Genomic DNA, 72,089 nt, shown 5'->3' with positions numbered 1-72,089 from the left:
GAAGAGAGAGATAACAAGTTTAGACCAGAAACTTACACAAACAACAAAAAAAGCGACTAGTTTCCCTACATCTGGCTTGCAAATTAGGCACAATAATGGCTTGCTTTATTCAGTGCCTCAAAGCTTTCTGTAGAAGTTGAGAATGAATGGAAAAACCTGCTTTCCAATCCAAGTCACCGGCCAACTGAAAGTGCCCGATTGGAAACCGCTCGCATTGTTAAATGCCACAAAGCCCAGCTGAATTAAAAGGACAAGGCTAGCATTTGTGTACAGGAAGAGCTTTGGGAGGTTTGAAGGTACAGTGTGTTGGGAATTCTGAAAACGCCATCTAATTATGGTTGACGCGACAATCATATGGGACATGAGGAAAGTGCTCACTGCTTCTTTCATTTCAAGTGAGAATCTGGTCTATTTTTAGTCTCTGAACAGTACCGCTTGGGGTTTTGGGTTACAGTAAGGAGGAGAAGGTTAGGAGAGAGTTATCGCTGGCTAACACACATGTGAAGGTGGCCTGTACTGCCAGCCGCCTGCTTGTGAAACTGGCTGATAGTCACCAGTTTCTGACCACCACACCCAAACTGGATCTGCAACACACTGTAGACAATACACAGCCTACACAGACATTTGCTTATCTGTTTATAACTACATGTTGAAAGTTGTTCTTACGCTTTAATATACTGCAAAAAACAAATAGTTTTCATGTTGTTTGGCAATTAAATGCCTAAATATTCTTAAAGGGATAGTCCACTCTAAAATGAACATTTATTTTTCTTGTTTTCATCAAAAGATGTGAATTATATTCATGTACAAAACTGGAACGCTTGCTAATAAAGCAGCAGTACATTATGAGTCAAAGAGAACAAAATCATCCTGATAAACTGCCAGCAAACATTAAAAAGAAACATGACATTTGCTAAGGAAGGAGAAGCTACTGTGGGTATTTTTTCTAATATAATAAATTGCTTATGCCTCAGAAGAGATATATACACTAGATATTCCATACGGAGCCTAATCAATAGCGCCGCCATATTTTTACAGTGCTCCCAGGACAAATGTCATTCAACTGCACTAGTCAAGACTAAAGCCAATCTGATGATGCTTGTCTTTTGCACTGCGTTCTGGTGTAGTAATGAGTAAACAAAGAAAACAAAGCATATAGGCAGAACATTTCATAGGTAAGATTTCGTTTTTCATGATTTTGTATGTTACGAACTTTTGTACTAAACAAGTAATGTCACCATAAGGCAAAGAAGCACCAACTTGCACTAAATTCTAGGCTTATGCTAGTTTTGTTGACTATAATCAGCAAACAATGTAAATTAAATATGACAACAAGACGCTGCGGTGCCAGAAACTTTTTAATATTGTCGACTGAGTTCACCAAAGTTCGTAACTTATAAGGGTGGCTAATAACATAACACTGTCTGCGTCTCAGTGTGCATACTGTTCACCCTAAATTATTGAATATTCCAAGTAACATTCAGATCATAAAGGTTGATATGGACAGTGAGACGCAGGGATATTGATGGTTCACATAAATCGTTCATAACGGAGATTCATTAACAAATGAATCGCTCCCTCCGTTAGCATTAGAAGTGAAAGCGGGAGAGGGGATGTGTTTCAGAACACGGATTAGATCAAATTCAACAGGGAGGGAGGATAATACATTTCCATGCACACAAACACAAACTCTTTGTCAGTCTGTCACAAATACATCAATGTAGAAAAGTAATATTGTAATTTATAATTATAATTTTGATAATTAGTAAAAATAAATATTGGCATTCTGACCACCAGGACAACTTTTAATCTTAAACAAATGTATAAATGTTTAAATATCTATGGCTACGGATGGCCAGTCCTCCACTACAGTTTGGTCTCACATTCATTTGAAAGGAGCGCTACCCCGTACTAAAATGGCAGCTCTATTGACACATTCCTTCCAATAGACAACAAAAGTGTAGACGACATCTAATGTAAATATCTATGATGGCTCAGAAAACGAAGACAAAATGCAATAAATTGGAGACGCAATATCACTCTTTGGGAGCGCAGCCACTCAAGACAGTTCTGGAAGGGATACTGTAATTATACTGTAATAAAGATATTAGAATGACATTTCATTAAAACATTTCAGATGTTTTACATGTTGTTGTCCACTGGTTTGTCTATTAATGCCATCCAATCATGCCTATATTTATCATCGCATGATCGTTTTTATGCAATATTCCAAAATGCCAATAAAAAAGGTGGATTGAAACTTAGATGTTACTCGCCCCTATTCAAAGCCTTTTTGAGTTTCTGCAGCTGGTCGAAAAAAAAAAAACTTTTTAAAAACGTTTTAAACTATGTTACAATTTAATTGTACTGTTATTTTCGTATATTTTATCTTATGAAACTTTTGTTATGTAGTGTGTTCTGTTGTAAAAAAAAATTAAATGTTTAGCCATGAGAAATGTGCACTCTCCCAAGTGCAATTGTTGTACAGTAAATTATATTGCTACTATAAATTTAAAAATGTGAAAAAAAATAAAAATAAATTATAACTAGTAACCATTTCCTTATTTTTATTTTACACATAGAATGTCAATGGTTAACAGCTACCCACATCTTACAGGTTAGTACATTTTCATTTTTGGGTGAACTGTCCATTATTATAGCTAAAATATACTTTTTGGAATTGATGCATACCAAAAAAAAAGAACACATAAATAAATATATGGGTGACATAGTGGCTCAGTGGTTAGCACTGTCACCTGACAGCAAGAAGGTCAGTTGGCATTTCTGTGTGGAGTTTGCATGTTCTCCCCGTGTTCGCATGAGTTTGCTCTGGGCGCTCCAGTTTCCCTTACAGTCCAATGATTTGCGCTAAAAATACATTGGACGTTGTGTATGAGTGTGAATGAGTGTGTGTGGGTGTTTCCCAGAGCTGGGTTGTGGAAGGAATGGCATCAACCTCTGAAATAGAGACTAAGCTGAAAGAAAATGAATGAATGAATAAATATATTTCTCGGAAAATAAGTCTTATGTCATTTTCCTTCTGAAGTAAAAAGTCTGAGGATTTTTGTTTATTTGTTTTGAGGTTGATTACATATTTTTACACACCATAATCTAAAACTGATTTATTTGCATGTTTGCACACTTAATTGCATGTTTGCACACTTAACTTTAAGGCCTCCCATATGAGCTGCATCTACAACATCTGCTCGTAATCAAACTGAGATGGTTTTGCAAAACACAAAGCAAGAGCTCTCCAAAAGATGTCTGATTGTAATCTTTCAGATGCTTTGATGTGTGCATGTTTCTAATTAAATTTCTTCTCAACTGTTGGTAAGACCGTAAAATGGGTGATCGATGTTTATAATCATGCGGGAAAGCTATTTGGAAAGCAGTGAGGAGATGGTCTATAAATATGCAGTATACGCTAATGAACATCACCGCTAAATATCACACAGTGAATCACACAGATCTGTTAATGATCTGCAATTGAATGAAGCTCACTTGTGATACTTAATTAATAGAATTATTTATAAAAAAAAATAATTAATTAAATAAAACGGCAACAAAGTGGCTCAGTGGTTAGCACTGTCGCCTTACAGCAAGAAGGTCGCTGGTTCGAGTCCCGGCTGGGTCAGTTGGAATTTCTGTGTAGAGATTGCATGTTCTCCCCATGTTGGCGTGGGTTTCCTCCGGGTGCTCTGGTTTCCCCCACAGTCCAAAGACATGCACTAAAGGTGGACTGAATAAACTAAATTGGCTGTAGTGTACGTGTGTGAATGAATCCCAGTACTGAGCTGCAGCTTGAAGAGCATCCGCTGTGTAAAACATATACTGGATAAGTTGGCGGTTCATTCTACTGTGGTGACCCCTGATAAATAAAGGGACAAGCCAAAGAAAAATGAATGAATAAATGACAATTAAATAAATAAATAAATAAATAAACACTCATGACATGCAAAAAATTATGAAATATACTACTAATACTTGTAAATTAAATAAGATAATAAAATAAAAAATGCTAAATAAAATATACACTCTTGATATTTGCAGAAAATAAAATTGAATTAAATACACTACTGATACATGTAGATAAAAATAAGATAATAAAATAAGAAATGCTATATAAAACATTTTGCAAAAAAAAACATGTGCAAAAATAAATAAATAAATACACTTCTGAAAAATGTGAATTAAAATAACATACTAAAATAAAAAAGCTAAATAAAATACAATAAAATACAATAAAATAAAATTAGTTTGAAATGGTTTCACTGACATTATGGGGGAAATATCAAAAAGACAAATGTGTGTTTGTGTTTGTTGTGGGTGTGTTTGTGGTTGTCTATCAGAGGTGTCAGACCAAAGCAGTGTGGCTCTAATTTGTAAAGCCAGTGACACAAACACAGGATCAGAGAGGGCTGAAAACAGAAAATAAAAACTACAGATTGTGGAAAATCACCGCATCAACCCAGAACTGCACTGCAGAAGATTACATCACAAAACCCACAATCCTTTAAAAATGTTAAGTGGAAAAGATGTTAGGTGGAAAAGAAAAGATGAAAGTAGACAGAGGTTGTATTTATTGTAACACACAAATTGGAAAATGAAGTTCACTTTATAAAAAACTGACTCAACTTAAAATTGTAAGAAAAGCTGCAGAGCTTTTCTTTTAATTGACTCAGCACTGTAAATAAATGTTGGGTTCCACACAATTGATTTGTGTTGGGACAACATGAAAAAAAAATCAAAGTAAATGTAAAAAAAAATAAATAAGTAAATGTGTTAGTTTTTACAATCTTAAGTGGATTGAACATAAAACATTTAAGTTGTCCAAAAGAAAATCTTAAGAACTGTGTTGTTTCAGCTCATTTCAAATAAGTAGTTTGAACAAACAGCATCAAATTGTAAGGTTACACTTTATTTTATTGGCCCGTTTGTTGAATTTAAGTTACATTGCATTTACATGTCAACTAATTCTCATTAGATTATAAGTAGACTGTTAGGTTAGGGTTAGGGTTAGGGTTAGGGTGTGTAAGTTGAAATGTACTTGCCAAGTTTCTTATAGTCAGGTAAATGTCCGTTGAAGGAACAGTATCTACAGATAATAAGCAGACAGTCTACTAATGCTCAAATGAACCATCAAAATAAAGTGTTACCAATTGTTTTGAGTGAACTTAAATCAAGTCAAGTGCATTTCTTGGTTTAGGTTGAGTCAACTCAAAAAAGCTGTGCAGCAAGTTGCCTTACAATTCTAAGTCAACCTTTTTATTATAGTGTTGGTTTGAATTTAAAATATTTGCAAGTCATCATGACTAAAAAAAGAAATATTTCAAACACTCTTCAAAGTAATCTTTAGCTTCAGTTCTGAATGACATTAAATCTGTGAATTTAAAATATTTGCTAGTCATCATGACTAAACACCAAGAAATATTTCAAACACTCTCCAAAGTAATTTTTAACTTGTGTAACTTCAGTTCTGAATGACATTAAATCTCATGAGAAATGACCTTGCCCTCAAAAATGTACAATGCATCTGACACTGGTCTGTCAGGAAGCTGCCAGTCTATGGGAATGACAGTTCAGGGATTATAAATAGCCAATAACGAGTTTGTCTCTCTAGTCTTACAATAAACACACAGGCTAAAAGCAGGCTTTCTGCTGGCCAGGTTTTTCGGGTTGTGCTCATTTAAAGAGCGGCTGAGTGTCTGTTCTGCACACCTGTTTGCACTGCTCCCAACTGACAACAACTCAAGCCTAAAAAAATCTTAGTTGAGTTTCACCTGTTCAGGCCGCTGGTTGTGAGGACTTTGTTTTTAATTGGTCCTTTAACGTGGAATCCTTATTATTTCAGTCTCGCAACATTTGACATTTCCAAATGAAGAATTTATTTGCTTACTTTTGGTTAGAACGGTAAGTTCAAAAAACATAAAATTGCAATATGCAAACTAGGGCTGCACGATATTGGAAAAAAAAAATCGATTAAGCAATTGAGTTGCCTTAACTTATTGGGTTTTACAGTACTCAGTTGGTTTGAGTTCTCGTCACTTATTTGGTTTTACTGAGCTCAAATTGCTCTGTTTATTAAAGTGGATTAAATGAACTTAAATGGTTTATTGCAATCGGTTTCCTCAAATTGTTTGAGTTACCATAACTTTTTGGGTTTTACAGTGTACATATACAATATCACAACATACATTTTCACCAGATGACTTGAATACCTCTATTTTTGAAACATTTTAAGAATTTTCTATTGATTGGCGTGACCATCAAATAATGGACGGAATGTTAAAAAAAAAAAGATAAGTATAGCTAAATGCAATAGAACAAACATAAAAGTGAAATAAACAGTGTTTTATGGTTTTCAGGCTGGTCAAATCATATTTAGCACTGCAAAAACTTTAATGCATAAATAGTTCCTAAAAATGTTTTTAAAAGTTACTGAAAGTGTCTGAATGTTTTAAACTCTCTTAGGGCTTAAAAATGTGCACTGTAAAAAAAATCTGTAAAATAACAGTTAAATGACTGTATATTTTAACAGATTTTTTCCGTATACACGTATTACGGGTGTTTTTCCGTTTATATACATTTTCGAATTGCATTGTGGGAAGGGGATCGCAGCTCAGACAGCGTTTGATGGACACCGGGACATATTTCTTCCTCTGTTTTTTCCCTGGTAAGTACGATTAATAAAACATATAACAATATTTTAGTTAAAAGACTGCTTTATTACCTTTTTATCGTTATTTAAAATGATTTTTGTCTTTTATGAAGCGCCCATGGAAAGTACAGCAGTGAATTACGTTTAATATTGTTAATAAGATCAGACTTTATTTCATTAAGATCAAACTGAGCTATGAGTGGTTAAATGTAATTTAAACAAGCATTTACCTAATGATTTTTTACCTTTTTATACGTTTTTCTCATCAGTAAATATGATATCTGTTCATTTACAGTTGTTTGTCCGTATTTTTCTAAACTGCCGTGCGCGGGAAGTGGCGTGACGTCCAATCACCCACTCACTCCCTCGCCTGACTGGATTAACGGTAAACGTCAGTTTGTCTGTAAGAGTGTAAAAGGTATGTTAATTATTTTATAGAAATATAAATGTTTTCTTTGTACAGTGCATTGAACAAGGGATAGCATTCAAAGTTTGTGTCACTGTGTAGTTTGGTTGATATACGTTACCTTTAATGAACACTAACGTTAACGTGTTTCAAACGCTCGTAACCGTCTGTGTTTGTTTGCATATTAATGACTAATTTCATATTTTTACTGACGTTATCAAATGTTAGCTTTAGTTTGACCGACGTATTAAGGCTGTGTGACCGAGTTTCAGTGGAACAGCTTTGCTGGTTTTTAAGTAAGTTATAAGTTAGACTCGCGTGAATTGGAGGCATTTGTAACTCGGTATGAGGGGAAATACACACTCGTAAAGTTTTTATTAGTGGTGGGCCGTTATCAGCATTAACGTGCTGCGTTAACGCGAGACTTATCGCGCGGTAAAAAAAAAAATATATCGCCGTTAATCTATTCTCAACGTTGGGTTGGGAGCTGGGTGACTTTCATACTTTGATATTTTAGCGCGGATGTATACCTGACCGGTGAGCCGTCTGACAAACAAGTGCCCTTATGAATCAAATCAGCAGGATGCCTGACTTTAACTGCAGTTCGGCAGTTTCACTTTAACTCATGAACATTTCATTCATCCCGCGTGACAAACTGGGGTAATAGACGCAAATAAGAAGCAAGAACTGATGAGAGTGTTATGGAATTTAACAACGCTCGCCAAATGGAACAAAAAAAAAAACTTCCGCATTTCGCGACGCGTGTTTGTGTGTACAGAGATAACAGAGTGATACAGTACGTGTGTGACATTTAAAAGTATTTATAGTGTTTACACTGTCATGCGTTTTCGGCCTCAAATACAACGTGTACCTTAAAGCACACAATTAAATGTTTGTTGTAGTCGAGTTGAACTGTCATTGATATTTATTTATTCACTTTTAAGAACCTCAAGGGCAGCTAATATGAAGATATAAAGATGAGTTGTTCTTCCACAGTCTTAAAATTCTTCAAACTAATTGTCAGTTCGATTCATTATAGCAAACAATACTTTCTTTACTATTAGGAGATCAGGAGTTTTATTTTAATGAAACCTTGATAATAGAGTGAACTACACATGGTGTTATCGCAAATGAAATCTTTTTATGTAGATTTTAAGTGAGTTTTATTTGCACAAATAAGGTTCACTGATATTTTGCTTTGTTGACTTTCAGGTTCTTTCATTTTGGTTATAAGTACATGTTACAGGTAAATTCTTAGATTCAATCCAAACTGAATTTGAATTAATACGGACAAATGAAATAAAATACACCTGGGATTTTAAATGTTTTCATTTTTTTATTATTCACAACGTTTGTGAAGTCTAAATGTAGACTGTCTCAAACTGAATAAGTGTTATTTTTGTTGTAGGTGTGTTGGTGTAAAAATTGATGCTGACTGGTTAGTACTGCATTTTTAACCATAACAATAATGATTTATATTTAGCATTGCATCTATTGTCATTTTACCAAGAATGTGTTTGCTCTTTCAGAACTCAGGCAGTTGTGCTGGACCCTCTGTACCTTATACAGGAGATGACTGTAAACTTTCAAGTTTAAGAGGTAAAATGTTCAGGGTTTTTCTGTTTGATTTTGAGTGTTTTGTAGATATAAGGTTCACTGATATATGATATAAGATTTGCTTTATGTTTATGTTGTCGTTTTAGTTATAAGTACAAGGTACAGGTACATTTTCACAGCAATCTAAATTAAAATCTTAAATCTTACATTCAATCCAAACTGAATTTGAATTAATATGGACAAATGAAATAAAATACACCTGGGATTTTAAATGTTTTCATTTTTTTGTTATTTACAAAGTTTAAAGTTTTAAAGTAGACTACATGCTGCATGTTTCAAACTGAATGAGTGTTATTTTTGTTGTAGGTGTGTTGGTGTAAAAAGTGATGCTGACTGGTTAGTACTGCATTTTTTAACCAAAAAAATAAACAATGATTTATATTTAGCATTGCATCTATTATAATTTTACCAAGAATGTGTTTGCTCTTTCAGAACTCAGGCAGTTGTGCTGGACCCTCTGTACCTTATACAGGAGATGACGGTAAACTTTGAAGTTTAAGAGGTAAAATGTTCAGCGTTTTTTCTGTTTGGTTTTAAGTGTTTTGTACATATAAGGTTCACTGATATTTTGCTTTGTTGATTTCCAGGTTCTGTAATTTTGGTTATAAGTACAAGGTACAGGTACATTTTCACTGCAATCTAAATAAAAATCTTAAATCTTACATTCAATCCAAACTGAATTTGAATTAATATGGACAAATGAAATAAAATACAGCTGGGGTTTTAAATGTTTTCATTTTTTTTTATTATCCACAAAGTTTGTAAAGTATAAAAGTAGACTGTGCTGCATGTGCTGCATGTTTCAAACTGAATGAGTGTTATTTTTGTTGTAGGTGTGTTGGTGTAAAAATTGATGCTGACTGGTCAGTACTGCATTTTTATAAATAATACAAAAAATTAAAATAAAAAATGATTTATATTTAGCATTGCATCTATTGTCATTTTACCAAGAATGTGTTTGCTCTTTCAGAACTCAGGCAGTTGTGCTGGACCATCTGTACCTAATACAGGGGATGACAGTAAACTTCCAAGTTTAAGAGGTAAAATGGTCAGGGTTTTTGTTTGATATTGATGCTTTTATTTTTATTATTTGGCAAACCAATTACTTGTACCTATATTTTTACTAAGTGTTTACATGAACACATTTTGCTTCAGTAAGTTTTGAATTTTGTTAACATGTATTCAAACTAAAAAGTACTGGGTTGATGTGGGTGTTTTATCTGGGTTTTTTAACCTGCTACTGTAATCTGTTAAATGAACCAAGCAGTTATTTATTATTATTATTTATTTTTGCATCATTTGAAATGTTACAAGTTCTTTATTTTGGTAATGTCTGTTTAAAGTGATAAGGAAATAACTGGTCCACTGCTGAATCTCTTTTCTTTTCTCTCTTAGCCACCTGATGATGAGAGAGACAATTTCAATGTGGGAATCTTGATGGTGAGCCAGGCCTTCATGCTGATTTTGTGACCGTTTAATCTATTTAGCGTCATTGTAATAACTTTATTTCAGGATGCAAAACTGGCTAAAAATCTACTTTAAATTTCAACATTAATTGTATGATAGTGTGGTTGATTTAACATTTTATTTAATGTTGGGTTCATTGTAAAAAAATAAGATTTAATTTTGGTTGAATAAATGCTGATTTTGGGACAGTTTTGTCTATTTATTATCATAGAATTACCATTATTTCAGGGTGGAAAACTGCCTAAAAATCAGTGGTGACTTTTTAACGTTGTTTCAATGATAGTTTGATTGATGTTTTAACATTTATTCAATGTTAATTTAACGTAGGTTTGCTCTCTGGGTAAGAACTAACTTAAAAAATGCGAAAAACTTATGTATGTGCCACTTGAATTTTGTATCACATGTTATTGGCATGTTATGGAATTTAACTATGGCAAATAAGTGAGAGGAGATGGAAAGCTATGATGTCTACACGTTTTCCTGAAACATTTTCAAGGTCAATTCTTTCTTGTATAAAGATAGTGGAAAAGAAAGAAATGTAAAACAAAATGGTTTATAATTTTTTTACATTTTTTTTCTTTCCTTTATTGTTTTTTTTTGCCTTATTTTTGTTCTTGCACTATAATTATTTCTTGTAATATTTGATTAAGTAAATATATATTTTTTAATTTCTTTTAAATTATGTAGCAGACATGTATTTGAATAATTTTACATAATATTTATAATATTATTAATAATATTAATAATTTACCATATAGGTGTGCATATGTGTACCCATATATGTACATGTAATATAGGAAAACTTTTATATTTTATATTTGTCACATATTTCAAAAACCTAAATCAAAACCTATATTAAACCATATGTTTATATAGGTTCTTTCCATGTGGACGTGTACCAGACCCAACACACAACTCACTTTTCTTTTTTTCAGAAGAAGAGTCCACAGTCACAATAACAAGATCATTGAGCTGTCCCCTAATTGTGGTGAGCTACATGTTTAGTCTCTTATGTGCTAAACATTATGTAGCCTAAGGAAGCAGCCCTGACTCTGGAGTTTATATGAAGGTATGTTTTTACATTTTTAAGTTTATTTCATTTTTATAAGACAAGTAAGTTGATACATGTTTGTTGTATTTACAACAGGAGCATGCTGAGTAACTATCCAGAATGTAGGTCCATAGCAGAAAAAAGTGCACCAAGCAGAAACATGCCATCTAAACTCCTTCGATTCCTGTCAGACCAGAAAGACTTTCAGAATCCTTGGAAGATTTAAAGGTAATTAAGCAAACCGGTAATACTTTATAATAACTAAACACTATTGATTAATTTATTAAGCATTAGCAAAAAGTTCTGTTAAGCTTTAACTCTACATTAACAGACCTTAGTATACAGTTTATAACTACAGCTGCAAATGCTGTAATCTTGACTTATAAGCACATCTATAATGTGCTTAATGATTTTGTTTTTATATTTTGTTAATGATTAATTTTTCATTACTAAATTTAGTATAGCATTATTTACAAACCAGTAATTTAAGAATAGTTGGTGTATTTTTTTTCTAATCATTCAGAATGTGTAAGTAAATGGTTAATAAACTATTTAAACTAACATTTATATATCTTATTATTCAGGCATATAGTAATAGTTGGGCAGCACAGTGGCTCAGTGGCTAGCACTGTTGCCTCACAGCAAGAAGACCTCCGGGTGCTCCGGTTTCCCCCACAGTCCAAAGACATAAGCTATAGGGAAATTGATTAACTTAATTGGCTGTTATGTATGAGTGTGTTTGTAAATGTGTGTATGGGTGTTTCCAAGGGCGTACTCATGCTATGCACAGTTGCCTTGAAACTGGAAGCGTGCTTGTCTCCCCCGACGACCCGCACTCACATTGCATTCGAGCCTGAGCATGCTTACATCATCAATAACGCACTGTTCAGTTTAACAAGTGCTCTCACTCAGCACAGTGGAAATTTCTTTATATTCTTATATCGTTTTAGTTGTTCAATATGCAGTGACACGCAGTCAAATATTTTACCGAACAGATCAGCCACTTTTGACGCTCATAAACAATCAAAGTCAACGTGCTGCAGGTACTAGGAGGTTTGCTAAAGGTGCAGCTGTTGTGCAGTGAGGGGTTTGTGTCTTTAATCTATGACAGTTTGCAAGGGACTTTGATTTGGATAAATTAACCACTATTACTGTTCAATGAACGCAAACCCCTTACTGCACCACAGCTGCGCCTTTAGCAAACCTCCTATTCCTGCAGCACAAGGAGTTTATGATTGTTTATTAACATCAAAAGTGGCTGATCTGTTCGGCGAAATTCTTGACAGCGTGTTACTGCATCCCAAACGACTAAAACAATATAACTAAAGAATTCTCCTCCGTGCTGAGAGCACTTCCTAAACTAAACAGCGCATCATCGATGATGTAAGAGTGCTCAGGCTCGAATGCAATGTGAGTGCGGGACGTCAGGGGAGACGGGAGGGAGGACAAGAGTGCTTCGGCCTGGTTCAAGGCAACTATACATAGTGTGAGCACACACTAAGCTGAAGGAAAATACATGAATGAATAGTAATTGTTATACTTGTATATAAAGTATAAAAAATAAGTATATAAAGTATATACAATACTTATTTTAATAAGTGCTTTTGTTAACTTCATCCAGTTTTGTAGCCTAAAGTGAGGATTGTTTATGCTTTGTAAATCGCCTTATAAATCACAATTAAAGATTCAGTTATATTCTAAAAATGAAATTCATTTTATTGTATTAAATGAAAAATAAATCTTATCTAAAATAAAATTACTGTACAGTTTAAACATAGCTAAATAACACTGAAATGTTGCATCGTAATATATCATTAAATTATTTTATTGTTGTTTTATCCAGTTTTATGTTATATTTTGGCACTCCTGCTATTCAGCAAGGTTTAACTGTCGTTTATAAGGATTTATAAATCATAAATAATCCTCACTTTAGATTAGGCCACAACTGGAAGAAATTTTGTAAATAATGCAATATTAAATATAATATTATATATATATATATATATATATATATATATATATATATATATATATATATTTTTTTTTTTTTTTTTTTTATCTATAAATAGTAATGTAAAATCAATCATTTAAGTTTGATAACACAATTATTAAACTGTAGCTGTAGCAAATTTTGCAGCTGTATTTATAACCAACTGCTAACATCTATTAATGTAGAGTTAATGCTTAACAGATAATGAATTCACTATTTGCTAATGCTTCATAAATGAATCATAGCCCGTAGTTATTATAGTGTTACCAGCATAGTTTGTTTATATTACTGTTTCTCTCTTGCATTATTGTTCCGAATATTGTCAAAAGTACCTACACTTTATTTTGAAAAATCTTAAAGTGATTTCTCACCCAAAACTGAATAATTGATCATTCATAATTTACCTACTCTCTTGACATTTTAAACCTGTATGACTTTGTTTCCTCTGCAAAACACAAAATATCATATTTTAAAGAATGTTGCTCCTATTTCTCCTATTTTGTTCTGTTGAAGTATGTCAGTCAGACAGGCTTGAAATGACAAGAGTGAGACATGAAGATGATGATAAAACTTTCATTTGTGTAAACTATTGACATGCAAGGAATTACCCCAGTTGTAAGTGAAATGTCATTAGTAATGCTTTTTTTTTTTTTTTTTTTTTACAGCCATTGAAGTATCAGTATTGGAGCGGAAGAAGACCCAGTTGTATCGTCTGTTTCCTGCCATCTTGCAGTTAACCTGGTTTCTTAATGTAAAGTACTTGTAATTTGCCCACTTGTCCTCAATTATCTTAAAGCTAACATTTAAAACTAATTTGCTTTGAGATTATTTGCCAAGACTTCTCACTGTGTGATTCACATGTCAATATGTATTTATTGTGTGTATAACTTGCTATTTGGAATTCAAATGATTTGTATTCATTAAAGAATCTGTTTTAATTGCAAAGTTGTTTTTGTACTAATCATTGTAAGTTCACAGTTAACAAACTATTTACTGCTTCTCTACACATACAGTATGGAATACATGTTTTGTTTTACTATGGTAAACCATTAGTAGTGTATTTCCCATATGTATAGGTTTATCCTTACCAACTGCTATTTCTATGCTGCTTGAAGAGCATTAAATTAGTAAAATAATATTTTTTTTTTACAGTAGGTATCCCATTAAAACAAAGAATCTGTTCATTTTTTCACTGTATATATACTATTAAAAAACAAAAAAGTCCTCTTTTTACAGTAGGTATACAATTAAAACACAGAATCTGTCTGTTTTTTTACAGTAGGTATACTATTAAAACACAGAATCTGTCTGTTTTTTTACAGTAGGTATACAATTAAAACACAGAATCTGTCTGTTTTTTTACAGTAGGTATACTATTAAAACACAGAATCTGTCTGTTTTTTTACAGTAGGTATACTATTAAAACACAGAATCTGTCTGTTTTTTTACAGTAGGTATACTATTAAAACACAGAATCTGTCTGTTTTTTTACAGTAGGTATACTATTAAAACACAGAATCTGTCTGTTTTTTTACAGTAGGTATACTATTAAAACACAGAATCTGTCTGTTTTTTTACAGTAGGTATACTATTAAAACACAAAATAGTTCCGCTTTTTTACTGTTGGTATACCCTTAAAAACACAGAAAATAACCGTTTTTTAATATAGAAAACCCTTAAATTACTATAAAATGGTTCGTTATTTTACAGTAGTTTAACCGTCAAAAAACGGATATTTTTTAGTTTTTTTAATGTGGACACACTGTCAATTAACAGAAGTTTTCCGTTTTTAATTTACGGTAAAATATTTGTGTAATGAGCTGCCAGTACATTTTACCGTTTTTTTACGGAATTTTTTTTTAGAGTGTGCAGTGATAAATTGTTGCTCCACAATGGTTAAACTCAACAAATCTCATGTATTTTGAACTGTGTGAATATATAATCCCAATCTTATATATATATATATATATATATATATATATATATATATATATATATATATATATATATAAAAATATATATAAATATACCCTGCTAACCCTGTGATGAGACTGAAGGTCTGCTTAAGTGATTTGTGTGTGCCGAACGAATACCTTAATACTGCCTTAATACGGTGTTTAAATTATATTTATTATAATGATTTAAGTGCTAAAATCATATATGTGTTATATGTGTATTGTGATTAATCTATGAATTAGATGATTAATCTATTGCGAAAATTTAAAAAATAACATAAAAATAAACATTTTTGGTAACACTTTAGATCAGGAAACATATATTTGCTAATTTTACCTCAATAAACTAATAATTACTGCTTAGTAATCTAAAGTGCCACAGGTTGCATAAAAAAGAATATTTACCATGCATGGAACCTTTCCTTGCACATGCATGTTTTTTTTTTACTTAATTATTATTATTGTTCAGTAATAATTCATTTTAAAGTTTTATTTTTTACTTGTAAACTTAGAAAATGCCTGTCCTTTGAACTGAATAAATGCATCTCAAGAAGCAACCTGACTCTGCTGAACATGAAGTTATTATCGTCCATGACAAAAACTTTGGTTCGGTCTCAGAAACCCAATTCCCCCTCTGGTACTTTGCAAGGACGCAGAACAAATATCAGGCACTGACACATCAGATATTAAATCGTGCGCTAGAATCACTAAAAGAAGTGTCCAGAACTCCTGGCGTGCAGCAAGAGCCTAAAAACAACCTTCTTATTCATATTCAGATACTTCTCTTAAGGAGTTTGGTCATTGGGGATGTTTTTCAGCTGACACACAGACAGCTCATAAGACTTTCTCACTATTTGTAGGTTGACTTCACCAAGTCCAACCACCCAAGTGTAAAATTCCAAATCAAGCTCAGATTAATTTTAGCTTCACAAGTCAGCTACTTCCAGCTGCGTAAATCCTCCCCGCATGCAGTGTGCAGAAGCAAGTCAGCTAGGAAAATAAAAGTTTTTTTTTTTTAAAGTCTAAGAGTATTACGTCACATAAAAAAGTAAACAAGTGCAATAAAAGAAATTGTTTTGAAGTAACCTCAAATCAACAGGTGCGACTGCATGCAAAGTAGAGAGCCATGCAAAACTCTGTTTTCCATAAAGCCATAACCAATAATCAAACTAGATCTCTTACTACCTGCAAACTGGAACTTTAACCTTTTACTACACACTGCACAATACAGCCTGCTCACTGGAGCCAATATGAGCTGATTAACAATAATTAACCAAAAATAAATAAATAAGTTCACATAAATATATATTTTACACTTTTTTAAATTAATAGAAATGTGTTGATGGAAATACAATAACAAATAGAAAATCCTTACTCAATGCACATTTTATAAGCCTATATAAAATGCATCAACAAACTGAATAAAATCATCAAGATGTGCTAAAACGAAACGCACACACACAAACACACACACACACAAAGAGATTAGAGTAAAAGAGTTGGTGTGTTACCTACCCTCAGTAGGACTCAGAGCTGCTGAGATCTTCTGTTCAGCAACCCTACGTTTGAAATCAGAGAAGAGCCCCCGTCTCTCGACCCCCGCCCGCCCCTCACCGGGACTCTTGCCCCTCTTAAGCCCTCCCTTCCTCGCCTACTGTCCGGGCTCAGCTGAGGCAGGGATACGGGCTGCTCTTCATGAGGTCAGCATTTCATTATTTTGGCTTTGAGAGATTAGTGACTACAGTATGAAACGTAGAGAGAGAGAGACGGGTACAGCTGCCAAGAGAGTCCATATTCATCGGCTTCAGTAACTCAGGTTTACTTACTAAAGAAATGTACGTCTGCTAGAGAAGAGTGACCTCTAGGGTAAAAAAATGGGAACTGCAAGTTAACAAACTGAATATGAGGATTTGCTGTCCCTTCAGAACTAATGTTTTGTGTAATTTAGTACAGTGTTCCTGGAGGCAAACCAACAGTACATATTTTGGATGGCTCCCTTATCTGACCTATTCATTTCATGTTTGGAGTATCTTCTAATGTTCTGCTGAGTTGACTCAGGTGTGTTTGATTAGGAGGAGGTTAAAAATGTGTACTGTAGGTATGCCTTCAGGAACAGGGTTGGGAAACACTGACTTAGTATATACATTAGCCATGTCGAATACTCAGTACTCTTCAAGATTATATTGATGAATTAATTTATTATTGTTGTTATTATGAATAATAACAACTTTCTAACAATCTGACAACTATTTTTAACATTGTTGTAATGCATATTATTATTTAAACAAATACATTAAACGTGCACATGAGAAATAAATAAAGCAAAAAAGAAAAAAAATACATTAAAAAATACACAAAAAAACATTCAATAGCAAAGTGTATCGCATTTACAAATACTGAGCACTAAGATTTGGCAGAAAAAAAGTTTTTTTTATGGATGTGTGATGGACTGAATGACAGAGATCAATACATAGACAGACAGTTAAAAGTTTTTCTTAGTGGCTTTGGTGCATTTGTCACAACACTATTTGCATTTGCACAACAGTTAATGCATTTCTCAAAACAATTAGTCATTTGTGATAGCAGTTTCTCATTCCTTCCAACAAATCGCAAATGCTTTTGGACATGCATCAACTGCTTTCATACAACTCTGCTGTTTATAACATTATCATTTGCTTATGTCTTGTCAGTCAAAATTAACTTGTAAATGCTGAATAGTCATTCCATAGAAAAAAATGTTGAACTAGTTGTCAAAATCTGTCAAGCAAATTTTATAAAAAGGTTTCAATCTTTTTTCCCTCTGAAAATGTCTTCAAAATTGAACAATTTGATGAATGATTTACAGACCTGTGCATGTTGTAGGTTCAGTTCCAATATGTACTGCAATATTGTTTACAGATGTGCACAGCTCTACCCAAAGACATTTATGTTTGTTGTACATAAGGGTGTTTTTATTCTTTTGCACAAGGCTGTGAATAAATTAAAATTGTAAACAGCATTTGCACTGCAGTAATGTGAAACATACATATTCAGTGTCTTGTACTCAGACACCTCACTAAATGCAGTCATGTCAAACTTTACTGTAGTTTTCAAATGGCTGTGCAAATATTATACAGCGCAGTCTAGAGCATTTTCAGGAAGTGTCACAACAATCTGACTTTTTTTTGCATTTAAAAACATTTACAGAGTAAACGGTCCAAATGAAAACGTGACGAAGCCATTTGAATATCATGTTCATAAACAATGGTGCCAGGACTTTTCATATTGATGACATTGACACTTTCATTGACAGCAATACTTGCTTTTGAGGAATGAGGCATGAGCTACCCATTCTGAGCAAGTGACACGCTTTTGCAGGTTATCAACAAGGTTTTTCAGTTTGTACTAAATGTTTTGAGAAATGCATTAACTGTTGTGCAAATGTATATAGTGTTGTGAGAAATGCACCAAAGCCACTGAGAAAAACTGTCATTTGATCATCTGTTTAGATGGTAAGAGAGAATGACAGAGTGCTAGTTAGCTAGCAAAATAGAGATAGTTGTATCTATCTATCTCTATTTTGCTAGCTATAGATAGGTAGGTAGGTAGGTTGGTAGATAGTCAAGTCAGATAGATGGATGGATGGATGGATGGATGGATGGATGGATGGATGGATGGATGGATGGATGGATGGATGGATGGATGGATGGATGGATAGATGGATAGATAGATAGATAGATAGATAGATAGATAGATAGATAGATAGATAGATAGATAGATAGATAGATAGATAGATAGATAGATAGATAGATAGATAGATAGATAGATGGATAGATAGATATTCTTCAGTGTTGTTCTACATGGCTTGCTTAATAATGATCTTCAGCTTAAGGCTCTTTGCAGTGGTGTCTGTTGGGCAGGTCAGGCCATGAGCAGCCACGTACTTCTTAGGTTTCTCAAATTATTCTAAAGGCCTGTACATTGGCGTAAAGAATATCAGTGTCCCAAGTTCTCCCAACCTCAATATGAGGACTTGCTGTCCCTTCAGAACTTCAATGTTTTGAGTAATTTAGTATACAGTATTTCCCAACCCTGTTCCTTGAGGCACACCCGCAGTACATATTTTGGATGTCTCCCTTATCTGACTCATTCATTTCATGTTTTGGAGTATCTTCTAATGTTCTGCAGAGTTGACTGAGGTGTTTGATTAGGAGGAGGTTGAAAATGTGTACTGTTTGTGCTGTTGGTATGCCTTCAGGAACAGGGTTAGGAAACACTGATTTAGTATATATTAGCCATGTCAAATACTCAGTTATCTTCAAAATTATATTGATGAACCCTTTATTTTTATTATTATTATAAATAATAACTTATAAAGGCAATCTTACAACTATTTTGAAAGTTGTTTTTAATAAATGCATATTACATTTAATCAATTAAATTTAACATGCAAGTGAGAAATAAATAAAGCAAAAAAGGAACAGTTTTAACATTAAAAAAATGTATTCAATAACAAAGCATATCATATTTACAAATACTGAGCACTGAGATTTTGCAGCAAGCAGTTTTTTTGGAGATGTGTGTAACTAAGGAACATGCATCATTTTAGTAAATAGACAGGCCAATGGATGAATTGATGGACTGAATGATAAAGAGAGAGAGAGAGAGAGAGATATATATATATAGATAGATAGATAGATAGATAGATAGATAGATAGATAGATAGATAGATAGATAGATAGATAGATAGATAGATAGATAGATAGATAGATAGATAGACAGACAGATACTTCAGTGTTGTTCTAGATGGCTTGTTTAATAATGATCTTCTGCTTCAGACTCTTTGCAGTGGTGTCTGCTGGAGTGGATGGGCCAGTGCAGGGCAGGCCATGAGCAGCCACATACTTCTTATAGGCCTCCCGAATTATCCTGAAGGCCTGTACATTAGCGTAAGGAATGTCAGTGATGGGGTCCCGGTAGAGCGCAGGCTTATGGGTAACAGGACAGACCTCCTGGACAGGTACTCGAGGAGCAGGCGACTGGGGAAAGACACGCTGGAAGGACTCATCATCACTGAATGTGATGTAGGTGCGAGAGCATTTGGTGTTTACAGCAGCTGTGTTTGTGAATGGGACACCGGGTGCTGCGGAAAGCGTTGATTCGGACTGGGAAAGAGCCTGTGGCAGGTGAGGATTCTGCTGGGCGTCCTGGTCCAAACTGAAATAGATATAAAGCAAAGCAAATTTACATTTACACCACATTGTTTTCAGCAAAAAACAAAACAAAAATGTTGTCTATGCATTTTGCCATTTATTTACACAAAACAGCCTTTTGGTATAGCCTAAAAAGGCAAACCTTTACATTTGGAGGGAAAAAAGCCATGCCATTATTGTTTCAGCATAAACAATGAAAAACATTCTTTTAGTGAACCTAAAAAACTGCAACCAAAACTTGCGAAAGAAAAAAAGATGTAAGGTTTTGTATTGCAATGTTGTTGTGTAACTGTACTGAATGATGTGTAATTTGTGCAGATAAAATAATTTATACGTAGATGAAACCTTTAAACTAACATATATTAACAATGTATATATATAGTTACTCCATTGAAATTTGTTTTAGCAACAATAAGGATGTATATATTTATTTCTGTTCACACTCAAAACATTTTTTACTTGTTCAAACTCTGTGTCCAGTTTTTTGTTCCTAATTAATAAAGTTTATGTTTATTGCTGATCTGCATCTGGGTTCTGTCCACACACTTGACAAAAGTGAGCTGAGACAACATAATTCTTAAAATTTCCCTGGGAAAAATTTCTATTCTTTTTTTATGTTCAATCCACATAATTTTTTGTAAAAAGTTAACTTAAATGATTTGTGTTGGGACAACATAAATTGTGTGGAACCCTGCATTTTTTACAGTGTAGTTTACTTTTTAATTATTATACATTTCTGCAATCATAACAGTCAGTAAGTCTGAGTTTGGTGGAGGGGGGTTGTAAAATTATAAGGTTATATAAAATTTTTGAAGGCAAAAGAATTTGTACATTTTTATTTGTATTTCTTTTTATTCTAAAACATGTTTTGTGATGTTTTATTTAAGCATCATTCAACATGTTAATTAAATAAAAATAATACTTAATGTAAATGTGCATATTCAGTATCTTTGAAAATTATTAAAATCATGTGCATGCATAATGTATATGTACAAAACAAAAGAAAAAAAGCTCAGCTAAATACAACTCAAAATTCACATTATGACTTCAGCACAAATTCTTTTACACAGCATAAATTAATACAGCCCCTTTTAAATAAAAAAAGGAATATTTTATCCATTTCACAGTGAATGTGGACAATATATTTTGGTGCATTTGAACAAAAGTTATATTCATAAAAATAAAAGTTTGGTCACCTAACATCTTCAGGAATATAAAAATAATACATTTAAATGAAAAGAAAATTACAAACTACTAAAGTTCAACAAAATTTTCCATTTTATATCTTTCTCTTGATTTTTATTCATATTTTTTGCTAACATATTCATTTGGGTGGCCACATTTTTGAACCATGATCCTAAGTTATTTTGTTAGATTAGTTTTGGCGTTGGTACTGAATAGTCTAATGCACATAATATACAGTACACAAATGTATATTTGTACAGTATGCCATAAAAAATATTCGGTCCCACTTTATATTAAGTGTCCTTAACTACTATGTACTTACATCAAAAAAATAAATACAATGTACTTACTGGTTTATAATGTTTTTGAGAACACTTGTGGTGCTTTTGAGTTGGGATAGAGGTTGGGTTATGGACAGGCTTGGTGGCATGGGTAGGTTTAAGGGTGGGTTAAGGTGTAAGGGATGGTCAACAGTGTATTTACAAATGTAATTACAAAAGTTAATTACAAATGTAATCACATGTATTTAATCAACTATAAGCACACCGTAAATACATGTATTTACACACTAAGTAGATTGTAACAAACTATTAATTCACGTGTAAGTACATATTAGTTAAGGCCACTTAATATGAAGTGGGACCAAACATTCATTTAAAAGAGAGATCTGTGAGAAGTGTTCTCATTTATGCTGAGCACTGTGTGTATGATCAGTTAATAGCCTTTATCTCGACATTTGTAATTGTCAGGTTGTACAAAGGTTAGATAAAAACATAAACACAAAACAGCCCACCTAAGAAAATGAAAGTCTAAAGTCTGCAATGCAACAGAAATCAAAAGTAAAAAGCAAAAGAAGCATGCATTTGAACATTCAGAAAGTGGCAAAGACCCAGATAAATACCCCTCTACATCCACATTTTCTTCTTTAAGGGTGACATCAGACACCAATGGCATGAGCACAGAGTGATAGCGGATAACAGAACCCACACACTGGCGCTTCATATGAACCTGCCGTTTCTTATCTGCCTCTAAGCGCTCATAGTTTTCTGCAAAGAAAAAGAAAAATTACAGCTGTCAGCTTTCAAGTTTTATAAACAAAACAAAAATACAAAAGCAACTTATTATAAAATCTATATTGTTTCTAAACCATGCTATAATAAATTACTTGAAATAATCTGTTGTGGTTATTATCTGCTATATATTACATATCTGCTATTATATTATAACACACCAGTTTGTTAAACACAGTTTATATATATTTACTATAATGTAATATATGGGTGACATGGTGGCACAGTGGGGTGGGTAGAGCTGTTGCCTTACAGCAAGAAAGTTGCTGGTTCGAGCCCTGGCTGGGTCAGCATTTCTGTAAGGAATTTGCATGTTCTCCCTGTGTTTACGTGGGTTTCCTCCCCAGTCATGCAATACAGGTGAATAGGGTAAGGTAAATTGTCCATGTGTGTATGTCCTGGTCCTCCAGGTTGGGGGTTGAGCACTGGGCTGCTAAAAATTTGCCCTTACGAAACACCAACATGATGCGGCTAAATATGAACTTCGATATAAACGGCCCTAGGAGTAAGTAAGTATAATGTAATATATAGTACAATATAATATGCTATAATTTATACAGTATTATAAACTTTACTTTAGTATGGTTCGAAAACACTATAGTATTTACCAATAATTGCAATAGTATTTTTAGAAATCATTAAAAAGAAGAATAAAATAAAATAAAAACTATACAAATACATTTAAATATGTATTGACACAAATACAACAAAAACACTGTGGTATTTACTTTAAATTATTACAGCATTTAAAAACGATATCTATGGAAATCTGAAAATCTGCAGAGTTATTTATCCAAAAAGAAGTTATCAATTCCTCACCGAGCGATCGAAGGTTAATCTCGGCTGTGACCTTGGCTTCTGCCAAAAGTTCTGCCTGAGTCAAAGGTCGCTCATGTCTTGTGCCCTTCCTTCGACGTGGCGCGACCTGCCTCTCCTGCAGCCTCAGGTATGTCAGTCGTGTGTGTTCAGTTGTGGACTGGCGAACTGATTTCCTGTCTAAGACAGAAACATTTCACTGCAAAAAATGTGCATTCTTACTTGGAATTTTTGTGTTATTTCTAGTGTAAATATTTAAAAATTTCTTAATTAAGAAGTATTTATTAGACAAACACAAAATATTGTCTTGTTTTTAGAAATAATATGCCATAATTAAGTGTGTAAAGCAAAATAATCTGGCAACGGGGTAAGCAAAATAATCTTGTTTTCATTCTGACATAAGATTATTTAGCTTGTATTAAGTATTTTTCTCAATTCATTTATTTTGGCATATTATTACTGAAAACAAAACAGTATTTTTGCTTGTCTAAAAAAAGTGCTTCTTGATTTTAAAAAATTAGATAATGGTACAAGAAACAAGTCAAAATAACTGTGAATAAGAAAAGCAACTTTTGCAGTGTTCTTGGTTGAATAAAGTTCATGCTACATTGATTTGGATGAGTTTGCAAACGTTTCCTATCCAAAGTTTATGATATGTTCACCACGTGAGTAAATAGTTGGCATTCCAGAAACACATGCAAACTTAACTCATTGACAGCTTGATTGAATTTATCTCACAAACTCATTTTATTGCACTAGAAAAGATCTAATTCACGTGAAGCAGCAAAATGACTTCAGGAACTGATGCTGTTTTGTTTTTTCAGTTTTATCAGTTTGGAGTAAAATCATAAAACACAATAATAACTTAATAGCCACAACTTCATAACAATACAATCATAACATTCAATCATTTCCTGTTGGATAATGTTGATGATAGGCACTGTTTATTTTCTTTACAGAAACTATTTTTATGGCAGACACTTTAAAGGAAGGAGAGAGGGAAAATATGTAATAAAAATTATACAGTTTGTATAGTATTGTATTGCAGATTTACAATAATTAAAGTCAGAGTGTTTTGTTTATATTAAACTGAAATTTGTTCATTTTCAAGCACTTTTAAAACGTAAATTTAAAAAATAAAGATTCATTAGTTTAACTGATATATTTTTACAAAACGGAGCACATAACTGAACTGAAATTTTCGAAACCAAACAAATATAGCATTGTGTTTTTCTCTGTTTGTGTGGAAGCATAATCCAAACTTAATGAATCAATCACTTAATGATTGTTTAGTATATTCAGTTGGTGGTTGAATAAAATTTCACTAGACATTAGAAGTCACTAAAAGTCAGTTATTAAAAGTTATTAAAAAATTATTAGAAATCAGATTTATTAGCCCCTCTGTATATTTTTCCCCAATTTCTGTTTAATGGTACAAAGATTTTAACACATTTCTAAACATAATAGTTTAGATTTATTTTCTCTTTGCCATAATTACAGTACATAGAATTTTACTAGATATTTTTAAGATACTAGTATTCAACTAAAAATGCAATTTAAAGGCTTAGGCAAGTTAGGGTAATTAGGCAAATCATTGTATAAGGATGGTTTGTTCTGTAGACAACCTGAAAAAAATATTTTTACATTTAAAACTGATTTTATTCTAGCTGAAATAAAACAAATAAGACTTTATTAAGAAGAAAAAATATTATAGGAAATACTATGAAAGTTTCTTTGCTCTGTTAAACATCATTAGAAAAATAATTGAAAAAGAAAAAGAAATTCATAAGAGGGCTAATCATTTGACTTCAACTGTATATGGCACAACTAAAATCCAATAACAAAATGTTTTTTCACTCTCTGACCTTCTGTAGTGATTTCTATTAAATAGAAGAGCAGATGAACACATTATAGAACACACCTTCACTTAATTATGTAACATCTGCTGTGTTCATGTGACGTCAGCAGTCAGCACATGCAAAGTGACATCCTCTCACACTTACTGATGTCATCCTGTAGTTCGGGTGGGTTGTATTTGTCAATCTTCGTCTTGTCCGTCCTCCTGGGAAGTTCAGCCAGTTTTCGTTGTTTAGGTTTCTGGCGCACCACTTTAACAGGCTCCTACACAAACACAAGGTTCTAAAATAACTCTTTTTCCATACATTTAAGAAAGAAAAAAAAAGAAAGAAAGAAAGAAAGAAAGAAAGAAAGAAAGAAAGAAAGAAAGAAAGTAAGTAAGGAAGGAAGTAAAAGAAAAAAAGAGAATAATTTACTTTAAACTTTTCTTTTTTCTTTTGAACACAAAGGATGATATTCTGAAGAATGTCAGAAAAAGCAGCCATTCACATCCAGAGTAGTAACAATATAAATACTATGGAAGTCAATGGCTGTTTTTTTTTCCAATATTTTTTGTACATCTTTCTTTGTTAAGCAGAAGAAGGAGGAGGTAATGTAAATTATGACATAATGTCATATAAAGCCATTTGTAACATTTGTTTTATATCATTGTTTTATTTTATTCTTAACATCGCTTATACCTTGTAGGCTTTAGTCACCACTCTGCTCTTGCGCCGTGGGCCGTCCTCCTCCTGCTCGCTGTCGGGTTCATCGCCTTCATCAATGTCAAAATCACTGTCCACTTCATCCTCTGTTTCAGTCAGGTCACCTTTATATTCTTCATCACCTGATTCCTGCACAATTCAACATTTCAGAATCACAGAGGAAACACTAGATGGTTCATGTTATTTGCATTCCACATGAACTTTACATAAAGTAAATTTCAGATATACACTCATTTATTAGGTATGCTTCAAACAAATTAGCATTCACTAGTATAATAAGCATCAGATTACAATTTTTTTTTTCTTTTTAAAGCAGCTATACAAAATTTATATAGAGGTTAGGGCTCAGTCGTTGTTGGGATACTCTTTTAAATCTGGAAACATTAAAAACTTATATATAAATATATATTGTTATCGTTCAATATGGAAAACAATTATCGAGATTGCATTTTTGCCATATCGCCCAGCCTGAATAGAGGGTCATTATAGTGAACTAAATTTAAACCATCTCTTTACTTGAAATAAAATACACTAACTGAAATAACAGCATATGCTGGATAAGTTGGCGGTTCATTCCGCTGTGGCGACCCCTGATTAATAAAGGGACTAAGCTGAAAAGAAAATGTATGGATGAATGGATGAATGAATGATTGAATGAATGAATGAATGAATGAATGAAACAACAGGAAATATATTTAGAAATATCAGCCAGTTTCTGGGGAAATATTTATTTTTTTGTTCAGTTAACAGCTTAATGTATAGACAATTACAAAATACAGAGAATACAAAGAATGTACACAAAGAATAATAATATTATAATAAAATATAAAAACTGTCAATATATTGACAAAAACCCAACAAAATTAGCTACATCTTTAATCAATATTTACAAAAATGAAAAAGAGAAAAAATATCTAAAATATAAAGCTACAGCTGTATTTTAATTATTAAAATAACAGGAGAACAAAATGAAAATCTACAGAATGCAATAAGTTAAATAAGTCTGAGTGAATTACAATAAGTTGAAATAGTAGCACATAGTTGAAAAATAAATAAACTATTCAAAATTTACTAACATTTATATAATCTTTATAAATATCCTGCATAGTTTTTTTTACGTAATCAAAAACCTATTAAAATTGATGATTTGTATTTAAATTTTTTTCTGAATTGGTCATGTATGCATTCATAAAAACCTGAGTGAAATACATTCATAGCTTTTATAAAATACTTTCAATTAAAATATGACCAAGCAAATATCCATAAGTCTGTATAAACAATGAAATAATTGTATCTATCAGATTAACCCGGCCTCATAGATTATGATTTGTGTTTCATAATTTATTCTAGTAATAAACTAAGGTCAACATATTTTTAATAGAAGTAATGACTTAGCATTTTATTGGCATAATGGCATAAATATTTGACAATATTATCAAGTGTTTATATTTATTCCCAGTAATAACACAGTAGCACATGCATCATCATCTTCCTGCACATGCTACAGTATCTAAACATGATTCTATGTAAAACTAAATCCCCACTGTTCCTAAGGGCAGGATAATCTCCAGTCATAAATGTCTATTGTGGAATGAATAGAAGCACAATGACTCATGTGATATTGATCTTCTGACAGCATAAGACAATAAAATCAAGGTGACAGAACACGTTCTCACAGATACAAGTACACACGTCAAAATGTCGTGTAAATGTAACTTATAGTATGTGCGTAAATATGTCCACATAAGCCCATGGCACAGGTGATATTTTATCACTCACGTCGTGAAATCCTCCATAGGTCGTCTTGTAAAACTCATCCTCCTCTTCTGCATCCAGCAGTCTGGACATACGGTTTCCCGCAGTCTTTCGAGGAGCTCTGCTGAAGGCTAAACTCATCCTGGCTTACACCCAGATCCAGTTCAGAATCAGTCAAATATTAAAATATGACATCTTTGATACCCATTTATTATTTAATGAATGACATTAGAAGTTAAAACAGAGCATTGTCAACTCGAATCTGAAAATTACAACATCATCGGGAGCGCATATGAGATTTTCAATAATATTATCAGATCATACCAGCATGACACCAGAATAAACGTCACACTCACTAGTCTAATGTGGTATTAAGAGAGTAATCGATGCACAGATTTTCTTTCAGACCAAACTAATGGAGAACTGATATGAAGCTGCAGGCCGCCAGATGGAGACAAAGCGGCGACAAAGAGAGTTTGTACGCCTATTTTTCTAGTCTAAAGTGACCTTGTGTTGTGAAATGGTTATGTTAGTTCAACTTGAAATCTGTAATGACACCAGCAGCTGTCACAAAGTGCAGGTAAAGTATCATCAGACACTTCGTAGGCGTCGTTGTATGAAACAAGTTGTGTTCACACGTTTTCACCGCTGATTTGTTTATGGGAATTTCCCTGTGGGTTTTGGATGAATCTACTGCATGAAGAGTTTAAAATTAACTTATAAGCAGCATAATTTACCAAGTTAACGGCATAAACTGACACAAATATTGACTTAAAATTATCAAATTTGTGGACGACGGCTCTTGATGACACTGATTAACACTGTGATTAACACAGTGATTAACACTGTGGCCTCATAGCAAGAACGTCGCTGGTTCGAGTCCCAACTGGGTCAGTCAGCATTTCCGTGTGGAGTTTGCATGTTCTCCCCATGTTCTTTCTTCTTTTGAACACAAAGGATGATATTCTGATGAATGTCAGAAAAAGCAGCCATTCACATCCAGAGTAGTAACAATATAAATACTATGGAAGTCAATGGCTGTTTGTTTTTTTCAATATTTTTTGTACATCTTTCTTTGTTAAGCAGAAGAAGGAGGAGGTAAGGTAAATGATAACATAATGTCATATAAAGCCATTTGTTTTAAATCATTGTTTTATTTTATTCTTAACATCGCTAATACCTTGTAGGCTTTAGTCACCACTCTGCTCTTGCGCCGTGGGCCGTCCTCCTCCTGCTCGCTGTCGGGTTCATCGCCTTCATCAATGTCAAAATCACTGTCCACTTCATCCTCTGTTTCAGTCAGGTCACCTTTATATTCTTCATCACCTGATTCCTGCACAATTCAACATTTCATGCGGTAGAGGTGAATTGAATTAATTAAATTGGCTGTGTGAATGAGAGTGTATGGATGTTTCCCAGTACTGGGTTGCAGCTGGAAGGGCATCCGCTGTGTAAAACAAATGCTGGATAAGTTGGTGGTTCATTCTTCTTTGGTGACCACTAATGAATAAAGGAACTAAGTCGAAGGAAAATGGATGATCAAATTTTTGTAGAACGCCTCGGGAAACTGTGTAGTGCATTTCTTAAAGGGCACCTATGGTGAAAAATCTACTTTTCAAGCTATTTGGACAGACGTGTGTGTATGTATACTGTATAGACTGTCATATTGGGGTGATATAAACACACACAGTCCTTTTTTTTTCAATTTAACAACATAAAAACGGTGGACCAATTGGAGCAGTTTTTAGACCGACCGCAACTTTACGTAGGAGAGTGGTCCTCCCACCCACCAATATTGATTGAAAGCCTCGCGTCACGATCATATCCTCAGTTTCTTGTTTCACATCCGCTATTTTCAGCGTGTGAGTCAAAGCGATATCACTAAAGGAACACCTTTGCTCTATTTTTAGATGAAAGACTCATTGGGCTCAACAAAAGATCAATATTCTCCACATTATCGCTGTAAACGAAATTATTTCTTGTACCTTGTGCGTGGCCCGGTGTAGTGCATTTCGGAGTTCTGGGCGTGGGTTTCTGTCAGGGTGCACGCGGCGGAGCTTCGGGTCGGCGGCCACGGCGCCGTTGTGTTTGCCCTGGTGGAGGCCTGTGTTTGGAGTTCTGGAATGCGTGGCACGACGATTCGGGACACTTCATGTTTCTGCCACCTCACTGAGAGTGTCTGGTGTGCATTCGGTGCCTCAGTCAAAGTTAATTCAGTGTATGTGGTTATTAGTACAAGCTCTGCATTTGTACACCGAGACTATACAAACTATACAAAGACACAAATGATTTTGTACTCTCTGCTTGGTCTGTGTCCAAGTCGTAAATGTACGGCTGAATGCTGATCCTAGCTTAGCTTAGCTTCTCTCTCTCTGTCTGTCAGCCTGTCTGTTGCAAACACAGAGCGTGGGAGCTTTTTGCTCCGCCCCCTTGTTACGTTGGGCGGTAAGCCGAAACTAATTTTCATGTGAAACAACACGCCCCTAAAACAGCAAACTGTGTAAATACCCACAACATGACACTTTTTAACACATTATAATAAAAAAATCTGAACTGTGTGTTGAACTGAACCCTAAACTGGCACACTCAGAAGAACCACAATATAAATTTTAAATCATAAAAATGGGGTAAACTATGTGCCCTTTAAGTAGTACTTAAGTATTTAATGAATCTGGTCTGCAAACAGAATGACTAATTTGATATACTAAAATATTAAAAATAATAAAATAAACAAAAATAAATTAATAAAAAAATCCACACACACACACTTTAATGGCTCTTTAAATAATGTGTCAAGAAAGAAGTTTTAACCATTTTTCAAGCGAGAATATAGTTGTTTAAAACTCAAATCTGTGGTTTATTTATGGTGTGTATTTTAATATGTTTATATAAAAAAAAAAAAAAAAAATATATATATATATATATATATATATATATATATATATATATATATATATATATATATATATATATATATATATATATATATATATATATATAAATTAAGAGAATATTGCCCTCCTGGTGACGAGTGCCTGAATCCGTCTAAAGCGGGCTTTCCTCAGCTAGTCAATCTGACATTTACACTAACTTTAGGTGTTTAACAGTCGTTGGTTTCATGACTGAACTTACTTTTGTTCCAGTTTATTATGCTTTGGCTTAGCACAAAGTCATGTTAATTAAATATTATTTCATATTTCCATGTTAACCTTATAAAATAAATAAAGGTGCAGTGCAATCAAAAAGATGTTGGTAACCAGTTTTTGGGGCTGCAATAACATTCTGTCATTTATAAAATTAAAAAAGTGCCAATACTATCATAAAAGTTCATTTGTATTATATTCTATAATGAATAAAATAAAAAAGTTTGAATTCCTATAATTAACGTTCAAAAGATATAGGCCTTTTGACAGTAATTAGCTGTAATTATGCTACCTGCCTTATTTTCACAATAAAATTATGAATACAACATATTACTGTGAAGTTTTACAGTTAAATCCTGTAAAGCGATAACAATCTAATTTATTGTAAAAATTACGGTAACCTGTTGTAAAAATCTGGATATTTTTTACAGTTTGTTTATTCAATGACTGAAATAAATGTTTAGCCATTATCATTTAATTGCTGACTTTTTACACTGGTAATAATGCCATCTGTTTGTTCATTTGACTTACCCCTTAGTCTAAAAAAAGACAGAATGAAAGTAAGATAAAGTTCTGCAGAGGAATTGCGAAGATGCACTGTATGAAATGCAAGCAGTCAAAGCAACATTCCACGGTCTTTTTCCTTGTTCATTGTTTTGTCTTTTTTTGACAGGTCGTGATCGATGGCATTTGAAGGTCATGTGGCTTCCTTTATCCCCTTGCTGAAGGCATTGGAAGTTACATTTAAAAATATGCAAGATGTGGGAAACGAAATCTCTTAATTGTAGGGGTGTAACGATACACTCAGCTCACGATACGATGTGTATCACGATATAATGTTCACGATTCGATATGTATCACGATATTTGGAATAAAAATTTCAAATTTAACTGAAATGCAAATTTTACCAAGTAAACTATTTTTTATGTATTTCTTTTGTTTCAACTTGTTAAACTGAACCTTCTTTAAGAAAATAAATTAAACAGGCCTGTCTCTGGAAAATAAAACAATTTAAAAACGTCTTCATGTTGGGCATGATGAGTGACAGGGTGGCCGTCTTTTCATTACACAGGACAGTCGTGACTCTTTTCAGCAGTTTAGGCAGGTTTACTATTTCTTCGGCGTCGCTGATGTCGGCGCTATCAAGTGTATCATGTTGACGTGCATTTTTGTGTACCTCTGTACTCAAAAGGGTTAATGCTCGTCGTAATCATAACTCTAAAATGCGATATGATTGTTAAAATAATGTGTACGTTTTCGGTTTCATTTCCACTGCTAAGTGCTGTTTATACTTCCCACGCGGCTCCTGAAAGATCACTCTGTTCCACAAATTGAATGTTGTTTACTACTTTATTAGTCACAACCTGCAGGTTCTGTTCACTGAAGCAGACGCGCGCGTATGGCAAGCCGTTTTAGCATTTAAACCTTTGTTCTGACTATCCATAAATATATTTAATTCATATTTAATTAAATTCATTTAGAGATATCTCTAATTATATTTTGACTAGTCGAATTATAATTATGACTAGTCAAAATATAATTAGAGATATATCTAAATATATTTATGGATAGTCAGATCAAAGGTTTAAATGCTAAATCGGCTTGCCATGCGCGCGCGTCTATCATCCGCCCTCTGTAGTAACAGCTCCAGGCCCGGCGCTACGGGGGGCAAAGGGGGGCATTGCCCCCTCAGAAAGAGTTTGTGCCCCCCCAGTTTTTATAAAGGATTGTTCACTCAAACTGAAAATACTTTCTGTCATTAATTATTAACACCCCCGTCGTTCCGACCTTATGAACAAACATTTAAATATTTTAAAATATATGACATAGCAATTGAATTATGCAAATGGTGAGATTAAAGCTAGTCCTATAGTTTAGAGATCCGGTCCCCGCGTCAGGTCAGGTGCGCCCGTAAATAGCCTTTAAAACGCGCACACGGCGATGGAGGCGCACTCAACTCACAAGGGAGAAAAGTGGGTGACATGATAGGAGCAGCTTAATTCATTACATGCTTTGGTTAACTAATTATTTAAACACAACTCTCTTGAGCTCTAAAAGGAAAAAAACACACATAAGAAATTTGCTGTTAAATTAATTTTAGCAGAGACGCAACTGCCAGTCATTTATTAGTTTGGGAAGATGTAGCCTAATAAACATGTTTCAATAAAAACAAATAGTTTGCTGCACAGTCCCACAGTAGGCTACACTAAAAATAATATTTTATTTTATTTATTTATATTATTATTAATATTATTACAATTAAACTAAAATTGACAAAAACGCAGAACTCTCTGAATGTTTGCTTTCATTTTGCTAAAAAGTGCACTTTTACAGTTGTGTAGAGAAACATCCCATTATGCAGCAGCAGTCAAGGTATAACACATAATAAATGCCTTTTGCGTTTATTAAGTCAAGTTTGCAGTGTTATAAATGGAATATAGTGCTTAAGTGGATTTATCGCGGATCAACCGAGAAACCTCTCACGTGCTGCAGGTAAGCAGATAGCAGAATGATAATCTTTTAAAAACATGTCACTTATGCTATACTGCTTTTTGCTCATGCAAAATAAACAACATACAAAATATTGTAGATCTATTTTAGGAGCTAAAATACAACATATAGAGTTTGTTTTGACTTGTAGCTCATGGCCCTAAAATGAAAATAACCTGAAAACAAGCTATTAAAAAAGGCTTAATAAATTAAATAATTAATAAATAAAATTACGGGTAGGCTTAGTAACCTAATGGTTTATGATGGTTTACAATATCACGAAAAAAACACACTTATGATAGCCTAAGATAAATCTTTTTTACATTTAAAATGATGAGAAAAAAAGTTATATAGCATGTTGAGTTGCGTGTTATCCGTGTCAAAATTTAACCAATTTTCACGGTAATAACATGTGAATTTTGGTATCTTTTTTACGTATTTTTCTGGCTACACTAATGCATTAAAATGAAACTAATTGTTTTAAATGACATTAGATTGTAACATTTAGCTTTTCCCTAACACTGATGTTGGTTGGATAATAGGCTACGTGAAGCGGGATGACTCGGTTAAGCTGATTTCACTATTTACCGGTTAAATGAAATGAATAGTCTGATCGTGGGTCAGCTTGCATGCGTGGGCATAATTTGACGTCTACCTAAAACTTTAAACATTCATGTTATTTAAAATAAAACGGAAATTAGGAGAATAACATATGATTTAAAGCACTCGTTTGGCACTGAAGCCATCATCCGTCTGCATTAATAAGCGGTAAGCATTACTATCGTTAATAAAATTCGTAATAGCGAAACTGCATATTGTTATTACTATTAAAACGTAGCCTAATTACTGCCTTAGGTCAGTAACTTAGGCAGTAATGCAATGTAATAATAAATGTGAATAAATAGCCTAAATGAAAGAAACAAGAGACCAAAATGAGTCACCAGGTCTAGTGCCCCCCTATGGATTTAAAGTGCCCCCTCAGTTTTGACTTCCTGGCGCCGGGCCTGAACAGCTCACGTCTTGTGTGATTTTGCGGCGGCCAATACATCATTATATGAAGACAGAATGATATTTTAGGGTGAATTGTACCTTATAAATACATTATGTGACTCTTTCAACACCATTAGGAGGTATCCATGTCACTGTGCAAAGTATGTAAATCACTGTGAAGACTTTAAAACTTAGGATGTTTGACCCAGTATGCGTGTCAAAAAGCGGACGAGTCTAAAGCAATGACTGGACAACCGAAATGTTGTCAGACGTCTGATTTTGAGAGGATGGGCCATCCTCTATTTCAACTCCACTCATCTTGGTCTGCTAACATTACGGCTGCTGCAATCTGAACTCACGTGCGACAGCAGGTGGAACGTAGCTCACGTGCAAACAACTCAACTAATAAGAGAAAACAGACGTCATATCGTAATCAAATCGTCATAACGCCACGATGCATATCGAGACATTTTTGCATCGCAATAAATCGTACAACGATAAATCGTTACACCCCTACTTAATTGGCATCAAAAGCTCCACAAAAAAAAAAAACTTTAGGAACTGCTCATTGTGGCGGCAGTAATGATACTTCTAAGGCATCGGTAAGTTTCATTTGGGAAGTTATTTACACACTGAATAAAATGCTGTTTCATACAATTGATTTGTGTTGGGACAACATGAAGGACTTAAGTTAACTTATCACAAATTTAAGTGGATTTAACAAAAACAATTAAGTTGTCCCAACAAAATCTCAATAATTGTGTTTTTTAAATAGCAACAAAAATATTTAGTTGAGTGTAAGATTGTATGAGAAATTAATTGTAGTCCATTATTTGCCTTCAATTAAAGACATGATACTGTCTAGATGGCGATATTATTAAACAGACCTTTTTCTGAGTATTTTACATTTGACTGAAAAATGCAAAACCAAATCGAAATGGCGATTTAAACTTTTTGCAAAAGTCCAAGGGGAAAAACCTAGAGAGAGAGGAAATCAAAATTTAATGCAGGGAAGTTGAATTAAATACAAAACAAAAGCACTCAGTAAAAGTGTAATTCTTCAAATGAGATAAGCTACTAATTACAGGACTGTAAAGTTGCCAGAGACTGAAATAAACTGCTTGTGGGATGTGGGAAGAATTGCCTAAGGGGTCAAGATCATGTGAATTCCATAGTTTTGTATTTGTTTTCCCTTTCCTGGTGTAGGAAAAGGGTAAAGTACACATGAGAGAGGCCCACATAACCACCCACACACACACACACACACCCACATGTGAAAATCTGTATATCAAAAAATTTCCCTTGAATGCCAATGTGTAGGGATTTTCAAAGATCATATAAAGTTGTTGAGTTTTTCTGTTTTGTTTTTTGTTTCATCCGAATTGCACACAGACAACACTAGTCTATTCATTTCTGAGAAAGCAATGATTGCAGCTCTGACAGAACCCAATTGTCCTTTTAACAAAGCTGTAGTGTGGGTTTAGAGCAAACATTCAATGTCATTCCTTCTCAGCCCATTTACATTCATTTGACAACCAAAGGTAAAGCATAAGCACACCCACAAAGCCTGTTCTAACTACCAAGTTTACATACTCTAAAAGCTTCAACGTTTGATCACCTGGCAAGTTCCAAACCATACGCTTGTAGATTTGTTTTAAAGACGGTTAACATTTTCTGAATTATTAACCGTGGCTTGTATTAAACTTCCTCCCACGCTGAAGGTTATTCACGGTAAAGGTGTGCTGGCATTGTTTCAGGAATGAAAGAATAAGGAAGATAGTAACTCCGGGACACTCCTCCAAAATATGCAAATGAAATGCAGATGTTGTGTCTTTTGTCTTGGTGTTTTTTCACTAGATCATGAATTTTTTTGGTTGCACTTTATTTTGATGGTCATTTTAGACATTGTATTGACTATAATTCGCTTTGTAACTACATGTCAACTAACTCTCATTAGTCTATTAGTGTTAGATTAGGGCTATTGTAAATCTCTCATGTAGGTATCAATAATCAAAGATGGTTCACTCTCATTATTATTAAAGGAAGTCCTGCCTTCCTGTCAAAATAGCCAGGCATCAACCATTATTGATGATTCTTTGTTGTTCTTTACGAATATTATAATTGTTGCAATCTAATCAAGAAAGGTTGTGGCCAATCCGAACAAAACACAGACTTCTGAAGTTCTTATTCATTCATTCGTTCATTTACTTTCAGCTTAGTCTCTTAATTTATCAGAGGTTGCCACAGCAGAATGAACCGCCAATTTATCCAGCATATGTTTTACACAGCAGATGCCATTCCAGCTGCAACCCAGTACTGGGAAACACCCATACACACTCATTCACACATACACTATGGACAATTTCGCTTGCCCGATTCACCTATAGCGCATATCTTTGGATTTGTGGGGGAAACCAGAGCACCTGGAGGAAACCCACACAAACATGGGAAGAACATGCAAACTCCACACAGAAATGCCAACTGACTCAACTGGGACTCGAACCAATGACCTTCTCGCTGTGAGGTGAAAGTGCTGAGCCAGCGTGTCACCTTGACGTTACTCATGGGAACATTAATTAAAATATTCTTTTATTTTCTAAGTTTAACACAGCTTATTTTATTTTCTATGTATGTTGGACTCCTAGTTTGAAAGAAAAATCTGGAGTAAGTCAGTGCAACATCATCTTATCTGTTTATAGCTGGTCAGAATGCAAAACACGAGAACGATGGGTTATTTTTTTTTTATTTGTTAGTGTAATGTGCATATTGTGACAATTTCCACGTTTGTTTGTATTAAGGTAAGAAAACACATGTACACTTTTAAATAAGTTTTTAATACATGTTTATGCATTGTGTCATATCACTGAGCTCCGATGTATTTATACTTAAGCCTATATTTCATCCACACAACATAAACCAGAACCAAATGTGGACAGATTGACTTGGTCCTAACGTGAACCTCTTTTCCACATTCAAAAGATTGTTGCTTGACAAATCTATTAGATTGTTAAAATATTTCTTGACCCCTGAAGTATGATTATTCTGCATGTGACATAATGCTTTGTGAGTATTAGACACATGAGAGCGAAGTTCATTAATATTCACAACCTTTCCAAATAAGGTAAAAACAGAGCTTTTCATACAAGGTGTAATTCGTAGGGTTATAAATGGACTTGTTTCTGGGGATTTATTACAGTTACCCAAGCTGTTATGTTCTTCAAGATATCAGAGAACAATAAAACATAATGTATCAATAGCAATAGCAATGCATTTGGAAAATCTCAGAATGAATGCAGATTTTTTTTTTCCACAGCTCTTTTACATGGGAGAAAACTGTAATTTACAAAAGCTTATTTAAAGGGGTTGATCCAGAGTGTTTTTTAAAGGCTTGGTTGTGTTTATGGAGTGCAAAGCAATATTTGCTCATGCTTCATTTGTAAAAAAAAAAAAAAAAATCTATTAATTTTTCCATATATCTTATTTTATTTTTTTACAGCTACTCAGCTAAGATATAACAGCAATCAAATTTCCTAGTTTCTCTGAAGGCCCGCCCTCAAGAGGCTCTGATTAGTCAGCTAACATAATGTGGTGTGATTAGCGGATCTACTCTACTTTACCAGGAAGCGTCATGCCTCTGCTCTACTTGCACACGCTTTGCATCTGTAGTGAAAATACTGTCAGTCAGTGTATCCGTATCAGTTTGAGCCTTAATCAGATGAAAAATGAAGAAGACCCAGCTGAACCCCATGCCTGCTCTGTAAAATAAAAGTGTCTTTATTTTATATTTGGGTTATAAGCAAGCGGCAACCTCCCGCTCTCCCTCGGGAAGCCAATACGGAAGTAACTAAAACTACAATTCATCGACTCGCCTTGGGGGGGCTGGCTCCAGGAAGTGCAGGTCATTTCAGACTGCAATGGGAAATTGGCTATTTTTACAGCTGATAAAAATATGTTTACAGCCTGGTACAAAAGATGGCGTTGGTGCATATAGCAATGATTAACCTTCATGACAACTGTGAGGGGGGTGAATTTTTTTATAACTCATCTGTTTCATTTTTATTAGGTTATATTAAGTCTGCATAATTAAGGGCATGGCCACTTGAGTGACAGCTAGGTCTCGCTGCTCGCTGTCTCGTCACCTCACTGTCACGATGAACTCGGCATATACATCGCATTTTTGTGTTGGTTAATGTTTCGTTACACAGTCAGTTGCCTTTTGGGATTATTTCCTACAATTATCAGATAATATGGCATGCTGTGTTCACTTTATTGTGCTCACAAACCATTCACGTGGCCTCACGTTTCCCTGGTGAGTGAAATTATATACTTGTATACCATCCCAATAAGTGTATTTGTTTTATTTAAGATCATTTATCATTTATAATGTTCTTTAGAGCTGTAATGCACTCCAGAATCTGTCAGATTGATTAGCTGTAGGCTTTAGACCAGTCATCTGATGTGTTATCATACAGTGTTATGCCTGGATTTCATCAATAGTCTTGTACTTACTAACACAGACTATATCTGAAGTGTTTGGACGTATTTCGTGTTTTCCTCCTGTAGGAAAACGTCATGAGAACAATACTTAGTGGCTCAATGTATTACAGCAGTGTTTTTAAAAGTCTAAACACTTTATTGATATAGTGTACAGCCAAGCACATGTGGTCAGAACACAAACGAATCGCAGGTAATGAAGTATTAAGCGTTTCTCCCAAAGAAAAGTCTGTCTGCCAGGTCCAAGCAAGCTCACTCTCTGCCTCTTTGCCCTTGTTTGGTATCCCGCCATGGGTGTTATAACGTGCGAACAAAATGGCAACGGTTGGCCGTGCCTACTTGTGGCTTCTTTTGCGCTCTTTAGAAACCTATGGGTGACGTCACGGATACTAAGTCCATATATTTTACAGTTTATGGTTATAAACATGTGTAAGTAATTAGAAAAGTTCACATATCTTTTGTGAGTTCATTATTTGAGGTGTAGAACGCACAGAAGCGCCAACATAGAGAAACACTGCAGTGCCTGGTGAAGATTGTAGGTGCTTACAGGGGTTTGACGGATAAATATGAATTTGTTGCTAAATTGTTAGCGGTGCCGAACAGCATTTCCTGTTGTTTACATCCTTGTTTACGTTCTTGCTACAACATACCGTTAATGCTAGAAACTGTGCATGTTGTTGATCAATTTTAACGAATAAAAATACTTACAGGTTGTGGTTCACAATCCACAGCTTCTTCTATTATGGTTGGAGCTGCTTCTTTGAGGAGTTTTTAGGCGAAACCAACACTAAACTGGAAGAGATTCTGGAAATTGTCCTTTGTCAAATGCTAGAGCTATATCTTTTTTTATAATTCTCTGGAACATAATTAAGATTAAATTGTAAGCACTTCTCTGTTTGTGTCATGTTTTTTGGAAACCCAAATATTTAAATAGAAGAAGCTCTGTGGAAATAGCAGCGTTTGCACAGCATTTTAGCTTTTTCTGCTATAACAGCGCCTCTGGCCATGCCCCTTCACTGCAAAGGGTGTCTGCGCATAACCTGAAGGGTTTATGATCTCATTAACCTGGATGCATTTTTTGTAGTCACCAAACTTCGTTTGCTGTAGGCTTTGCTAAGCTAATGCTTCATTGAACTTTGAGCGTATTACATTCAGAGATGTTGTTTATGTTCACACAGCTACATTACACATAAACTAAAATATGATATCGTAGAGGAACACCCCTTTAAACAGTTTGCAGTTTCAGGCTTCCAAAATGCAGTTTTTGTGTAAATAAACAGCTTTACAAACATTTCTAAGAACATGAAGTTCAAGTACAAACAGTCCTGGAGTCATATGAGCCAGCTGATTTTCTGTAAATTTCTGAGTTTAGTGACTCGGTTTCAGCTTTTAGGAACGAATGCCAATGTTGTGAATGAGAGCTTTGTGTTCAGTATGGTATTTAGTTTCTTTTTTTCTTTGAAGTCTGGCTTTCGTCTCCATGTTTTTTTTTCTCCCTCTCTCCCTTCTGCTCTTGCTGCATACAAAAAACATCTGTGAAACTGAGATGGGACACAGTCATTCAATGAAGAAACTCTAGCACCCCTAAAAGTGTTGCATTGACGTTAGTGGCGTTTACAGCCTGGACTTTGTTTGTTGTTGTTGTTTTGTGGTGCAGAGCTCAAAGGCTCTATCATAGGCTGTGTGGTTGTTCACATATGAAGGACGCTGTTGTTTGGGCCGTCAAACACAGACATTATTCTCAGGCTACAGTGGGATATGATCTCACAATTCAGGAATGTGAGCAGGCTGCTGGGAAGTGAGCCGGTGTGGGGGTGTTGCGTTTCCCCCCTATTATAAACTGGTATGCAGACCACACGCCACTGAAATTAAAGGCAAGATTAGATCCTGGAAAAATACATGAAGATAAATCATACAAAGATAAATCATACAAATGTTTGTGTTTAGCATTTTTCATCAGTCACTGTAGAAACACAATGCACTGAGGACACAAACTAGTCCAGTTTGGCCCAGTTAATATTAATCAGGACAGTACATGTCAATAGGACACGCATGTTTTAAAGTATTTAGGTTATATAAGAAGGTTTAGTTTGCTTTTGTTTGGGCTGTCATTCCCTTCTGCATCAGCGTCCATGTCAAAAGCATTACATCGTGTCATTACATAAGACCAGGATTCTGTTTGGGCATGTTCGGAAACTGGACTGATGTTTTGACCCTGAGAACAGAATGTTCCTCTAAAACCGCGCTGACGTAATGTCTCAGACAGCCAGCCCATCGCTCACATCATGACCTCTTTCTCTTTTTTTGAGAGAAGTATATCACTGCGTCATTGTCTTGAGATGACAGATAACTGTAAAAGAGTGAATTTTTGTCTTTTTGACATAAAAAAATGTTGTTTGTCAACCTTTAGAGATTTAACCTACATATCATATGGTTTGACATTTATGTAACCTAATTCCCAATTTAGGACTAAGTCTAAATTTGAAGACGCACACATTAATTTGGGTGATGTGGGTGACAAACTCAACCATTTGGTTACATTTTTAAACCAGTCTGTGGGTTTGTCCATATGAACCTCAAATGTATGTTGAAACAACCCAGCATTTTTTAGAGTGCTGTATAAAGTCAAACAGTTCATTAGTTTTTTTGTATTTAAATAGTAACTATTTTTTTCAAGCTATAAATAAAATATATTGACAAATGTATAAGAGGAAGGCATATCAGGCCGAAAATGTCCCCACAAGTATATCAATACCAATTTTTACCTTTTATTTATTTATTTTTTGGTCCCCATGAGGAAACCAAAAGAATCATACAGAATGAAATATTGTAAAAAAAAAAAATGGCAGAATGTTTCTTGTGAGGGTTAGGTTTAGGGGTACCACTGTAAAAAGGGAACAGAATATACAGTTGAAGTCAGAATTATTAGCCACCCTTTAAATTTTTTTTCTATTTTTAATATTTCCCAAATTATGTTTAACAGAGCAAGAAACTTTCACAGTACGTCTGATCATTTATTTTCTTCTGGAGAAGTCTTATTTGTTTTATTTTGGCTAGAATAAAAGCAGTTTTTAATTTTTTAAAACCCATTTTAGGGTCACTATTATTAGCCCCTTTTAGCTAATTTTGTTTTCGATAGTCTTCAGAACAAACCATCGTTATACAATAACTTGCCTAAATACCCAAACCTGTCTAGTTAACCTAATTAACCCAGTTAAGCCTTTAAATGTCACTTTAGCTGTATAGAAGTGTCTTGTAAAATATCTAGTCAAATATTATTTACTGCCATCAGTAAAATGAGTTAATAAAACTGGAAATGAGTTAATAAAACTATTTTGTTTAGAAATGTGTTGAAAATATCTTCTCTCCGTTAAACAGAAATTGGGGGAAAAATAAACATAGGGGCTAATAATTCAGGGGGGCTAATAATTCTGACTTCAACTGTACATTCGGAACATATTAAAACATTACATTTTTGTCCACATAAAACATGAAACCCAATGTATATGTATGAAGGTTTATGTGGATTACAGGGACACAAAGTTGTATAATGATGGTTATAACCTAGTTGTACTGTTTCATGTGAGAGTTGGGTTTAGGGGTATAGGTATGGGGTAGAGCCATGTAATACGCTGTTTTTACTCTATAAAATACATTATGCCTATGGAGTGTTCCTGTAAACCAGAAATGCCCAAGCGTTGATCCTATCTGAGAAGAGAGGGAGAAATACAAGGATGGTTTAGTCTGCAATTTCTAATTTAATGTAACATTTTGATTGTTGTTTTATTGCTAAGCTACAAAAAAAAAAAAAATTTAAATTAAATGTTTCAATTAAATGAAAAATAAATAAATCAGATTTTGTTTCTATGTTTGTACTGTCACCCAACAGACAAACAATGCAGAGACATCAGTGAGCAAAGGCAAAGCTTGATTATTGTTTTCAACATTGAACTCTTTATGTTTTTATTGTAATAAGTTATTATTTAAAATTATTCTGCATAAGTTAATACTATATAGTGTAATGTTTTGTATTTATTTTTAAACATTATGAAATAAATTAGGGAATTACCTATGGCAGCTTTAACTTTCGGCCCACGGCTCTCAGTATTATTTGGTTTTTTGACCCTTCATATGAAACATTTTGGGCACCCCTGCTGTAAACCATGTGAACATGTATATGTGTGTTTGGAGTTCAAAATTAGAAAACAGCTTACAGTTTCTTTAACTTTGAGTACACTGCCTACTTAGACTAATTATTATTATATGTTCTAAAGCACAGTATGAAATAACTTACATATTTAAAAACATTAAAGAACAGCAATGACTGTAGAAAAATTACAGCTAAATTTCTAAAGGTTACAGCAGTCACCAAAAAAAGTTTATCACTGCAATCATTTCAAAGTGCCAAGCAAGTAATAAACTTTTTCGCCAGCCAACACTTTGCTTGTATAAATCTTCATTTAATGACACACCAGTGTGAACGTATGCCATAAATTTCTTTAAAAGAACCAAGCAATGGAGAGCATGCAGAAGTAAACATCATGCTGACACTCAAGCGCATGTGACCGAAAGAGCGCAGTTAAAATGACAAGACATATCTCAAGCAAACACATATTAATACACTTACCAGTCACTGACTCTGCTTGTCAAGCACAGCATGTCCTTAAACACACAACCTCCCAAAGGAGTGAGCGAAACTTTTGCATAGCTGATTGCTGCAACAGTGCAGTGTTTAACATTATTAGACTCTTTACTTTATACGTATATAGCTTGCATGTTATTGTTATAGCCTCTATAAGACATAATGTAGACTCTAAGTCATTATGCGACTACATCTCATATTTGAGTTTTTGTTTCAATGGCTTTAACATACTTTATAATCTAGATTACATTCAAAATCATTAGGTTATCTGTTGACAAATCATCAAAATAAAGTTTAATCAGATATTAAGCAGACACTCTAATACATGTAGATACAAAATAACATTGTTAACAGGTTTATTTTTATTTATTTTTGTTATTTATTTTGATTTCACATGTGCTTTCGGTCTTTGAACAGTATTCTCCTTCAGGCACGAAAACATCAAACCCGTACTAGTTAAAGGGTGTGCCGCATACCAATCATAGCTTCATGACTTACTCGTTTATGGTTAGAGGCAGGTAATGTCATAACTAACCTCAGCGAATAACACCTAAAAACAAAACTATTGAGAACACAGTCTTTACTCATGTCTCTGCATGCGCTTATGAATCAGTTTGCAGGGTTTGGCTTTTTATGATAAAAAGATATTCTGATATGCCTTAAAAAATTTTGATTAATGTAAAAGCAGTTTGACTTCAGATAACATTGAAGTCTGAATAGAAAATAGAAAATGATTTTAACTAGTTGGTCCTTTTTTATGAATAAAGTCTGAATGTGTTCTTACTTAAATAAATACATCCTATAAACTTGTCTCAATGCTTTAGTTTACAACCTACAAGTAAGTAATCGGAACGTACAGTATTCATACTATTTGCTTCTAGTGTGTTACCAAAATACTTGATGGGAGAATATGTAAGCAATGTGTCTGACAATACTTATGACGAACAATAAGACAAAAAAAGAATGAAGAGAATGATGAAGGAAGTACATACAGTACTTTCGGATTAAAGGGATTGTTCATTCAAAACTTAAAATTCTGTAATTCACTAACCATTTAAGTGTTTTAAACCTGACAACCTGAGTTTCTTCTATTGAACACAAAAGAAGATATTTTGAAGAATGATGGAAATGTGTGACCATTGCAATTAGTAGTATTTGTTTGATTGGTGGTTAAAAAGTGGTTACAGGTTTCCAGGTTTGTTTAAAATATCTTCCTTTGTTTTCAATAGAATAAATGATGTCATAAAAGTTTATAATCACATGATGACAAGTAAATAGTTAGAATGTTTTCATATGTAGGCAAACTGTCCCTTTGAGGCAGAAGTGCCATTTTTTCATGCACCTGTCAGTGTTAAGATTTTTTTTAAGTCTTATGTAAAGAAATCATCCAAAATACACTTTTAAGTCTATCATTTGCTAATAGAGATTTTTCTCAGAGTCCTAAATTTCCTGCATTGCGTACGTACACTAAACTTCACAGTTTTATTCATATACAGTATATCTGGTTAAGGGATTTGCTTGTACATAGATTGCCTGATTATTAAAACATTTAATTTTTTTCTGGCTGGTTGCAGTATTTTCGAACTTATGGAATAGTACATAAAATTCCAAAAATCCACTCTGTAAAAACCTTGGACTCCTATTTTGTAAAACATAAAATAAAAATAATAAATGCATTTTAATTTAGCTACCCATACAAGTAAACCTGTCTCTAACCGACCTTTAAACTTACTCATACTACTTAACCCATCACTAACCGACCCTTAAACCTACCCATGCTACTAAACCCATCCGAAAACCAGTTCTTATAATACTAAACCTAACCACCGTCTCTAACCATCCCATACAAGTAACCGATGCTTAACCCTACCCATAATATTTAACCCATCACTAACCAACCCTTAAACCTACTCATACCATGACTTCTAACATGTCTGTGCTTTATTGTATCTATCACTGCTTTCCAGGTTGTTGTTTTGAAAGCTCTTTGGTTCAACAACACAATTTCAGGGAAATTTGTAACTGTTTGATATAGTGGCTAATTTGGATGAATTTGTATCATTAGCCCCTTTCACACATACAGACCTTTCCAGAAAATGGCCGGCAATTTTCCGGACAGGTTGTATGTGTGAACAGGTCTTTTTTGAAAATACCGGTAAATTCGTTCTGGCTATTTTCCGGAAAGAGGAGTTGTAACATTACCGGCAATTTGCCAGAATGCTGCGCTGTGTGAATGCAGATGGAAGATTGCCGTAATAAGCGCGTACACGTCTAGAACGTGCTGACATGAGACGTCTGCTTTAGCCAATCACAACAGTCAGACGCATTTACGTCCGCGCCGTTTATGAGAATAAAAGCCTTTCAATATTTTTCCAGACACATTTAGCTGCTAGAAGTTAGTCAGATCACGTTTATATGTTCTTCTTAATGCAAACTGTGTAAATAATCATCAATGACATGCTTATGATAAGCCGTTGTTTGTTTACCTTCAAGCTTTGCGTGTGCCTGTGGAACAGCCTGTGAGCGCCAGCACACGCACATATTATGAACATCTCACCATGCGAAAGTGATCCTGCGAAAGTTGTTCACAATATTGATCATGCACAGAGTTTGTAATTTAGTCAAATGTTTACAAATACAAGTGCAGTCGTTTAAAGCTCATTTGTGGTGAATGATGTCAGAATTTACCGGTATTTTGGAATGGATGTGTGAATGCTCTTTTCCGGAAAATTTCCGTAACGTCCTCGCCTGTGTGAACAGCGCTTTTTTGAATATACCGGTAAAGTCGTTCCGGAAATTTTCCAGATATTTACCGGTATCACTGTGTGAAAGGGGCTATTATCTTATTTGTAAAAATTTTGTGCGATTTGCTCATCCCCCAATGATGGTAGGGTTTAGTTGGGTGCCACACCACCTGTTTAAAATCGTACATTTTCAAACAACTGAACTCGAATTAAGTTATAAAAATTAGCCACTAAATCGGCAAAACGTAAAATAGTAATGTTTCCTTGTGAGATCAGGCTGGGTCGAAGCAGACAGATTTTTGTTTCCCAGAATAGTGTGAGAACAAGATGAATAAATATGACAGCAGTGTCTGACTCTGCCAACAAATCAGCCTGTGCCACATAAACAAACAGGACAAGCTGTGCCATGCATGCCTCCAACTAACTAAGGCTCCATGAGAAAAGAAAGGCGATCAAGTGAAATTTGAATCAGTTGTAAGAACAGGAATAGGGGAAGTTCTTCTGTGTTTTTGGTACTGTCAAGTTAAAGGTCTGTTTTGTGGAGTGTAAAGTATGAGAACTTTTTTAAGTTTAGTTTAAGGTGAGATCTCAGGCAAAAAACTGATATTGGAGTTCTTGGCTTTTCAATTGTCAAATGAAACATTTAAAAATTGTATTTTTAAATGTTTCATTTGTCTCTATTGCGTCTGTAGATTTCAACTATGATAAGTTTTTTAGAAGCTGTTTTCTCATTGAGTCATGAATCTCCACTTCAGCATTGCGAACATACATCAAACTTAACAGTTTCACAATACAATATATCTTGTTTTCGGAAACACATTTGTTTGTACAAAATTTGTCTGATTATATAAAACATTTCATCTAACTGCTGATTTTCTGAATTATGGAATGATACATAACATACCCCAAATCCCCAGAGTAAAAACATTTGTTAAAAAAAAATCATACAATTATATAAATAATTGTTTTCATTTCAGTCTTTTTGTCATTTCACTGACAGTCTTGCCTTAAAGCAAAAACTCTGAGATACTGTGGCAAAATTCAGCAGACACTTAAACCTACCCATGCTACTAAACCCATCACTAACCAACCCTTAAACCTTCCCATACTACTTAATCCATTACTAGCCAACCCTTTAAACTACCCATACTACTAAAGCCATCACTTACCAACCCTTAAACCTAACTTTACTACTAAACCTGTCCCTAACCATCTCTTAAAACTACCAATACAAGTAAATCTGTCTCTAACCGACCCTTAAAACTCATAACTGACCATTAAACCTCATTAACTGACCCTTAAAAGCAACCCCTAAACCTTATTAATTGTCCCATAAAAGCAACCCATTCTATTATACCCATCATTAACCAACCCTTAAATCTACCTTTACTACTAAACCCGTCTCTAGGCATCCCTTAAAGCTACCCACACAAGTAAACATGTCTCCAACTGACCCTTAAACCTCATTACTGGCCCTTAAACCTTTTTAAAAAAAAACAACTCTTTAACCTCATAACTGACCCTTAAATCTCATTTACTGACCCTTAAAACCAACCCATTCTACTAAACCTGTCTCTAACCATCCCTTAAACCTAGCCATACAAGTAAATCTGTCTCTAACCAACCCTTAAACCTCATTAACTGATCCTTAAAAGCAACCCATTCTACTAAACCCATCACTAACCAACCTTTAAACCTACCCATACTACTAAACCGATCATTAACCAACCCTTAAATCTACCTTTACTACTTAATCCATCTCTAATCATCCTTTAAGCCTAGCCATACAAGTAAACCTGTCACTAACTGACACTTAAACCTCATTACTGACCCTAAAAAGCAAGCCATTCTGCATCCCTTAAAGCAGGAGTGCCCAAACTCGATCCTTTAGGGCCGGTGTCCTGCACAGTTTAGCTCCAACTTGCCTCAACACACCTGCCAGGAAGTTTCTAGTATATATAGTAAGAGCTTAATTAGCTGGTTCAGGTGTTTTTGATTAGAGTTGCTGCTAAACTTTCCAGGACACCGGTCCTCTAAGACCGAGTTTAGACACCCCTGACTTATCGTTAGTAGTTAAGTTAATGCAGGGGTGTCCAAACTCGGGCCAGTATCCTGCATAGTTTAGCTCCAACTTCCTTCAACACACACTTCCCTGGAAGTTTCTAGTATACCTAGCTGGTTCAGGTGTGTTTAATTAGGGTTGGAACTAAAATATGGCAGACACCGGCCCTCCAGGACCAAGTTTGGACACCCCTGACTTAAAGCTACCCATACAAGTAAAGCTGCGGTCACACTGGGCTTTTCCTCCTATAGACTTCCATCCATACACACGCGAATGCGTCAGACCGAAAACGCAGGGTCATGCGATAAGTTTTGCAGGTTGCAGCGGTGCAAAGTTCAAGCTTGTTGAACTCTGACCTGCGAAATTGCATCACTTTACTGCGTGAGACCAACCAAGGATCAAAACATGACCTCTCTGGACAGAAATTTAAAACATGGAGCAATCGCTCGCTTTTTTAATGCCTAATAATCTTGTTTATTCTCGCCCCTTTTCGCAGTGCCGCACGACAGAATTCCGCATTATCAAAATCTAGTGTGACTGCAGCTTAAACCTGCCTCTGATTGACCCTTAAGCCTCATTACTGACCCTTAAACCTCAATAACTGACCCTTAAAAGCAACCCATATTACTAAACCTATCACTAACCAACCCTTTAACATACCCATATTATTAACCCATTACTACCTTTAACCTTTAAAACTACACATACTACCAAAACCATAACTAACTAACCCTCAAACCTACCTTTACTACTAAACCCTAACCATCCCTTAAAGCTACTCATACGAGTAAAGCTGTCTCTAACCAACTTCTAATGTGTCAGTTCTTTTCTGCATCCATCACTGCTTTCCAAGTTGTTGTTTTGAAAGCTCTCCGGTTGAAGCAGATTTTTATTTCCCAGAATAGTGTGAGAATAAGATAAATAAATACAAGAGCAGTGTCCGACGCTGCCAACAAATCAGCCTGTGCCACATAATCAAACAGGACAAGCTGTGCCATGCTGTGGGTGACATTGTACAATTGTGTACACTGTCAATTTCTCTGGGGGTAGAACAACATTTCAAACAATTACCAGTGAATGCTATGAGATGTTTAAGGTGAGAACGACAACAAAGCCCTGCTGGAGATGTTTCTAAGTAACTAAGCCTCCATGAGAAAAAAGAAAGGAGATCAAGTGAAATAAGAGTCGGTCGTGGGAACAGGACAGCGACAAGTTCTCATGTGTTTTTTTGCTAATGTGTAGTTCACCATCAAGGTCAAAGTTAATGTCATAGACAGCATGGGCTCAATGTTATTTGCGCTTTTTCAATTTTTTTCTGTGTGTAGTTTAACCTCTTAAGGCCCAAGATGTTTTTTTACATGCATTTTTTATTTCTCTTTGCTATTTGGGCTAATTGGAACGTAATTTAATAAAAATCTTTTGATATGATGTACTTTTAGAGAAAAATGATGCCCATATATGTGGATTCGTGGTCCATATTTACATAAAACACTTTTTCCTGACTGTTTTGAATGCATATTTATCACAGATTTTTTTTTTTAACTTGCTTTGATTATCAGACAGTAAAAACAAAATTTTTTCCCCATTTTGGACAGTTGAAAATAGTGTTTGGGACATTTCATATGCTGCAAAACAGTTGCAGGATGACACTGTATGTCTGTAACAAAATATAAAATATTCAAAGTTTTTTAAATAGCCACTTAAGAGCTATAATGTGCTGTCCACGTATGTGGACACCCAAGCCCTAGGAGGTTAAGGCGAGGCTGCATTCAAAAACAGGTATTTCTTGCACCTGACCACTTTAAGGTATTGGAATTCTTAGCTTTTGTTTTTATGTATTTTTTAAGTCTAAAGTAACAAAAAAAGACTTACAAAATACAATTTTACAAAAAAAATAAATAAATAAAAACAAAAAATACAAGTTTAAATGTTTCATTTTATTGCGTATGTTCAATTACAATAGACATTTTTTAAAAAGCTGTTTAATTATTGAGTCAAAAATCTTTAAAGATTGATTCACTTCTATGTTCTGGAGGTTTGAACAGAGGGATATGTTTATACATAATTTACCTGATTATATACATCATTTTATTCTCTTAAACAAATAATCTATTTTCTTCTGGATATTTTTTGCATTTCCCTAATTATGCAGTGATACTCATATTTTGGTTGAGAATGTTCTAAACTGATCAATTAACAGTAACTGAAGATATTTAGTGTGTGCCAGGTTCAATTTAACAATGCAGGTCGGGAGCCCTTCTTCCACGCATCTTACTCCATAGCTTTACCGGAAGTCTCCAGTATGGAGTGATACAAATAGATTCCTAATATCATTTTTGTACAACCTTTTACTCTGACTTGTTGAAAAAAAAAAAGACTAATTTTAAATCAGACTTCATCCAGTTTTGCACCCAAAAAAATATGCAAGTTTTCTTTACATAATGGCATTTTGGAAAACCTTTTCTTTCTTAATGTAATCGATCAGCTGATGAAGTATGATGATTAATATTATTTTTGACTAGTAAAATCTTGAGTTTTACTAGTGGTGAGCAGTTTAATATAATTGAATCTACAAAAAAGGTGTTTATCTTTGTAATCTTCTCAAAATCTTTTTAAAAAGTACTTCCTTTTTGGGCTGGCCTTTCCTGTCGAATGGCTCGAACAAAATATCCGTAATATAAGCTGCATTTCCTTAAGAAATCCTTCATGCAAATATAGAACTTGGTCTTTTTTATATGCCCTAATCATACAAGCATGCACAGTTCTGTAGATCTGAATAATCACTGATTAATTAAAAAAATAACAAAGCACTGAGGTGTAGTAAAAAGTGTGAAAAGATTGTGTGAAGGTGACACTATTGTTAATGTATTTGTAAGAGTTTCATTTCTCACAATGGGAAGGTATTATAATGAATCATGAAATGGGATTTACCAGTAGGTAATTTACTAGTATTAGCAGCATTAATAAAGCCCTAAAACCATGTTTAACCCATCCTGACCTCATTATAATTGGTTGCATTTCCACTAGTAGGGCACTAATATAGGCATCTCCTAATAGTAGGGCCCGGGTTGCACCATAAGGTAACGCGTTCTTTTACAACCCAATTGGGTATGTCAAAGTCCTTGATTTTATATAACTGATTAAGCATTTTTGAACCTCACTTAGTCTAGCTTGTCACAGGAACTTTTTGCATTTAGCCCTACAACATATACTCATCGGCCACTTTATTAGGGACACTTTACTAGCTCTAGGTTGGACCCCCTTTTACCTTCAGAACTCCCTTAATTCTACATGGCATAGATTCAACAAGCTTTTGGATATTTTCCTCAGAGTTTTTGGTCCATATTGACATGATGGCATCACGCAGTTGCTGCAGATTTGTCAGCTGCACATCCATGATACGAATCTCCCGTTTCACCACATCCCAAAGGGGCTCTATTGGATTGAGATTTGGTGAATGTGGGGGCCATCTGAGTACAGTGAACTCATTGTCATGTTAAAGAAACTAGTCTGAGATGATTCATGCTGTATGGTGTGTTATCCTGCTGGAAGTAGCCATCAGAAGATGGGTACACTGTGGTCATAAAGGGATGAACATAGTCGGCAACAATACTCAGGCAGGCTGTGGCATTGACACAATGATACAATTGGTTCTAATGGGCCCAAAGTGTGTCAAGAAAATATCCCCCACACCATTACACCACCACCAGCCTAAACCGTTGATACAAGGCAGGATGGATCCATGTTTTCATGTTGTTGATGGCAAATTCTGAGCCTACCATTCGAATGTCACTGTCGAAATGGATAATTAACAGACCAGGCAAAGTTTTTCCAATTTTCTCTATTCTAATTTAGGAGAGCCTGTGCAAATATAGCCTTAGTGAAAGGTATGAATGGAATTCGGACGTACTACATCCGCCATTTTGTTAAGGTCACGTGACCTACCTGCGTGAGTTGCGTCGCTTCATTCCCATTCATGAATTCTCTCGCGGGGCATCATAGGATAGCGCAGTGTGCATGGGATGCGCACTTCAGAATTTCTCTGGAAGTAGTAAGTCATCCGGGTACTTCTCGCATACTGATTTTTGAATTCAATAAATTGGGACATACTACTCTGCTCGCATACTGATTTTAGCGTAATGTATAGTATGGAAGTATGCGGTTTTGGACACAGCCCATGTCTATGCATTGAGTTGCTGCCATGTGATTGGCTAATTAGAAATTTGCGATGAGCAGTTGAACAGGTGAACCTAAGAAAGTGGCCGGTGAGTGCATATTGGTGTGTAAAAAGTTTGCATCCTTACTGATTTCTCTTATTTTTCTGAGTTTGTCACACTTTTAAGTTTCAGATCATCAAACTAATTGAAATATTAGTCAAATATAACACAAGTTAACAGATTATGCAGTTTTTAAATGAAGGTTTTTATTTTAAGAGGAAACTAAATTCAAAGCTACGTAACCCTGTAGGATATCCATTGTCTACAAATGGCAAATAGTGGAGAAGTTTCCCATGGTAGCCAACCTCATCCCACAACAACATTTATAAAACTGCAGACCTCACAATACAATAAGTAAATGAATGTACGATAAGTGATCATCCATGTGGCAGTAAATAGTACGATTTTAAGTCTCTTGGAGGAAATACTATGAGGTTGTTTTGCAGGATGAATACTTAACCTCTTTAATCTGATTTACCAGTTCGTAGAAGACTTTGCTTTATCTGACATTCCTTCTCTAAAGAACTGTAGATAAGCTGAATCTGGGGGGAAAACACAGATTATGTTAAATTAGACCCAAATGGAATGAACTGTTTTTATATACACAGAGCATATATTTGACAACAGTCCACTGGTACACCTTGGACTATTTTCTCTAATGAAACAGAAAGATATTTGCGGAGGCATCCAAACCTGCACTAGCAAGTTTCTGGAATGTGTAACCCACGCATTTGATGGAAGTGCATTTGCAACAGCAAAACTGTTGAGAACTCTACAAATCTTGTGTAACTGCATGTTGTGCAGCATATTGATGTATGTAAGAGTAAAAAACAAAGACACCTGCAAGTTGCTCAGAACCTTAGGCCTGTTTACAGTGTTAAGCAGCACATGCAAAACAGCTGACAGGTGAAAAACGATCCCTTTTTATTTATTGTGATTCCTGCCTTGCTCGTGTTTACATTTTACCATCTGCGAAATAAAACCTCCATCTCTCTGAGGATTTTGTAGTCAGCCAAATTGCAATGTTTCCTCATTTACATTTGTTCTCAGGGTGTTTTCTTACATACGCCCAACAAACATGCTGGTGCAAGATATTCCTTGTGCTTTTTTACATTGGATTGAATGATTATTCACATTGTAAGCAATTACAGATGCATAGACTAATGGAAAACTTCTCTCGCACAGATGCATCATGCAAAATAACTGCAAGCTAGGGGAAACCTGCTTTTCAAAAATAAACTTCCTGGATGTAAATGAGTGTCGTTTTAGATGTTTCCTCATAGACATTAAAACCACAGATATGTGTAATCTTCTGTTTTATTACAATTTACTTATTGTAGATTTTTTTTAAAAATGTTTCTTATGTGTTCTTTATTTTTATTTTTTTGTCCTTTTTGAATGTCTATTTGTTTTATATATTTTATTTCAGTTCATCATTAACTTCCTAGCAGAAATTAGAAAAAGTTTGTTTTTATTATACCTTTTATTTTCAATCCACAAAAAGTTATTCCTTTTTTCTATGGAAAAAATCATATGAGAGCATGTGACAAAACTCCAGACGTTTGAGTTTAAAAAGGAGAACTTTAAAGATAGAAAAATTCCAAAGTGCTGTTTTTTTCTCTGCATTACTTCATTAAATATGATCTCATAAACTAAAAAAGCAAATAAAAGTACATCATGGTTATTAGCTTTTTAAATTTGTAATAAACCAACAGTTTAAGTCTCTACTGTTTTGCGCTACCTTTTCCTTTCATTTGGCTGGTACAAAGAGCAAAATTCTACTTGCGTTGCTTTGCTTTACATGTGAAACAAACTTGTTTCTAAAAAAATAGAATAAAATACAACTGTTCTATTATTACTACAGCTCTACAACTTCCAGAGATGTGTCAATTGCTTTGGATAAGTAATACCATTTTGGTCAGTAATAAAAGTACCAATAACTTTACCATCTCTTACCAGAATCTTCATAAACAAAAGTGAAAGGAGTAAGTGAACTTTGAGCATTGTTATAAGAACTGAAAGGATGACACAATTACTTTGTGTTAGGTTTTTTTTTTTATTTCTCAGAAAATTTAGCGATATTAAATATTCATTAACACAGTAAACAGATCACTGTATAAAGTACTTGAGTCAGTTTACATACACTATATAAAGTCAAATTCTACTATTACACTAAAGAAAATGATTATCACTCCTGTGAAATGTGTATTGTTTTTAAATATGTAGCTGCTCAAGACAGTTCAGGAGTTAAAAATCCTGGTAACACTTTACAATAACAGTACATAAATAATGATGTGTTCATATGTAAACTAAACATGACTTTATTCTGAACTAATGATGAGTTAATGTATGCGCTATTTATGAACTAACTTTAACTATAACAGGAATCACATGAGGTCATGAGTGAATAATGGCTACCTTAATTACTTGTCGGTATAATTGTTAATTAATGTATTAATTACCACATTTGTTCATCCTTAATTTAACCATCATGAATTTATGATATGTTAATGTATAATTATATCATGACTTTACTTGTGGGGGCACATCATCATTAACCCATTCTTAACTACTCATGAACTCCTCATGCACATCCGTCTTGTGCAGGGGTGTCCAACACAGTTCTGGAGGGCCGGTGTCCTGGAGAGTTTAGCTCCAACCCTAATCAAGCACACCTGAACCAGCTAATCAAGCTCTTACTAGATATACTAGAAACTTCCTGGCAGGTGTGTTGAAGCAAGTTGGAGCTAAACTCTGCAGGACACCGGCCCTCCAGGACTGAATTTGGACATCTCTGGTCTAGTGCGTTGAGACTGAATAACAATAGAAAAGTGTTCTGTCAACATCAGCATGAACAGTTTAAACAGTAGTTCATGAGTAGCTAAGGATGAGTTAATGATGATATGCCCCTTCAAGTAAAGTAAAATAATTCTACATTAACAGCTCATAAAATCATGGTGGTAACAATTTAATAAAGTATTAATCCATCATTATTCATGTACTGTTATTGTAAAGTGTTACCAAAATACTGAACCACTGTGATGACGGACTTTGGCTAAGGCATGTTAGAATGAGCAAAACAGCATTTCGGATGTTTTACAATGTACACGCTCTGCTGGTTTGTCCAATAATGCTGTCCATAGTACCAATTTTTTACATCACATGGACTGTTAAAATAAAATCACTTAAAATTCTGTAAACGTGGTTACTTTGTAGTTTATGCGCATAGTATGCACGTGTTTGTAGCCCAATTTTACTGAAATCATCTTCCCTCTTTTCCCTTTTCTCCTTTTTGTTTTCTTTGTCCTCCTGTCTGCATTTTTGTTTTTAAAAAGGCAACAAATGACCTATAACAAACTAGACTTATAAACCTATTTTCACCCTCAATTTTAAAGTGTGGAAAATCAATATTGAACACGTCACCATTTTTCTCAGATAACATATTTCTAAATGCATAGTTGACTTGAATTTTTTCCCAGATTTTGGTAATAAAAGAAATTCATATATGCAAAGAAAACAAATCTAGTTAGTTTATAAATGAAGTTATGCGTATAAAATGAAATGACTGGCTGGTACAGTAGTATTGAAAAGTATTGGCTGGTAAAAAGTATTGAACGCATGAAGAAGGGGACGAGTAGAAAGGCAGTGAAAGCCCATCAACCCTCTGCTCTCCGTTATTGTAAATTAATATTAGCTACTTCAGTTTGACATCTACATTACCAGGATGATAAAGATAAAAACAGAGTGGACATTTCAGCAAGACAATTAACCAAAACACAGCCAAGCAAACTCTCAAATGCTTTCAAAGAAAGAAAAACGAGCTTTAGAAAGGCCCAGCCAATCAACTGACTTGAATCCAATATAAGATACAAATTAAAGATCAGATTTGACAAACAAGACCCACAGAACCATTAAGATTTTTACACTCTGTTGAAGTCTCACAAAAACTCACAAAAAAACTCACACCATATAAAGTATTAAATACATTTCAGTTGTTCAGTACCTTCTCCTTGTGTTATTGTTATTACACAACAAATTTTTCAGATTTGTTTGTTTTGTTTTATTTTTATGTTTGTATTGTTTGGGTTTTTACCAAAATCTGCTTCAATTCCATGTCAATAGCTCCTTTAGAAATAATATTCCCAGACATTACATTTTCAATAATTATTTTCCCCGCTGTATATCAGTGTATTAACTCTAAACCTAACCCAGAGTTACTTGATATGTAGTTAAATGTTGTTAAAAGGATGTTTAAAGTGGATTGTTATGATTAAGTATAAGCATTATAAACTATAAACCAAATTTTTCAGACATTGTGACACCACTCAAAAAAAAATTTTTTTGTCTTTTACATGTTAAACAAACTTATAAGTTTTGTCTTTTTTTGGAACAAGAATACCATTTTGGTCAGTAATAAAAGTACCAGAAATTTTATCATCCCTTATCAAAATCTTCATAAACAAAAGTGAAAGTAGTAAGTGAACTATGATCATTGGAATAAGAACTGAAAGGATGACACAATTACTTTGTGTTGGGTTTGTTTGATAAAGAGTTCCTATTTGCCCTTTTACAAATTTAAAATATTTCTGCTGTCTCCAAAATGTGTCTGTGATGTTTCTGTTCAAAATACCCATCAGATCATTTATTATAGCCTGCTGAAACTGTTGATTAAAATAAATCAAAGGGAAGTGTAGCTGTTTTGCGCCTGTCCCTTTAGTATAAATGAGCTGGTTCTCCATGTCCATTGAATCCAACGTGTCCGCTTCTCTGGAATCAAATGTCAAACATAGCAATAACAGACACAGACAGCAATTTAGTTACAGTTTCTGAGTATACCAAAGTAAGACTGAACCAAGTGGTATGGTGGCTCAGTGGTTAGCACTGTTGCTTCACAGCAAGACGGACACGGTTTCCTCTAGTTGCTTAGTTTCCAAAGAAAGGTGTTATAGGTGAATTGGATGACCTTAATTGGCCGTAGTGTATGAGTACTGAGTTGCGGCTGAAAAGGGCATGCGCTATGTAAAACATATGCTGGAATAGTAGGCGGTTCATTCTACTCTGGCATAAATAAGAGACTAAGCTGAGGGATAATAAATTAATAAAGACTGAACCAGGACATTTTCCAGTGGTTTAATGTATTTGTTTTCCAGTTTATTCAACCTTTCTGTAACGATAAATGAACCACACACAAATGCTGTTACAAAGTTCGTAAATTCGCTTGTAAATGTGTTGATGTATGGAGATCCATTTTAGACAAATAAAATTGGTGCGACATCCACAAAGTGGGACTCCTGTTGTGTAATTGAAGCATTCTCGTTTATAGTTGTACTGACACTGCAGCTGTGGTGATTAGCAGTTATGAATTAAATTAGCGTATTTACTGTCTTTTCTTTAATATAAACAAGCACTGTTTTAAAAAAGACTTGTTTAAGGCTTGTTAAACTCCTTCTTGAAGAGCAGTTGGATTACAGATGGATTTTTTAATCCCAGTTTCTTTACGAATCCTATCTTGTGGACATGATAATACAGGTTAATACCAACACATGATAATGCATTCCTGTCAATCAATTCATAGGGCGGGGGAAAACCATACTGCTATGTCATGGTGCGGTTAGCCTCAAAATTGCTGAAATTTGGATCCTGTTTTAACATAAAAAAAAAGCTTTTAAAAGGACATGATGTATTTATTTAACTGTAATATGTTTGTGTACACTCTGTTAACACACATGTATGTCCAAACAGCTTCTATAGGTCCACTTTACCTCTTTACAGGGCACTAATTGAAATACTCATTAGAAAACCCCTGGAGTGATACTGTGGGTTATTACAAGACAAATTTATATTCTTAAAAAAAAAATTATTTTTATATTTATGAAAAATCTGAACTTTTATGAAAAAAAAAGTTTTGGCCTTCATTCATTCAGTTTCTTTTCGGCTTAGTCCCTTATTCATCTGGGGTAACCACAGCAGAATGTACCATTTTTGGCCACTATATCTGGAATTATTTAAATTTAAAAAGGTGATTGTCATTATCCAATAAGTATAGGATTTTATCAAAAAGTGTGTGTTTGTATAAAATATAAGCAGACCTACATACACACCATTAACCAAATGTTTTAAGTACATGGTGGCATCATAAAATAGTCTGGAGTTATGAATAAATTTAGTAATGTACAGAAATTACATTTACTGTATAAGTCAGTTTAAGTAAGTTTACATACAACTGGAATTGTGAATATTATACAATAGTGGTTACACAATTATTTGACCTCTGCTTTTCTTCTCTAAAGTCAGTTTTGAGTCAGTCTCATATCTTCATGAGTTTGAGTCATGAGGTTATTTTGACAGTGAATGTGTACCACAGGTCAATAACACATTGGCCTTTGTTCACCTCAAACTTTTGACAGTCCAAGCATTAGACAAGACTGCATTACCAGTAAGACAAGTCTGGACCGGCGACCTGTCAACCATACATCATAGAATGGGGTCAGGAGTTAGTTTTACAGTCATGAAGTGGATTTGGAGAATAATCTCTAAACCAACATGTTTGCTTCTAAATTTAAGAATGAGCTTTCTGTGATGGCTAATCTTGGCAAATGTTGCAATGCTCTTCTACGTAAACAGTTCTTTTAAGCCTTTAAAGTGCATGACAAATAAAACACTGTTAAATGTAATATGGAGACAACAATTTTAAAGGCACTTATTTGCATCTAATTTAAGCCTAATGTATACATCACATATTAAGCAGTTTTATGAAACAGTCATCATCTTTTTAAAATGTTTCTTTTGTCTTAATGTTATTTACTATTGCTGCTCTTTTATTTTTGATTTTTTTACTGCATATATATATATTTGCAATTAATAATATAAAAATTCTGTATTTGGTTGTTCATGTTTTTTTCACTTTATTTATTATATAGGATTGCATTATGGGATCTTGATATTTCCTCCAAATGCTTTTGATGTTGAAAAGTTTGAAAGTGACTGTTGCTGACATTTTTAAGAGTTTAAAGTCATATATTGTCTATGTTTGTGTTGTAAATTATAGTGCAAAACCTGATAACAAACTGCCAGTACTTTTTCTGTTATTCTACAGATTAATTTCTCTCTACACTATACCTCACAAAAGTCTTGTCGACCATTCAAGTTTTATGAACAACAAATAATAACTTGACTTCTAGTTGAACATTTGGTATCAGAAGTGGTATCCCCCCCTCCCCCCCAAAAATATGATTATGCCTCGATTTTTTTATTATTTAATTAGGACAGTAAGGTCGGACTATGCTTAGACAAAAGTTTTGTCACTTAACAGAAATAATGTACAGTATAGAAAATAAAGTCATATTGCAGTGGAAAAAGAATGAATATTGTGTGTGACTTGAGGTTGGAAGACTGCATCCATTGCAACATTTGCCAAGATTAGCCATCACAGAAAGCTCATTCATAAATTTAGAAGCAAACATGTTGGTTTACAGATCTCTGCAATGACTCAAATAACTAGTTGATCTGCAATGACTCAAATAACTTATTAATAAAGTCATCTGGAATGGCAAAGAAAGTGTTCTTGCAGGACTCCCAGAGTTCATCATGACTCTTTGGATTCATCTTCAATGCCTCCTCCATCTTACCCTAGACATGCTCAATAAGGTTCATATCTGGTGACTGGGCTGGCCAATCCTAGAGCACCTTAACCTTTTTTGCTTTCATGAACTTTGATGTGAAGGCTGAAGTATGAGAAGGAGTGCTATCCTGCTGTACAATTTGCCCTTTCCTGTGGTTTGTAATGTAATGGGCAGCACAAATGTCTTGATATCTCAGGCTGTTAATGTTGCCATCCACTCTGCACATCTCTTGCACACCCCCATACTGAATGCAACCCCAAACCATGATTTTTACTCCCCAAACTTGACTGATTTCTGTAAGAATCTTGGGTCCATGTGGGTTCCAATAAGTCTTCTGCCGTATTTTTGGTGATTGAGATGGAGTTCAACAGATGATTCATCTGAAAAATCTACCTTCTGCCACTTTTCCAAATGATCAACTAGAAGTCAAGTTATAATTTGTTGGTCTTACAACTGTGGTCGACAACAAGACTTTTTTCAGGTAGTGTAGATTATTTCTTAAACAATATTGTATCTCAAACTATTAAAAATGTCAACAAAAGTCACTTTGTTAATCTGCAGTGTTGAATATTCAACATCAAAATTCACTAGAGCAGAGATTAACATCCTATAATGCAATTTTCAAACTTTAATACACAGAAAACACCATGTAAACCACAAAACACAGAACATGTTAATTAGCAGATATTTTTACAGTGTACTTTAATTGAATGCATTATTAATATAATTATTATTACTATGCTTGATGTAGTTATTTGGGTGTAAGAAAGCACTATATAAATAAAATGCATCATGATAATTATCAGTTTTTATGTATATGTTAGGGTTTGTGTACAATACTTCTGGTTCACATTTTGAGATGTAAACAAGGCTTAAAGAGAAGGGTAAAAGTACTGCAAAAATGCATACAGTTAAAGATGATTGTGAAAAGCAAAAGCCAAATCCTGGACATTTAGGAGATTCCAAATTCCAATATATTCTGCACATCATTTTGTTTCAATCTTTATGAAAATCAAGCATCAAATTGTAAATTGTTTGTAAATGAATCTGCATTAAAAAGCAATGGACAAAGGGCAGATTCTTAGTGACATTAACTTTTTAAAAAGTTCCTTAAATTTTTTCTGTGTTGGGATAGCAATAGAAAAAAAATGTGTAGGCTAAAGGTGTCACTTTTATAATATAAGCTGTTTTTACATTAATGAGAACGTTTTGGGTTCTGAAACCGACAGGATGTTTTTTATAGTACAATGACCTCTTAAAGGAATTTTGGTTTTGTTGGTTCATGACCTCAAATTATGTGACATTTAATTGTGTCACCACTGAGTTTGACCCGGTCAACAAGCATATTAGCCAATGAGGTTGCTCTGTTTGAGAATATATTTGTATATGCAATGTCATATGGTGTTATACCTCTATAACACGTGTTGCTTAAAGTGTGCATGTCTAACTAAAGAAACATGCAAAAAATTCAAACCTTTTCACAATCATGCTGTGTGTGTTGACAGTCAAAATTCACATTTAGACACTTTGTTCCTGATTGCGTTCCACATGTTGTGTAGTGCACATGGTGTGGATTTCAACACAAGCATGGATGCTTTTAATTGTTTTTGCATTGCTTAATGCAAGGCAAAGATTCTCCCTGATGTTTCACCACAAATAATCAAGAATTGAATCAAGGCAAGGCAAGTTTATGGCAATGAATCAATGATTGATAATTTAATAAAACCATTTTGACTAAAACACAAAATCATATTTACACATTGGCAACCAGTGTATAGTGTATTAGATTCTTCCCAAATATGCATATTAAAGTGATAGTTCACCCAAATATGAAAACTCTGCCATAAGTCACTCACCCTCCACTTGTTCCGAAGCTGTTTGAGTTTCTTTCTTCTAAAAAAACAAGGGAAGACATTCCCTTGACAGTCATTGACTTTAATAGATTTTTGTTGTATTCTACGGAACAATCTTATCTTTTCTTGGTGTGTGTGTGTGTATGTGTGTGTGTGTGTTTGTGTGTGTGTGTGTGTGTGTGTGTGTGTGTGTTTAACAGGAAGTGAAGTTTATTTCTAAACTAATTTCGAGAGGATCACATGCTTATGATAACCAGTTTCTTACCTCAGTATCTTCATCTTGTAGAATCCCTCCTGTCACTCCTGCTCCTCCCTCCCTTTTCTAGATTGGTGACATGGTGGCCCAGTAATTAGCACTGCTGCCTCTCAGTAAGGTCACTGGTTAAAAGTCCTTACTGTACCAGTCGACATTTCTGTGCGGAGTTTGCATGTTCTCTTCGTGCTTGCATGGGTTTCCCCCGGGTTCCCAGGTTTCCTTCAACAGTGTAAAAACACACGATATAAGTAGTTTGCCCATACGAGATTGGCACTATACATGAGCTTGTAAGCATTACAGCTATCCCTATAGTCTGTCTTTAGCCATTAACAAGTTGGGGGAGTTAATCAAGATCTACATGAATTCAAACTTCCCTCTTGCCCTGCAAACGGGAGGGAGCCCCTGGCTCGAGGACCTTATGAGCTCAGGGTTCGCTCATGGGACAGCATGCCAAACACACTTTATATTTAATCATCAGTTAAGTGTGCTAACTCAGCTATCTCTTAAAATAAATTTGTACATGTGTATAACCACTTGAATGTGATTAAAAGTTGAGGATATACATATGTATATATTGGTGTGTGAAGTGTCAATTTGGGCAAAATCTAGAGAATGAGGAAAACTAGTCCTCAATGTTTTTTCATATAAATCAAATGTCAATGTTTATATATTACATGTGCACAAACTAAATGTACCAGCGGAGTGAAATAATATGCTTTTCATTTCAGATAATAAATGGTCTGATAAAACAATAAAAGCAGAGCACAACAATCCCAGATGGAAAATTGATAACCTGTTCTGTTTCTCCTTCCGCTTAGTATTGAAGAATTCAGCTCATGCTCACTGGTTTTACATATAACACCATACACCTTAAAACTACACAGGTAATGATGTCTGTGCTTAACCGACCATAGATAAGGTGTATTGTGTTAAAGGATTATTAACAATTCTAGTTTAAAAAGCATTTCATTGATGATGTTCTGTGGTTAAAACACTGATATGAGACGCAGCATTTCAGGAAGTTGTATTGTTTCTCTGATGTTCATTCATGTTTTCTTGTGCTATACAGTAACTAGGCCTAATTATACAACAGGGCTGTTGAATGCTTTATTCTGATTGGCTGATGAACATCCTAAGGTGTGCAGTTGTTTTCAGAGAAGCACACAGCTAATGTCATTCCAGGAAGGTCTTGAACACAATTCAGTTTCATATCACTATGCTGAATGAGTTTTTCACACCATACAACAGTCAAAAACCATATCAAAATGCTTTGGATGAGATGGGTAAGAAACTACAGGAGCTGTTTGAGGACAAAAATCTGACAAATGTCTTTAAATACAACATCTGAACAGTGTCTTGAGGTCTGATAAGTATAGCGTAAGCTAAATAATTGACTGTGGTCTGTTGATTTTTTAAAATTGTGGCCTCATCACATAATTTTTTTGTAATTCAATTACTTATTTGTCAATTATTCCTTAGGATCTTTACTAAATTCTGATTTGATGTCAGTGACACTGAACTTGACTCCAGATACCCCAGATCCCATCTTCAATACAGATGTTCACACTTCAATATGTTCCCTCTGCTGCCGCCACCACCACCTCAGCAGTAAAGCGCCTGCAGCTTTTAACCACTGGATGGCACTTTAACCATAAACTAAGGGGTCGATCGCACCGAATGCGCTTTTTGTGTTGAGAGGCATCTTTTTTTTATTTTTTTTATTTTTTTATTTATAAATTAATTATGCGACCTGCGTGTCTCGCATTTTAACCACCTGCTGAGCATTCTGTTTTTGCTGTCATGCGCTGTGCACTTGCAGTTGAAAAAAGGCAACTCTGTGTGAAAACACTGTGTTACGTCAGTCACGTCTTTCCATTCTCCAATCAAATGAAAGCAGAGGCGGGGTTTCCCTGCAGTGTTTGTGTTGTCAAGACAACTACAAAGACTTTTGAAGATAGAGAAGAGACTTGTGGTGGTTGTTTTAAGTTATCCAGTGCTGTATGACTCACAAATCTTGAATTTCCCAATATTACTAAATATTATATTAATATCAACAGCAACACTCGCGCATAATTTGCAGCTGACTCAGTCGTTGCCTAGAGACATAAAAAGCGTACCACGCTTCTTTTTTTCTCGTCAACAATGAGGCAGTGTTGTGTGTCTCGCGTTTTAGAAACGTAAACCTGCATTCGGTATGAACGGCCCCTTAGCTAAAATATCAACAAGCAATTTTCAGCTTTGCCTTTTCACAATACTAGATAGGACGGTACTTTATGTGTACTGTATGCAAAGATACTGTATGTGATGTGTATTTTGTTTAGTTGTTTTAGTTTCCTTCATTATAAACATGCTTTTACACTATATTGTGTTTTAGAAAAGATGCAATGATCAGAAGCATAGCCCACATGCTGCAAATATTAAGCAAATAAAAGAATGAAGTTTTAAGCCTTTATAGTGCCAGCACTGCATGTTTTGGATATGTCATTTGACTATCACACCTAGAACAGGTTTTTTAGACTCTGCTAATAAGCTGATGAACTTAATTGGGTGTGTTTGGTTAAGGAGACATGGAAAATGCGCAGAACTGGTGGTCCTCCAGGAACATGATTGAAAAAACACTGATTTAGAAAATGAAAAAATAAGGCGGTAATGGTCATATTGAACTGTCACCACAGTTTAAACCATATTCACCAATATAAATTTATTTTTCAAATACTGTATGAAATGATCGGCTACTATTGGGTAGGCTGTATTTCGCATGACAAATTACTACTAGTAGCACTCAGGGAAATACAGAACAAACACTTAATATTTTCATACTAAGTCAAGACCCAAAAAATACAACTGAAATAAAGAACTGATCTGGGAAATACATCCAAGTCATCGACACATACCCATTACCAAAAAGTACAAACTGTGCTGTTACTTCATCGATAAAACAGCTCAACGTGACAAACTATTTACAAATTTAGTTACAAAAAGCACTTTTTCCGCTAACGCAATCACTTTCTTGAGCAATACCTGTTGTGCTGGCTTTGGTTTAACCTATAAGCTTTTTTCAATCAGAGTGAAATGATTTGGATTACATTTGCATACGCTCTGAATAAATTATACATAATTGAAGACTCTATAAGCTGAACAAAATGTGAGCTGGAATATGAGAAATCAGATCAGATTATGTTGATGCATTTACATGATGTTTGCGAGCCCAGCACAGATGACCTGTGTCTTACCTCGCGTTTCTGTGGACAGTATATACAGCACGCAGCATTGCAAGATACGGGTCATGCAACTCAAAGGCAACTGTGAGTCAGGATAATCTCACTCCAGTGGTGTGCTGACTAATACAGACCACTAGGAACTGTTTAACCATTCAACATCATAACATACTTGAAATGTTTAGCGAGTACATAAACCAAAAGGAAAAAAATCTCACCTGAGGAGTCAGAGGGCACTTTTTTTTTCTTGATTATAGAGCTGTAATCTTTATGAGAGTATATGTGGAAGTGGCGTGTTTGATCCCTGGTGAAATCACACTTACAGTATATATAGGGAAAAGGTCACTGATTTGATCATCCAGTCATGAAATTGGAAAACTTTGCTAAAGCTGCTGCATATTATGGACAGCCATTTTTGCCTAATGTTTTAGGGTATATGATAATGAATCAACTTTTTTGAACAAATTTTGTTTGCTTCACATCATAAAATTATTATTTTCTGCCTACGTCCATTAGACAATATATTTCATTTTCATTTTGTGGATTCCAAATAGACAATACATAATTCATTCATTCATTTTCCTTCGGCTTAGTCCCTTTAATAATCAGGGGTCACCATAGCGGAATGAACTGCCAACTTATACAGCATATGTTTCACACAGCAGATGTTCTTCCAGCCGCAACCCAGTACTGGGAAACATCCATACACACTCATTCACACATACACTAAGGCCAATTTAGTTTGTTCAATTCACCCATAGCACACGTCTTTGGACTGTGGGGAAAATCGGAGCACCTGGAAAAAACCCACGCGAACACAGGGAGAACATACAAACTCCACAAAGAACTGCCACCTGACCCAGCTGAAACTCAAACCAGCAACCTTCTTGCTGTGGTAACCAATAAGCTACCGTGTCGCACAATACATAATAAGTAGGCTGTTTGGTATTAAAGATACATGCTGTCAGGATAAGTATATTGTTCATACATTTACAGTAAGTGTTCTTTACATTAACTAGTATTATATTTCAACAGATTTTCAAGTCTATTGTACAACAGCAGAACAGAATGCTTGAGTCTAATTGGCTGACAGGCATTCAGTTAACAACACATAAGCAGTTCCAATTGTGACCACATTACTTTTAGATCATAAACTTATTTATTAATTTATTTTTAAAAAGCAGAAATAGTTCATCCAAAAATGGCAGCTTACTCAACCTCAAGCTGTTAAAACTTCTATGTGTTTCATTCTTCTTTTGAACACAGTTGAGATAATGTTGATTGACAGCCATAGTAGGAAAAAATACTGTAACAGAGGCCAGCTAGTAAAGTGCTGTGCAGGTAAACCTCACTTCCCTGACCTCTAAAGGTGCTTTAGCGACAGACGTTAGTGACCTTAGTCTTTAGCCTCCTTGTTTGAGCAACCACCTCCCATGCAAAAAATTGCTGGTTCGATCCCAGCTCAAACCTGGTTGGGTGCACTAGGACCGGTGGGTTACACAAGGGGGCTCGTCCGGGATGGGAACAGGTTTTAGAAGGGTGAGTTTAACAAAAGCTAGCTAGCAAAGTGCTATGCAAGTAAACCTCACTCCTCTGACCTCTAAAAGGTGCTCAACAGACACTAAAGACCATGGTCTTTAGTCACCTTCTTAGAGCAACTGACTTCCATGAAAAGGATTGCCGGTTCCATCTCCAGTAGGACCGGTGGGATACAAATACTATTGAATTTAGCTCTTTAAAAAGTTAAACAAATGCCATATAGAGGGAAAAAATGTCATCAAAATATTATGTATATTAATATATTTTTACACTTTCACTGACAGATTTCTTTACCTGATGACAACTGCTAAAAATGAATTCACTAAAAACTAAACTTGAGTTATAACCCTTTATATAAAGGATAGTTTGTTTAATAAAATTGTCTATAAAATAAATTCTATTATTTTCCATATACTAAAAGATATTTAAGGAAATATTTTTAGATTGTTACAATGATTCAAAAGCCTTGCCAACACAATAAAGGCCTATAGAGGGGCTGCACTTACTGTACATCAAGATTTGGTCAGAAACACATACAGTATGCGCAGCCATACTGGGAATGCTTGAATGTAAATAATTAATAATTAATCTATACCGAATACATTCTGCCTAATTCTGGCTAAACTATGGAAAACATGTGGAGGCTAGTTCGTTAAACTGGTAAAAGATACATATGAAAAGTATTCATTAAAATACTAGCCTAATATTTCACTTACGTGACTGGAAAAGATACAAATGAATGTTGTCATGATCCTTGGCATGGAAATCCTGGCCAATCACAAACACTTTCTTCTTCAGACAGTTTCTTTCTGTCTTCGTGATATTTTTATCACTTTTGGCAGTCTATAATGTTTTTTTTCAGTCAGATCTATTATTACAGCCCAAAACAGACAATAATTGATCGTTTTAAGCAGCAATAATGCAAGTAGTGTTAGTTTTTGTGACATTGTTTACTTTATGTGCCTCCAATTTGGCCAACTGATGACACTGAAAATACAGATTTTGTGATTTTTGCTTAAATGCTACTATTGTCAATAAAAGGGGCAGTTCTTTTTTCCATAAGGACCTGATTGTAATTATTTTGTGTGTGTGCCCTGCCTAATAAATTAATTAGGATAAATGGTTAAGTTTACAACAAAATTACACCATTTATCCAACATTAAAATTTTTAAAAATTGTTGAATTGTGGGTTGGGACTTGAAAGGAATCTGCTGTGTAAAACATGTGCTGGATAATTAGTCGGTTCATTCCGCTGGGGTGACCCATGATGAATAAAGGGACTCAGCTGAAGGAAAATGAATGAATGTTTAGTTGCCAGAAAATGGCTTTTTTCTAAGAGGAAAAAAAAACTCATACAGGTTTGTTCCAACTTGACGATCAGTACATTTTCGGTTGAACTTCCTCTTTTGAGTTTTTGTGAAATGGAAGTTGCTGAGACTTTTATTTCATTGTGTTGATGTACTTCCAACTGAAACAGAATATTCAATAGGGGACGGGGCTTTCTTTGTGCATTGTTCCATGCAAACTATCGGTTAAAGGGGTGTGGTTAGGAATATTGTGGCTGAAGCCATCAAACTGATATGACCGCCACGCCAAACGCAAAAGTGAATGGTCAGACTTTGATTAAAGATTACCAAAACAAACTTTTTTTCTGTGGATTAACTTCCATGGATTAATTGTTAACCTAAATAGTAACAATGTGTACTAGCAAAATAACCATTGTGGTAAATTTTGACTTCACACAGACTTTAAAAGCCTACACAGCAAAACTACAAACAAACATTGACCAAGCATATGAGATTGTCTTGAGATGCCTGCTTTGCAACCTTTAAAAACAACAACTCAGGACTACCAAAGCACAAGAGTTGATTAGTACATGTTTTGTCACATGGTTTTACCTGTATTCCATGGAGTTTCACAGCCATGTGCCGCTGGCTCAGGTAACCACAGCAGGTGCTGCCGCAGTGAGCTGAAGGATCAGGTGAGGCCCTGTGTGTGTCATTACCATAGTCCTTTTAGACCCCACGGATGGCCTGTAACCAGACACGAAACCAATCTGAGCAAATAAGCACACACACAAATATTATCTAGCTTAGCCTGAACTACAAAACCAACGGCTAATGAAGGAACAAAACATTTTAAAGCAGATGTTTTTGTCAGCATTTCCTTTTTAAAGCAGTTCAAAATAGTTTAAATGGTCTGCTTTGGTATTTTTTTTCTGCATCAGAATGCCATGGATGTTTAAAAAAAGAAAAAAATTCCTGAGAAGAAAAAAATGTTGATAAGGAAATTCCTGTTTACAGATGTTATAATGATAGGCTAGAACATCGAAAATTAATTTTCAACATTTTTGTTCAGTGAAAGATGAGGATATTGAAAACGAAAAATGTTTTATTGAGTACATGTTGATTTTTGAACAAGTGAAGAACGTCATGATGAACTACTGTCAGATGCTAATGAAGCAAACTTTCCACTGGAAACTATTTCTACCCTTCAGCTAAGCATTGAAAACATCTGCATCTAGTCTGATACTGCATGATTCATATATGGGCTGAAACCATACTCAGCTGACTTGCCTTTCTTCTCGTTTAGCCAGAGACCGTGGGCAGTGCCTGGCATGACTTTGTCTGGATTGAATCTGTATGTTTTGCATTTGGTGGCGCTGTGGACCCTTTCATCTTCCAAATTCATACACAAACAATTAAAACGCCATCAATTACTTCCCCTTTTAAAATTAATACAAATAAAAAAAGCATAAACTGTTATTGTAGCGGCACCATGGTTTTTCTGTAATAACTTTAGTTTAGCCATGTTTTCAGGTTAAACTGTGATTACACTTTACTATTATAAACCATATTTTTTTGTGATTATGGACTGAAGAAGTAATAAACACATGTTATGATGTCACAATGCATTTTTGTGACAATAATCGTAGGTTTCAAAAACTTGCACTTAGAAACCGGTTTTCAAAAGGTCTGTTTACAGGCTAACAGCATGCTGTTGTCATATACATCAGCTGCCCAATGACTTAAAAGTCTTCAGTTTTTAGTTGAAATCTATTTTGTTGAAAGGATTTTACAGAATCATTGGATCATGTGCATCAAATCCTCTTCTGAACGGTTTCATTAAATCCTTAAAGGGATTGTTCACCCAAAACTGAAAATTCCGTTATTATTTACTCACCCTTCACTTTTTACAAACCTGTTTGAGAATTTTTTTATTTTTTTTAAGAAAGCAGCAAACCTGTAAACACTGACTTTCAGAGTAATTGTTTTTCTTACTATGGAAATCAATTGTTACATTTTCAGTTTCAAAATATCTTAGGTTCTGTAGAAAAACTTAAGATAATTTTTTTTTTTTTTTTGGGTGAAATAATAATTTAATTCAACCAGCCAGTCAAGGCCTCAGGATCAGCAGAAACAAGCATCTCAAGAGCTAAAGTTTGCAGGATGTTGCTGTGCAAGAATACAAACAAAGCAAGAATTTCTCTGGGAGATGTTTATAGGCATCTGAGGGTCACTAGACCTTCACTGCACTGTAAAACCCACCAAAAAGTTAAGTTAACTCAAACCATTTGAGGAAACCAATTGCAACCAACCATTTAAGTTAAAAAACTAATCCTAATGAGTACTGTGAACTAATCCATTTGAGTAAACAAAGCAATTTAAGCACTATAAGTTAATGCAACTCAAACCATTTGAGGAAACTGACTGCTACAAATTTGAGTTAAAGAACTAAACTACAGAAGTACTGTGAATTTTATCCATTTAAGTTGAAGTAATGAGGTATTTAATTAACTCATCATCTTCAACACGGAGTTCAAAACTCTTTTTTTTTTAATAAGTAGAATTACTTTCAGTACGTTGAGTTATCTACACATACTTAATTTGATAAAGATGACTGTTATGCGCTACCCTGGTATTTTCTACTGACAAGGATGAATATAGTAAAACATTAACGCTATATGTCAGTTTATTATGAGCTGCCATGTTGGAAACGTTAATGATGTTATATGCTGTAATTATTTTCACTTAGGAAGTGAGTCTTTCCAAAAGCAGACCACAAATGTCTGTTTTCATTCACTGAATTGAGAGAAAAAAAAAGTAGCCTCGTGATTTTAAAACCACGACCATTCAGCACTAAAAAGTGCAGAAGTGTAAGCTCCATTATCACACGACTCCACTGTGTGACAGTCATACTCATAATGTTAACAAACATTACGTTATAGCCATTACTTCCACATTAGAAAACAAACCAAACAGGCTACATCCTGAGCCCTGAGGCAAAAAGTACAGCAAACAAAGAGATTGAGCAATTGATTCAGAAACTTCCTATGTTTTAAAGGAAGGACCTGAACGCAGTGACGAACACTGAGGTCATGTTCTCAACGTCATGCTTCCTGCTACAGAACAGGGTCTACTTCAAATTCTAAAAAAATTAGGTATGATTATTATTCAGAATCAATCATTTTAGACACTGAAGAAATCTCTATTTGAGACAAACTAGATTATAATAGCAGGGCCTGAGGTTATTGATTACAGAAGTGCCTTATAAAATACTTTATGATGGGGGCTTGTATAATTATGTAATATTTAATGGATAGTTCACCCAAAAATGAACATTTACTCACATTCAAGTGGTTCCAAAAGTTCTTTTAAGTTTATTTTGAACACACAAAACAAGATAAAGCTGAAAACCTGGATATGGATGTCAATGGTTTCAGCTTTCTTCAAAATATCCTCTTGTGTTCAAGAAGAAACTTAAACAGGATTGGAACAAGGGTGAGTAAATGATGACAGAATGTTCAGTTTTGGGTGAACTATCCCTTTATTATTCTCAACATCCCCTGAGTAGCAAGTGATTTAGCAATGTGACCCAGCAACACAATGAACTCTTTGAAATCAGATACATGTATTTTCCTCTCCTTGAAAAGTATTCACAGAGTTTCATTGTGCCAGTGAGTTTCACTCTGACAGCTGTCTGAATTTGTTCTGCAGCACAGTATTACTATCCAGAGACTGAAATGACTGTATAAAAAGGAAATGTTAAATCTTTGGCCTTTAACAGAACTAAGAGACTATTAAATCTATTGAAGC

The 72,089-nt window shown here is 34.5% G+C and overlaps 3 protein-coding genes and 1 long non-coding RNA gene across 18 annotated transcripts in view; 2 read left to right on the top strand and 2 right to left on the bottom strand.

The window, feature by feature from the left end:
• tmod4 (tropomodulin 4 (muscle)) overlaps positions 1-16,916 on the bottom strand; it is a 37,615-nt gene extending 20,699 nt beyond the window's left edge. The window contains exon 1 of one of the 2 annotated variants that reach the window (XR_015510234.1): positions 16,660-16,711. The gene's annotated coding sequence lies outside the window, so the exon portion shown is untranslated. 2 annotated transcript variants of the gene reach the window in all.
• On the top strand, positions 5,206-14,134 carry LOC147840320 (uncharacterized). Of its 12 annotated transcripts, none has more exons than XM_087287202.1 (15): positions 5,206-6,673; positions 6,772-6,791; positions 6,954-7,076; positions 8,277-8,310; positions 8,473-8,502; positions 8,594-8,663; positions 8,988-9,017; positions 9,114-9,183; positions 9,269-9,296; positions 9,515-9,544; positions 9,652-9,721; positions 10,077-10,121; positions 11,087-11,217; positions 11,296-11,427; positions 13,855-14,134. In XM_087287202.1, coding segments are annotated over exons 1-6 (363 nt in total). In that variant the 5' UTR covers positions 5,206-6,518; the 3' UTR covers positions 8,595-8,663; positions 8,988-9,017; positions 9,114-9,183; positions 9,269-9,296; positions 9,515-9,544; positions 9,652-9,721; positions 10,077-10,121; positions 11,087-11,217; positions 11,296-11,427; positions 13,855-14,134. The 12 variants fall into 12 exon arrangements, with proteins under 12 accessions (XP_087143328.1, XP_087143327.1, XP_087143329.1 ...); XM_087287201.1 differs by having other exon boundaries at positions 11,084-11,217; XM_087287203.1 differs by having other exon boundaries at positions 9,269-9,302; positions 11,084-11,217.
• A 2,598-nt stretch (positions 16,917-19,514) lies between the features above and the next one.
• vps72b (vacuolar protein sorting 72 homolog b) lies at positions 19,515-69,026 on the bottom strand. Of its 2 annotated transcripts, XM_087287194.1 has the most exons (9): positions 68,892-69,026; positions 62,246-62,455; positions 61,984-62,020; positions 28,904-29,056; positions 25,945-26,097; positions 25,411-25,528; positions 23,411-23,587; positions 22,423-22,567; positions 19,515-20,340 (listed from the first exon to the last, which is right to left on the bottom strand). In XM_087287194.1, the coding sequence occupies exons 2-9, from the start codon at positions 62,257-62,259 to the stop codon at positions 19,926-19,928; spliced, it is 1,212 nt and encodes a 403-aa protein (XP_087143320.1). In that variant the 5' UTR covers positions 62,260-62,455; positions 68,892-69,026; the 3' UTR covers positions 19,515-19,925. The 2 variants fall into 2 exon arrangements, with proteins under 2 accessions (XP_087143320.1, XP_087143321.1); XM_087287195.1 differs by lacking the exons at positions 28,904-29,056; positions 61,984-62,020; positions 62,246-62,455; positions 68,892-69,026 and adding an exon at positions 27,748-28,090.
• LOC147833366 (uncharacterized) lies at positions 53,902-55,812 on the top strand. 2 transcript variants are annotated; one of them, XR_015511547.1, is made up of 3 exons: positions 53,902-54,783; positions 54,890-55,140; positions 55,282-55,812. It is a non-coding gene; the product is annotated as an uncharacterized LOC147833366 (long non-coding RNA). The 2 variants fall into 2 exon arrangements; XR_015511546.1 differs by having other exon boundaries at positions 55,309-55,728.
• Positions 69,027-72,089: the final 3,063 nt, after the last annotated feature.

This window comes from Danio rerio, chromosome 16 (assembly GCF_052040795.2).
Source record: "Danio rerio strain M-AB ecotype USA chromosome 16, GRCz13ab, whole genome shotgun sequence".
Taxonomy (NCBI): domain Eukaryota; kingdom Metazoa; phylum Chordata; class Actinopteri; order Cypriniformes; family Danionidae; genus Danio; species Danio rerio.
This window is presented reverse-complemented; position numbering and strand designations above follow the sequence as displayed.

Excerpts from the sequence above, each read along its gene's own strand:
- LOC147840320 (XM_087287200.1), top strand. The coding sequence starts at position 6,519 with ATGACTGTATATTTTAACAGATTTTTTCCGTATACACGTATTACGGGT. Across the intron at positions 6,792-6,953 it reads CGCCCATGGAAAGTACAGCA|TTGTTTGTCCGTATTTTTCT; the intron begins GTGAATTACGTT and ends GTTCATTTACAG. Across the intron at positions 8,311-8,593 it reads GTTATAAGTACATGTTACAG|AACTCAGGCAGTTGTGCTGG; the intron begins GTAAATTCTTAG and ends TTGCTCTTTCAG.
- vps72b (XM_087287194.1), bottom strand. Across the intron at positions 23,588-25,410 it reads CGAACTACAGGATGACATCA|ACAGGAAATCAGTTCGCCAG; the intron begins GTAAGTGTGAGA and ends TTTCTGTCTTAG. Across the intron at positions 22,568-23,410 it reads GATTAACCTTCGATCGCTCG|AAAACTATGAGCGCTTAGAG; the intron begins GTGAGGAATTGA and ends TTTTCTTTGCAG.